At 35.3% G+C, this 57717-nt stretch overlaps 1 protein-coding gene across 6 annotated transcripts; it reads left to right on the top strand.

Annotated features, from left to right (window-relative positions):
• The first annotated feature begins 3228 nt into the window (after nt 1-3228).
• Nucleotides 3229-50682, top strand: HLTF (helicase like transcription factor). 6 transcript variants are annotated; one of them, XM_033132879.1, is made up of 25 exons: nt 3229-3441; nt 4605-4812; nt 13082-13248; nt 14413-14546; nt 15139-15236; nt 16530-16604; nt 16783-16974; nt 19305-19400; nt 21887-21962; nt 23268-23364; nt 24971-25050; nt 25137-25181; nt 26047-26133; nt 28149-28243; nt 32491-32634; nt 33507-33645; nt 34294-34429; nt 35431-35610; nt 38686-38810; nt 39287-39477; nt 42205-42330; nt 42665-42777; nt 43117-43297; nt 45901-45981; nt 48446-50682. In XM_033132879.1, exons 1-25 carry the CDS (start codon nt 3422-3424, stop codon nt 48596-48598), a joined length of 3039 nt encoding a protein of 1012 aa, XP_032988770.1. In that variant the 5' UTR covers nt 3229-3421; the 3' UTR covers nt 48599-50682. The 6 variants fall into 6 exon arrangements, with proteins under 6 accessions (XP_032988770.1, XP_032988761.1, XP_032988750.1 ...); XM_033132870.1 differs by having other exon boundaries at nt 26044-26133; XM_033132859.1 differs by having other exon boundaries at nt 26032-26133.
• Nucleotides 50683-57717: the final 7035 nt, after the last annotated feature.

The following is a 57717-nucleotide window of genomic DNA, read 5'->3' as shown; positions in this document are numbered from 1 at the left end:
GTTGTCTGTGTCTATATGAGTTTTTATTTCTGTTTGTTTGTTATGTTCCTTTGTTGATTTTGGTTCTATATCCCACCATTTTAAGATTTAAAGTCAATTAAATTCGGGTTTCAAATTCAGTCCCTTTTTTCTTACCCTTTAGGGGGCTTATATTTGGACTCTGTTCATCTCAGGGTACCAACCTCCCTTCTAGAACCTCCCTTCACTAGAACTATGAATTATGAAAGCCTCCAGCTTTCACAGAGCTGGAGACTCTCTGGGGACTTTTGTAGGATTTTGAAAGGCTACCCTTGGATCCCTTAATACAGTCACCACACTGTCCTTTATTCCTTTACTGCCCTAGCACGTTTCTGGACTCTGAGGGTCTCTCTAAGATCTGCAGAATTTTGAGGATACTCCCTGAAAAACGAGGCACAGTTCTCTTTTCTTAAGAGATCTCCAGAAACTTTGCTAGGCTGTCTGTTTATCATCCCTCCTTTGGGGCACTCAGCCCAAGGTGTTGGCATTCCAGTCTCTTTTCCTAAGATCCACGTAGAGATTTACTTTGTGAAAATTCTCCTCCATTGAACTTTGTCTCTGTCTCCTTTTGGGTGAAGGAAGCAACCAAACAAACGACCTTATAGCATCATATATTCTTCTAGAATCTATGATTTAGGACATAAACTTGGAAGTTTTTGTATTGAAGTCACACTTTCAGAAATTCAGGTTCTTAGGTGGTTTTTTTTTTTTTTATTTGCCAAGGACTTCAACATTCTATTTTGTTAACAAACTATAAAAGAATATTTTTTGAGACAACTGTGAAAATTTAATTATGAACTAGCTATTAGAAGACACCAAAGATTAATTTATTATTAATTTTGTTAGGTGTGAAAATGGCCTTATGGTTATATATGAAAATATTCATAATTTTTAGAGACATTAGTGGAGGCCATTATAGGCAGGGTGGATTGTGAAGTGATAGGAGTGGGAGGTAGGGGACAGATTATAAAGAGTCACATATACCATTTTAAAATTTCATGTTCACAGCATAAAATAGGGGAGTAACATGATTAATTTGTATAAAATAGGGGAGGATGAGAAAGAGTATTTGGAACTGGGAGGTGGGTAGCTAGAGGAATTTTTTTATACCTTCCCCATAGTCAGCACCCATATACAATTCCATCAGTAGATCCTATTGGCTCTCTTAGTTTTATCACCTCTCCATTCCAAGCCACCATCATCTCTTACCTGGACACAATCATTTCCTAATTATCAACTAAGCGGTCTTTCTGTTTCTGTTTTTGTTCCCTATAATCCATTCTCCACAGAGCTACCAGAGTGAGTTTTCAAAAGTCTAATTCAGATTGTCATTCTCCTGCTTAAAATAGTCAATGGCTTTCTGCTGCATTTAAAATAAAATACAAACTCTACCATAGACCATACATTTCGATGTAATCTGGCGATTATCTTCCTCACCATTCTCTTGGTGCCGTTCTCCAAGTCCTTAAACATCAGCCAATGCACAAGCCACACACAGTTCCCATTCTTTTTTTGTTACAAATGTTATCTAGTGTGATAGTTTGGAATTTGTAACTGTTATAACATTTTAATCAAACTATTACAAATTGTACTTCAATCTAAAAAAATAAATGATTATGTGAAAAGGAGTGTTCAACAGCTATGTTTGAGATGTAAAATAGTGACAAGATGGACAAAAATGTTGACTTTAAATAGCAAATTTTTATGTCATTCAACCTTTATTCTTTAATAATGGGACATTTTTAATTGTTTAATAGTGGGACATAGGTCTGAAGTCTTGAAAGAGGTTTGCATGTATTTTCACATTTGGAATTTTATCTTTCAGTCTAATTAGCCTGGCTTTATTAATTTTACACACAAAACATTTTCAATCTGGGTATTTTCTGGCATATTTTCCAAGAACTTATTTGGAATCTGGCACACAAAACATTGAACTATATTGTCCTTTGCCTCATTAATACTTCCAGAGGAAAGTAAAATAATTAAAATAATTTGAAATATCACTGTCTTCATCTTCCTTCTGTTTAACGAAATGAATAAATTGCTGCAAATGTGATTTCTCATTCCACTGCTGGTTCATGTTTACAGATCATGCCAGTTTAAGATAATGAACAAATGCCTCTTGAAAACCTGTTTTATAGACCACCGCTCATACTCTGACAGAAGTGTAAATTGGACCCCTCTATGAAAGGCAAGTGACAAAATGATCACTTTCACAAATACATTTCCTCTCTGATTCTGCAATTCTCTTTTGCCAGTGACCCCAAGCCCTAAGTGCAGTTCCACGCCACCGCCACCACCAGCTTCCAAGGCTGGTGCTGCTGCTGCACCAGTGTAAGGCCTGGTGAGTCAGCAGCAGCCTCTGCTTGGCTACGAAGGCTCAGAGACAGGCCCTGCCAACCCACCCAAAGCCCAGTTCTCCTGAGTCACCTCAGACTCTCAAAAGGCGGACCCCAAGCGCCTCAGGGCGCCCCTACAGTTCCCCAGGAAAACAAGCTTCTGCCCACCTCGGTGGGGCAGCCACATGCCTCAGGGGAAGCTGGTCCCGCCCCGTCACCAACAAAGTCAGTCGCGCTGTCATCGCATTTTGTGGCTTTTCTCTACTAGAAACGAATATTTTCCTTAAAAAAAAAAGAGATGGAGGGGGTACTCCGTAAGTCTAAATTCTAATTAAGCGCTTATGAACTCGGTGTGTCTCATAGATTCATCAGCGGGGTTTAAAATGAATATTTTGAAGGCAAACTACACGGGGTTAAGCACAGGAAGTGAAAGTATGTGGCTGGTACCTCCAAGGTTCGTGAATGGCAGAGTTTATTCAGTGGAAGACCCTATTACATGTAATATCAGATAAGAAGAAAATTAGAGGTAGGACGAGATAGGGCCTGAAGAATGGGTCTGAGGCTTAGGGCTTGAGGGAAACAGCGGAAAGGAGAGTCATCTTCCTCTTTTGAGACAGAGAATCAATCCGATACCACCGGCACCGCAGTGAGGTTGCTAGGGCCGCGTGGCTTTCCCGCGCGCCCGCCTTGGGGGCGGGGAAGAACCCGGATGGACCCGCCCCAGCAGCCGGGACCCAGCCCATAGTCTTTGAATCGCTGCGCGGGGCGGAGTTGCCCTCCCTTCCGTGCCCTGATTGGTTCGTGTTCACAGGCCCCTCCTCGTGATTGAACGTTCCCAGTGCCAGTCAGAAAGCGTCAGTGAGCTCTCAGATTGTTGCTAGAAGGAGACGGCGTCGACGTCTGACTAGACTCGCGGTGTCTTACCTTCCAGCAGCGCTCTCTTCCACCCGCGCTCCCAAGGTGTCTCTGGCTTCTCCGCTGCAGGCCCTGGAAGGAGACGTATCAAGGCGGCTCGAGAACGATCCCGGACGCCCAAGCGTTCTCCTTGTCACCCACGCAGCGCCATGTCCTGGATGTTCAAGAGGTGATGTGGGTGGAGGGGGTGGGGCGCAACGGGTAATGGCCTGGAGGCGTCCCCAGATGAACCTGACCTTCCCTGCGTACCTTTCTCGTTCCCCGTGCGATTTGTGCAGCTTGTATTCGTTTTGGTGGTGGCTCATATGTCCGCGGGAGAAATAAAGGCATAATCTTGGTTGGCATGGGGAGAATCCTCAGGCGAGTCGGGTGCTAGGGCCTTAGAGAAATCTCTGTCAAGGGCTGGGGGTGGGGAGAAGGGCTTGGGGCGCAAAGCTCCACTCCTTAGGCATCTTGACTTGTGCTTATTCCACGAGACACCTAGTAGATACCCACTGTGCACTAGGCATTGTGCTCCGAATAAAGGGCCGAGTAAGACATCCCTTGTCCCCAAGTAGTGCTGTTTATGTGCATGCACAGACGTGCAAATATATATTTGCAGAGGAGCCAGAAGAGGTATGTATGCTCGACATACAAGGAAGACGCAAGGGAAATACCTTCTATCTGTTCTTAGGAGAAACTTCCTAGACACCCCCCCGCAGTGGGACTACCCCTTACTTTTCAGTATCCAAATTGTTTCACATGCCCGTTCCTGAAACAATTATCCATAAAGGGATTGTGATTACCCTTAAACCTACCGGAGTGGGAAGGTTGGAGTCAACCTTCCATGATGGCATGGTTTGAATACCTGAATAAAATAAGGGTTGTCTTCGGAAGGAATTAAAGTAATGGATGTTGGATGTATTATCTGTAAGGATGGAAATGGCTTCACATATGATAATAGTTCTGTATGTGTAAGTCTCTTCTAGCTCAGTTATTGACATTTTGGCATATAATTAATGTTACGAACATCATATTCATTTCCATTTAAATAGATGATCACTAGGAAAGAGATTGTGAACACTTATTGGGGTTTTCATTTTGAATACCCGTGGGTAGAAGAGGCATTGCTGAACAGGTAGGATTCCCGGAAAACTCCCTTCTTCCCTCCTCCTCTCCCTCCCTCCAATCCCTGCTTTAACCAGAGTAACTCTCTATTAATCTTATACAGCAGTTCCCACATAAGATTTAATTTGTTGAAATAAAGTGTGAGAAAACAATTAGCCTATAAATATGGTACGGTCTTTGAGAAATACTTGGTTACATTTTTTTATTGTTTGTTTGTTTTGATAGAGATCCTGTTTGGAAGTACTTGCAGACTGTCCAGTACGGAGTCCAGGGAAATTTTCCACGCCTCTCATATCCAACTTTCTTTCCCCGTTTTGAATTCCAAGATATTATCCCTCCAGACGACTTCCTAACTAGTGATGAAGAGCTAGACTCAATTTTATTTGGAACTTTGAGAGGTCATGTAGTTGGACTACGCTATTACACAGGAGTAGTGAGTATAACATTAGATAGTTAAAATGTGGTGTATTTATGGTATTAACCTAGAAAATAAGAATTAGGTGATATATGTGCAGTTAATTTTTTTACTCGAAGTAATTGAAATATATCTGGGCAGAGATAACAAATATCTAATGACTAATATTCTTTTACATTTATACACACTTACAATATACAAAGCAGTTTTTTCCATGTGGTCTCATTTGATCACTACATTGACTCTGAGGTAGATAGGACATTATCCCATTCCTATAACTGAAGAACTGAAGCTCAGGAAGGATAAATAACTTTCCCAAAAAGCACAGATACTGTGTTGTACATTAGCAAAATGACTGCCAAGTCAGTCCATTGCTTTCTCCTGTTCTGCCCCTCAGCACATTTCTACACTTTAATATTTTTAAGTTAGGAATGTCAACTCCTATTAGATAAGGGAATTGTCTAATTTTAGGTCTTTTTTCTTTGAAGTAAGACTGTTTGTATCCCAGTTTTTCTTACTGTGTCTATCCTTATCTCTAGTCTCTGCATTGTGTCTACATGAGAGAGATGGACAGACAGAGCTAGAGAATATATGATTTTTTCTGCTAGTAGTTGTCTTTATTATGGTTGTCTAGTCTACCTCTGTTATCTAGATGATATACCCTTAGTTTTACTTTTTAAATTGATTATGAAGAATATCAAACATGCATAAAAGTAGAATAATACAATGAACTAAATATACCCATGATTCAGATTCAGCAGTTAACAAATCTTGTGCACATTTGTTTCATCACTTTTTTACTTTTGTACTAAAAATCCCAACTGTGTCACTTTATACTCATAATTCAGTATGCATCTCAAAAAATTCATTTTCTTACATGTCATTTTCATACTTAACAAAATTAATAGTAATTTCTTATTACATCTAATAACTAACCCATAATCAATTTTCTTGATTATTTAAAAATGTATTTTTATAGTTCCTTTTTTCAAATCTGAATCAAAATAAAGTTCATATATTATCTTTGATTGTTATGGCTCGTAAGTCAATCCCACCCTCCCTTTGTTTCATGTCGATTTGTGGAAGAAACTACATCTGTTCTGTGGAAGGTTCTAGATATGCCACTTCTTTTATTCCCTCATATTTACTTATGTTGAAGTTACTCAAATCATTTTTTGGTTGTCCGAAGCATGTTCTGCAGGAGATTCTTTGGGAAAGAATTCCATGATCTGGATTTGTCTATACTTTCATTCTTCTATGTATATATATTTTTTATTTCGGAGCTTCTATGATCATTTTGTGATTGGAAAGGTGTTGAAATGTGTTGTTTAGGAGATTCTTTAGGAAGGAACAATATTTCCTGACATTTTGTATATTCGTAGTTGTGATGTTTATACTTGAGTATAAACTTGGGGTGTTTATACTTGTGATGTTTGGCTGAATATAAGATCCTTGACCCATATTTTCTGTCATGATATCTTGATGTTGCATAAAGTGTTGCTGGTGGAATTCTGATGGCAATATGATTTATTTTCTATATAAATGAATTGCAGTTTTTTTACCTGGATAACTAAAAGATATTTTTCCTTATATTGGAAGTCCAATAGTTTCACTAAGGTATGTCTTAGTGTTGACTGTAATACAAGTTTTTCTTCTATTTCAGAAAATTTTCTTTAATTATAAATGTTTGCCTTGTTCCAAAGCTTGTTTTTTTTCAGGGACTCCATTCTATTCTCTCTATATTAGATATCCTCTGCATATCCACATGCCATATATGCCTATTAATTCCTCTGAAATCCTTTTAATCCTATTTTTTTCACTTTTCTGTTTTTCATTATTTATTTCCCTTACCATTTTTACAAGGTCTGTTTACTTTTGTGTTCTTTGTGCTATAGTCTTTAATTCTGAAGTAGTTTTTTTCTCATTTTTTTCCCCTGAAATCTATCAGATTCGTATTTCGTATTTACCTGTTCTCTAGCTCTCATGTTCTGGTTTGTGCTATTTTTTTCAAAATGTACATTGTTTTCTAAATTAAACCACTGAAATATTAGATTATGATTGTTATTGTTATAGAACAATCACTATTTGTTGATCTTAGAATAATTTCTCATGAATCCTGTTGTAGTTATTTCTCCCTGCCTCTGCCTTAACAACTCTAACCTGATTGCTATCTCTGTAGATTCGTTTAGCCTGTTCTAGAGTTTCATATACATTGAATCATACAGTATATACTTTTAAAGTCTGGCTTCATTCAAACTCAGCATAATTCTGATTCTTTTTGAGTCAATTTTGGCAATTTATATTTTTAAAGACAAACATCCATTTCATTTAGGTTTTCAGATTTATTGCCATAAAGTTGTACATTGTAATCATTTATACTTAAAAATATTTTAACTGTTTGTGGTTATATTCCTGTTTCCATTCTTTGTGTTAATACATTTGTGTCTGTTGTTTTATATTGATTAGCCTTGATGGAGATTTGTCTGTTTCACCTTTTGAAGCAACCTCTCTTGGACTTTATTATGATTATTATTATTCTTTGTTCATTGATTTCTATTTTATATTCTGTTACTCTGTTTTCTTTAGATTCATTTTATTTTGTATTTGGATTCTTGATTTTAACATTTTATTTTAGTGTTACTTAGTAATAAAAGCATTTTATTTAATCTTTTAAACGTTCTTCAAAGTACTGTATTGGCTGTATTTACTAAGTTTTGTTATATAATATATTGGCATTGCTCATTTTTAATTCTTTTTAAATGTGTTTTCCATAAATTTACAATTAAATATTTTAATTCTTGACTCATCAAAGTCTTTATTTCATAATAAACTAGATTATTTCTTTTTTAAAAACACTTTTATAATTAGTTCTAATTCTGTCTTTTTGTTGTCTTAATTTTTCTTGTTATACGATGTGTGATCAAACAATACAGTGAAGGCTTAAATAAAAAAATTTATTACAGTAAAAGACATATAGTCACTAATCCCCCTCAAAATACTTCCTCTCACTTCGAGCATACTTATCCCATTATTCTTGTCACTTTCTGAAGCAGTTCTGGAAGTCCTCTTTTATGAGTATCTTTAGTTGCACTGTCATGGCTGCCTCGATGTCCTGAACATTTTGACTTTGGAGAAGAGCCAGAAGTCACACAGTGCCAGATCCAGTGAATAAGGTGGATGAGGACACAATAATGTTTTTGTTTGACAAATTGCTGTACCAGAAGTGATGTGTGACACGGAGCATTGTCATGATGGAGGATGATTTGCGGCATACTATTGATTTTTTAAAAACTTTTATTTATTTAAATGTGTTTTTCCAGGACTCATCAGCTCCAAATCAAGTAGTTGTTTCAATCTAGTTGTGGAGGGTGCATCTCACAGTGGCCCATGTGGGGATCGGCAACCTTGTTATTAAGAGCACCGAGCTCTAACCAGCTGAGCAACCGGCTGCCCTAATTTACGGCACATTTTAAAACACACGTTCTCCCAACTGTAGCTCACACCTGACTGATTGCACCCAACAAGTTGAAACTTGTCACACACTGTTACTAAGGAGCGACATACCGCTTCCTTAATTCATCCCTGCCTTTCCATTGGATGACACTTGGCAGCAGCATTCACTGTATTTTTGTGATCACAACGGAAAGGCTCCATCTCACATATCACTTCTGGAATGGCAATTTCTGTCAGATAAAAACATTATGGTGTGTCCTCATCCATCTTGTTCACCGGATCTAGCACCGTGTGACTTCTGGCTCTTCCCCAAAGTCAAAATGACCATGAAAGGAAAATGGTTTGAATCAGTTCAGGACATTGAGGTAGCCACGACAGCACAACTAAAGACACAAAAGAGGACTTCCAGAACTGCTTAAGAAAGTGGCAAGAATGATGGGACAAATGAGTTTGAAGCAAGGGAGAGTATTTTGAGGGGGATTAATGGCAACGTGTCTTTTACTATAATATAATTTTTAAAAGTTTCAACATTCACTGTATTTATTTTTTTGTCTCACCTCGTATGTCCTTTTTTGTCTTCATGCTTGGACCATATCTTCTTTGTTTTTATAGTCTCCAACATTTCGGCCTGTATGTGTTCTATTTTAAATTCTACTCATAGTTAGCAATCATCTATAGTAAATGACAGTTATCTAATTTTAATAAATGATCAGTATAATAATGACTATTATCTAATTATCTTGTTTGAAATGAAATGCTCAAAAATTTTGTTTACCCTACTTTTTGGGATTTGCATAATCTGGTTTAAGGAAGGTTATGCAAAAGGCAGTGGCAAAAGGGAGGTGGGCTGAGAGAGAGCAGAACTATGCCTCACGGAATATTTCTGAAGGGCTAGAAAGGAGTATGTGGTAACCTGGTTGGTCAGGCTGTAATCTCTTGAGTCAGTAGATAGATGCTGCGAGAGGTTTAAAGCAGCTTTCCTGTGTCTTTTTCAGGCAATTAAATAAATTGAGAAAATTCACATACCGTAAAATTCACCATTTTGAAGTGTATAATGGAATAGTTTTTAAATATTTACAAAGTTGTGCATCTATCCCCACTGTCCGAAAAGAACCCTGTACCTGTTAGTAATGACTCCTCATTACTCCCTTTCCTTAGCTCCTGGTACCCACTAATTTATTTTCTGTTTCTATGGATTTACCTACTCTTAGACGTTTCATATAAATGGAATCATATAATATATGGTCCTTGGGTCTGGCCTTCATTATTGTCTTTTTTTTTGTGTTAAATAGATACTTTCTAGTGTACCATTTTAATTACCTGTTTTTTTTTTTGTTTTTTTACTATGTGTTTTGCATTGGTTTTTTGGTAGTTGCCCTAGGGAGTTACAATTAACCTCTTAATTCATAAGAATCTAGTTTCTATCAGTGCCACTTAATTTCAGTAGTGTGTAAAAGCTTTGCTTGTAGATAGCTCCATTCCCTTCCTCCCCACTCCTTTGTGTTGTTATACAAATTACATCTTTATATACATTATATGTTTACCAACACAGATTTATAATGATTGTTTTTTGTCCTAAATCAGATAAGAGAAAAAAGTTACAAACATGAAAAATTTATAGTCTTTTATATTTGCCTATGTAATTACCTTTCTGTATACACTATTTCTTCTTTTAGATTCAAGTTATTGTTTAGTGTCCTTTGATTTCAGCTTGAAGATCTCCTTTTAATATTTCTTACAGGGCAGGTCTGCTAATGATGGATTCTCTCAGTTTTTGTTTATTGGAAATGTCTTAATTTCTCCTTCATTTTTGAAGGATGGTTTTGCCAGCTATAGAATTCTTCTTTGAGTTTTTTCTTTTAGTGCTTTGAAAAGTTACCCCACTGTCTTCTAGCCTCCGTGGTTTCTGATCAGAAATCAGATGTTAATCTTATTGAAGATCCCCTGTATGTAATGAGTTGCTTCTCTCTTGTTTTCAAGATTCTTTCCACAGCTTGGTTATGATGTGTCTGGGTTTAAATCTTTTTGAGTTTATTTTACTTGCAGTTTGTTGTGCTTCTTAGATATGTTAACTAATGTTTTTCATCAAATTGGAAGTTTTCAGCTATTATTTTTTCAAATATTCTTTATCCTTTTTGTCCCTTTTTCTCCTCCCCTTCTGAAACTCTCATTATGTGTATGTTTGTATGCTTGCTGTTGTCCCACAAGTCTTGGAGGCCTATTCATATTTTTGCATTCTTTTTCTTTCTGTCCTCAGACTCTATAACTGTTTCTCAGGTTCTACAGGTTTCCTCTATAAGCATTCCTATGAAACCTTTGGTAAACTGAAATGGTGTAAAGCAGAGAAACAATACACATTAACTAAAAGGCTTAAAAGGAAAAGCTGGGGAAGAAGATGTCCATAGGGGCTTTGAAAAGCTCAAACATACTCTCTGGAGTCTAGAGCTATACGCAGGTATAGGCCTGTGCCCTGGACTGTGCATATGTTCAGGAAAGACCTGAGAAGACCCTAAGCTCTCACCTCTGACTGAACTTGAGGATCTGAAGAGTAGGAAGTGAAGGGTAAGGCAGAGTTGTCAACTGCCTGGCTGTGTATTGAAGGAGTGCCCCAAATGCACGTAGATCCTCTTGGTAAAGACTGGGAGATTTACTGTTTCTAATACAATCATTAGCAGACTACCATGCTAACCAAGTACAGACATCAGTGGCCACACACAACAAAGAGTAGGTTTTACAAAAAATAGGTAATTCAGAAAAGTCACTAAGCAAACAACAATTACCAAAATCAGCAGCAACAAGCAGCCCTGGGGAAGGAGAAGAACCCGATTTCTAGGGTTGCCACATTATTTCAAATGTCCACTTCTCAACAACAGAAAAATGAGGCATGTAAAGCAGTCTGTATGTATGTTCTATTCCAGTTCCATTCCTACTTATAATTAATGCTTTTTCCTTCTTTTAGAGTCTGGAGAATTCAGGCTTAGGAACCAACCTGCCTGGATTCAAATTCTAGTTCTGCTACTTATTAGCTTTATTACCTTGGGCAAGTTACTTAACTTTTCTGTGCTTTAGTGTCTTCATCTGTAAAGTGGGGAAAATGATAGTACTTACCAGTAGGGTTGTGAGGATAAAAAGTCAGTCTATGTGCTACATACTTAGAACAAACATTGTTGGCACTCAACAAAGAATGCATGTTTTCGAAGTTATGATGAAAATGTTAAATAGTGTAAATCTGTTATTTAGTTTTGATAGTATATTTTAGATATCAAGGATTTGTTTACTTACCAATATATGTAAATTAGAAAAATACTATGAGTATCGTTAAATATGTTCTTTAATATTTCTGTAGAAATACGAGTTTAAGAAAATATATGCAGTGTTATTCAGTAAGCCTTAAAAAATGAATTGATGCCTTTTATTTCTTTTTCTTGTCTGATTGCTATGGTTAGAACTTCCAGCACTATGTTGAATAAAAGTGGAGAAAGTGGGCAACCTTGTCTTGTTCCTGATCTTAAGGGGAATGGTTCTAACATTTTGCCATGGAGTCTGATGGTAGCTGTGGGTTTATTATGTATGGCCTTTATTATGTTGAGATATGATCCCTCTATTCCCACTTTGCAAAGAGTTTTTATCATAAATGGCTGCTGGATTTTGTCAAATGTTTTTTCTGCATTTATTGCTATGACCATATGATTTTTAGTTTTCATTTTGTTAATGTGATGTATCACGTTAATTGATTTGTGGATATTGAACCAACCTTGCATACCAGGAATGAATCCCATTTGATCATGGTGTGTGATATTTTTAATGTTTTACTGAATTTTGTTTGCTATTGTTTTGTTGAGGATTTTTGCTGTCTTCCCTAGGGATATTGACCTGCAGTTTTCTTTTTTTGTAATGTCTTTATCTGGTTTTGGGATCAGGGTGATAGTGGCCACATAAAAAGAGTTTGGGAGCCTTCCCTCCTTCTGGATTTTTTGGAATACTTTGAGGAGAAATTTGCAACTATATGAATGGACCTAGAGAACATTATGCTAAATGAAATGTCAGAGAAAGACAAATACCATATGATCTCACTTATATGTGGAATCTAAGGAACAGAATAGAACCTAAAGAACAGAGCAAACTAAACAAATAGTCTCAGAAATGTAGAGAAAAATACTGATGGTTGCTAGATGGGAGGGAGGTGAGGATGAGGGAGAAGGTAAGGGGATTAGAAAGCACAAATTAGTAGCCATAGTATTGCCATGGGAATATGAAAGGCAGTTTGGAAAATATAATCAATAATGTTGTAAAGATTTTATAGGGTGTCAGATGGGCACTTGTCTTATTAGGGAGAACACTTCATGGACAGTGTAGATGCCTGACCACCGTGCTGTATGCCTGAAGCCTAAGGTGAATAATATTGAATGTCAGCTATAATTTAGCATATATATATGTATATATATATATATGTATATATATACATATATATATATACACACACACACATATATATATATATATGGTCATAGGATGTGGAGTACAGCATAGGGAATAGAGTCAATGGAACTGTAACAGCTATATACGATGTCAGATGGGTAGTAGATTGGGGGAGGGGGTTATCACTTTGTGAGGGGTGTAAATGTCTATTACATTGTTTTGTACATCTGAAACTAGTAAAATAAAAAGTACAACGAAAAAAGAAAAAAAGAATCTGTGAAGCGCAGTAAGTGCACAATAAAACAAGGTACGACTGTGAAAAAAAAAAATGAATGGATATCCCAGATAAAGTATTATGAAGAAAGCTATTATTGTTTGTTTATTATTTATAATATCTGTTCATTATTTTTATTAGGTTAATAACAATGAAATGGTTGCATTACAACGAGAACCCAATAACCCCTATGATAAGAATGCAATTAAAGTAAACAATGTGAATGGAAATCAGGTTGGACATTTAAAGAAAGATCTTGCAGCTGCTTTGGCCTATATCATGGACAACAAATTGGCACAAGTTGAAGGGTAATGTACTTCAGAGTTTAGTTTTAGTCATTTTCAGTTGTAGTGGTCTTTGAATTTGTTAAGAGTCTCTATAGTTTCCCTGACAACTTTTATCAGTACCTTCAGTACGTGTTCAATGAATGTTTTAATTCTCCTCTCATCTGCCTCCACTACCTTAGCCATCAAAGCTATTGCCTCACTTTCCTATTGAATGATTACTATGGAGAAAAATAGACTTTGTTTTAGATATTAGGAAGTCCACACCATGTCTCCAAACCTTTGAGTCCATGGATTTGGGAGTTCGGAAGTGTTTGTTTAAATCAGAGGTTGTAAACCGGTAGCCTGTGATCAGATGTAGGCGAGTTTCATTTTGATTACACAGTGTTGTAAAATTAAAAAAATTTTTCCCCATATTAGAATATCTGGATAGTCTAGATTTTATACATGTTAATTTTCCCCCTAAATATAAAAATTATTTTTGAAGATTTTAAATGGAAGACCTTGTAATGCTGGACCCTTCTTTCTGCATGACATCAGTTGACTGCTGCTGAGAGGCAACTGTTACTTTGTCCAGGGCTGCACTCTTCCAGTTCTACCACCTCTTCCTTTTTTTAAAACCCCTGATCTACTTTGTTACCTTTTCTCTTTTAGGCATTTGTGTTTGTGATCTCAATTTAAGTGTGGAATGTTTGGGATATGAAAAGATGAGTTTGGAAGATAAATGTTCAGCAGCGTCTTCCCACCTATGTACTTGTTTCTCAGTTCATCAAGTTTTTCAAATACTGAGAATAAATTTATAGTGAATCCTGGATTAGAAATAGTTTTGCAGATCATTCCCCATACTCAGAATAGATTGCTACCCTCAGTTGTTCTGTTAATAAAAGCTTTACCCTCTCAATTAAACTTACTATTTATAGTCTATTCTTGTATTTAAACTACTTTATCCCATCTTCTCAGTTTTTTTCTGGCATTCTGTTCCTAAAAAACACCATTTTCTTCTGATTGTTGTTGATCCTTATTCCCTGTCCTGTTCCTGTCTTTCTAGTCTGCCCAACTTGTTCCTCCCTATTATGTCCATGCAAAATTGGAATACAACACTTAGAATATTTAATAGTCAGATTCTTAATAGGAGGAAAAAAATGACACTTCTAATTTCCCACTTTTTTTCCTTCTTAAATGCAATAGGGTAGTTCCTTTTGGTGCAAACAATGCCTTTACCATGCCTCTGCTTATGAGTCTTTGGGGAAAAGAAGAAAATAGAAAAGCAGTTTTAGATCAGTTGAAGAAACATGGATTTAAATTGGGTCCTGCACAAAAAAGTAAGTTTAGAGTTTAACCTACTATTATTTTGATATTGTAAGAATGCAGGGATTGTGAATATTTATCTCTTAAGTAATACTTTGAGTTTGGTTGGCTAAACTTAATTTATGCTGAAGGCTTCAAGTTATAACTTTGTTTGGAGTCTTTTTAAGAAAATCATTGAGTTTTTTCTCTATTTTTAAACAACTATAGATTCATACACACATACACACATAACACACACACACACACACACGCACAAATACACAAATGTACAAGGAGGTCCTGTTGTCAGTCCCTCCCCGAATTTCTCCTAATGAGAATATCTGAAAGTCCCTGATTGTAAACATTCTCTTTGATAAATTATAGACAATAAGAATCGCAATAAGGAACGAAAAAGTATTGTTTGTTTATTTGGCAAGAGTTTGTTCAAATGATGTGGAATTATTTAAATAATGTGTTTTTGAAATGACTTAGGATTTAGCTTAAAAAAGCTTTTAATACATTAAGAGAATTTTTAATGTAGCTTATACTACAAGTTTTAAAATTTAGTTACTAAAAGATAGTTTAATTCATTTGGTGATTTTATTCTTTTCATTTTGTAAATTACAGCTTTAGGATTCAGTTTGGAAAGTGGTTGGAGCTCTGGAAGAGCTGGGCCAAGCTATAGTATGCCAGTTCATGCTGCAGTACAGATGACAACTGAACAGGTACACTCTTTTTTTTTTTTTGTAATCTAAAAGAGAATTTTAAGTGTTGAAGATTGATGTTTAAAAGAATAAGAGAAATATGTATGTGCTAGCATTAGTTAGGTTCAGATATGTTGTTAAGTTATGAAACACGTAAATAGAATATATAGTGTAATAATTTATGTGAAAAGTAGTGATAAAGAATATATCCATGGATACACATTCATGCATACATTAAAACACATACATTACTGTATATGCATGGGCTGTTTTAGAATGTTTTGATGTTTCTGTATTTGAAATTTTTAGAATGTCCAAATAATTTTTAAAAATTGAAGCTTGAAACTTAATCCTGCTTACAGTAAGTTTGCAAATGCAGTGCTAAAAAATTAATTCCAAACTTTGGCATTAGTTTAATTCTTACTTTGTCTAATTTGTAATCCAGGATACTGTTATGCTGAGTTAGTTTGGGAAAAAAAGGATATAAAATAAAGTAATACAGATCAATCTACAAAGTACATCAAAAATTTTTTGTCTTTACCCATCAGTAGACTTTTTATATTGTAATTGTAGTTACTGTATTTTGCTTGCTTATTGTTAGAGGCGTTTGAACTTGTGTCTGGTGGGTAAACTCCAGGTTATCTCTCCTAACTTTGGCCTGATTTCTTTTGTGCTACTGCTATGCATTCATGTGCTAATTTACAAAAGTAATTATAACACATATATATTGCTATAAAATTTGACTGGGTCAATTTAAAGAACCATAATTAAAGTAGCATAAGATTGAAATCATCCTAACATTTTATAACACACAGCAAGTTCTTTATTGCAGTAATAATAAATAAAATGTCATTGACTGAAAAAAAGTCATATGTACCTGGTAGGATCTGCCAAAATGCTTTGACTACAACTACATAATAGAATCACAGAATTTCAGTGGCAGAAGGAACCTTACAGACACTCTAAATCTGGTTCATTCCTGTGATCTTACAGGAATAAGATACAGGGTGATAAAGGTTAAGTATATTGCCCAAAGTTATATATCAGCTTCTTTATAACAGAGCTGTGACTGAAACCCAGGATTTACAACTCTCCATTCTATATTCTTTTGATTGTAACACAGTTACCTTTTACACCTAAAGCATTTACTCATTCTGCCTTCCATGAGCGTGTACTATCTCAAAGAATTCATTTATGTATCTTTTGGTATTCAATTCTTTTTAGTTAATTAAATGATTTGAACTTCCTGAATTAAGTTTAATTATTATTTTAATTGGTTTGTTTCATAATGTTTCTTGTTACTGTTTGTTGTAGCTTAAAACAGAATTTGACAAATTGTTTGAAGATTTAAAAGAAGATGATAAAACCCATGAAATGGAACCAGCTGAGGTACTGAGCCAATATTTTCTATTTAAAACGATTTGGAATTTAAAAATATGCTGTTAATTGATACTTTTCTTTTTTTTTTTTTTTTTTTAAATCACAAGATCAACTGTTTTCCAGATTCTGTGTGGGGGAAAGAAAGAGCTTACTGTGTTTCTATTTATGATGTTCCTTTTATTTATAGGCTATTGAAACACCATTGCTTCCACATCAAAAACAAGCTTTAGCTTGGATGGTTTCACGGGAAAACAGTAAAGAACTTCCACCATTCTGGGAACAGCGAAGTGACTTATACTATAACACAATAACCAATTTTTCTGAGAAGGATCGACCAGAAAATGTCCATGGAGGAATTTTAGCTGATGATATGGGTTTGGTAATTATTTTCTTTTCTTCAGTTAATAAAATTTTATTTTGTCATGATTTTATGGAAAGTAATTTTGAAGTAGATAGAGATAGGAATATGTTAGTGCTAGTTTGGGACTAGATTTCGCTTCCAATGTGGAACACAGTTTTTCCTATGGTTTTTCAACTTAAAATAATGGTTAAGTTTTTTTTGTTTTTCGGTTAAGGTACAATTAAAATAATTAATGGTAATAATTAATAAACGTGTTTCATAAATTTTTTGTAGTCTTTCACGAATGTTGTGATATGCATAGTATTGAATATACATTTATGATTTCTTACACCAGCAGTTTTTATACTTTTTGGTCTTAGTAACCTTCTATAATTTTAAAAATTATTGAGGATCACAAAGAGCTTTTGCTTTTGTGGGCTATATCTGGTAACATACCTACAAATATTTATAGTATTAGACATTAAACAAAAATTTAAAATATTAATTTTAGAACAACAGTTAACGTATTACTTGTTAACAGAAATATAATATTTTTAAATGAAAAGTACTCCAAAACAAAAGCAATTTTGATGAAAAGACTGACATTGTTTTATTTTTGCAAATCTCATTAGTGTCTGGCCTAATAGATGACCTCTGAATTCTCATATCTGCATTTTCATTCAATCTTTTGTGATGGTGTTTTGTTTGAAGTATATAAGGAAAATTAATCCTTATATACATGGGTAGTTGGAAAAGGGAGGAGTATTTTAATAGCCTTTTTAGATAACCATAGATATTCGTCTTTGATATAATAACGAAATTCGACAAGTATTAGTTTATTAAAGTTTAATAGTTAAAATGTGGAACTTAAAAATCATATCTGAATTTTATATACTCTGTTCCATTAAAATCCATTGGTGTAATTTGCACATTGAATGGTACTTTACCTATGCATGATTTTATAACATCAGGCATTGTCCTTTTGGAAAATATTGATTCACCTCGTTACACTGATCTGTCAAATGTTGAATACCAAATTTACATTCCAAATACCAAAAAATTACATTCCAGAATTTACAATACCAAAAATTTACATTAATTGATAATACTGCTGATCTTATTAAGCAGTTACATTTTGGGAAGCTGCTATGCTCATAGTATTGGATATAAGTTTCTCAACATTCTGATTTTTGCCTGAAAGCTCAAATTTTATCATTAACAACAAATACTGTCAGTTGCTTCCCTTGAAAACGATAGCCTCACTTTGCTTTCTGCCACTCAGTCATGAATAACTACATAGTTGTTGGTCATTCTTTCAAGTAAACATCGTGATGCATGAAAAAGTGATGACGCATGGTTATGCGTGGTGGCTAGTTGGGCTTGCAACTCAGTCTCACAAGTGGTACTTCTCTACATAACCCTATATTTTGGTATGTAACAGAACTATTTTATGTGTACTTCCCATCTTGTTATACAGAATATATAAAAGGTGTGTACTTAAGAGGCAAGATTTAATAAAATGAATGTGTACTGCTTCATCAAGAACATTTTTAACATTTTTGAAGTGAAATAGGCATTTAAAAATATTTTTCACTGTATGTGGCAGTTAAGAATAATACAATGACCACTATTATAATGTAATGCTAGCTGCTTTATTTCATGCTAACACACTAGCAATTTTGCACACCCTGGCTTTTGTGGTATAACTACAGTTGTTAACACAAATAAGGTCTTAGTAGTACTACGAAAATAGTTTTGACTGCACATACCCTTGAAAACATCCTGGGGACCCCTGGGGCCTGTGGACTGCACTATGAAAACTGCTGCTTTACACTGCTTTAAAATTGCCAGAGATTTATTTCTGTTACTAATTACAAATTTAGCTATGGAAATTAATGAAAAATTGCATGTTTTCATTTAAGAAACATTCACATGATGTATTGTGTTCTTTATGCTTTATTGGTAAGTTATAACTTAAGTGTTGGAGTTAACTTTAAATGAAATTGAATAAAAGGATTTTGTCATGTGCATACTGGATTCCTAATCATTTTTAAATAGCTCTAAATTACATGGCAAGCAAAAGTTACAGTTTCATGAAAAAATTATTAGTTCAGGGTTAAATATAAAATTTTAGAACAACAGTCATTCAATAAAATGACATTTCTCAGAAGTGCTTATATTATTTTATTAGAGTAAATAAAGCCTAGTAATACAGTGTGGGAAACTATTTCCTAACTTAAATCAATGAAATACTTCTCATTAATATGTAATCAGTACACTCCTGTGGCTTTGAATGCTATTTGATATGTGCTTACTTGATTTTAAAATTGTTTTCTTTAACCAGTTTGTTTTTTTAAAACATTTTAAAGGGCAAAACTCTGACAGCCATTGCAGTAATTCTTACCAATTTCCGTGATGGCAAACCTCTTCCCGTTGAAAGAATTAAAAAAAATCAACTGAAGAAGGTAAAGTGTTAGTGTTTACTCTGAAGTCTCTGGCTTAGTGTTAAACTTATTAATTTTGTCGTTAAAAAGTAATTGAAAAAAATTGATAATATCCAGTGTTTTCAGAGATATAATGAGTGGCCTTTCTCATGTGTTGCTGATAAGAATGAAAGTTGGTACCACATTCTTGAGGGCAATTTGGTAATATGTATCAAGAGCCTTGAAATTGTTTATAATCTTTGACTCAGTAATGCCATTTCAAAAAAACTTCCTAAAGAAGTTATCAGAAATGCATTTTTTTCAAAGATAAAATTACAAGTTTTTCCCCCAGCATTATTTTAAATACAGAAAAGTAACATCTCTCAGTAAGGTAACAGTTAAATTTAAATATAGCTATAAAATTTAATACTATTATGCAAAACTACAAAATCCTATTTTTGAAGAATACTTTTATGATATTTTTTGTTAAAAGCGGGACAGGTACACGTCTATATATAGCATTTGAGTCCTTATTGTATAAATACGTATTTATGTACGTCTAAGTGTAGTTATACACACTACATGTGCCAGGATGATAACAGTGATAATTATGTCCTCGTAATGAGATTATAGGTGACTTTTGTTGATAATTTATATATGTTTATATATAGCATATATACACCTAATATTTGCATACAGTTTCTAAGAATTAAAAATGAAGTAGTTTTAATGGGAAAATGATGTTATTAGAATGAAACAGTATTCTTCGTTCTCAGCTGAAAATCCAAAGAACTTAAAGTAGGAAATAATTAAGCAGAAGATCTGTGCAAAAAGCTTTTTATTTGGACTTTTTTGTTTTGCTATACTTCTGATTTTTCAGATTTCAAAGAGGCTGCACTTTCCTACCACTGCTAATTGAGATTCTTTTTTTTATTAATTTCTATACTTAGTTGCATTTGCTTCTTTCTACTTTTTTGGGAGTTTAATTGTTATTAACATCTGAGTTTCAGTTCCCTACCTTGAATAGTCCAATGCTTTACATCCTGTTTTTTTCAACATTTGGTTATTAAAACTGAAGAATAGCACCTAAGACTACTTACAGTTTCAGAGTCAATTATCAATTTAATACTTATCTATTATTAGTAAGGCTTTCCCTTCCCCCCCCAAGCTTACTAGCCATGCATTTAACGTGTTGTGCAGTTGGAATATTTTAGGATTCTTAGTTTGCTACATTAGGTGAAATTGAGGCTGGAAATGTGATTTCCAGCTTAGAATTTGTTGCAACAAAAATTCTACTATTTCAAATAGATTTAGATGTTCGAAGCTTTCAAAGTAAAATATTGATTTAAATTCCGTTAGATTGGAGTGTGGTATGATTTGATAGGTTTAACGTTGATAGAAAGTTTATTTTTGAATTCTAAAGAGCTTGCTGAACAAAATTATTTAATATAAAAAGAATAATGTAGAGGACATACTTTATTGGATAAAATGTTAGATTATTTTTTGCATACTGTTTAATATAAATGGTTGTGCTAATTACTGAAGAAGATTGAACAGCATTTTTTGCATTACTTTCTTGGAGCTAATGCTTTAAAAAATTATCTAAAATAACTCTTCTAGATTCAATACATATCTAAAAAAAATACTACATTTTGGATTTTTAAAATTTGTTTTTTCTTATACCTTTAGAAGGGGATGGGTCTTCTTTCAATCACATTTTTAGTAAAACTTTAATGAGATTTTTATAAGTGTTTTAAAATTATACTTTTTAAAACTGAAATCAGATATCCTTTATTAGCCCGAATTCTCAGCAAAAATTACACTTCTGACCATCAATCCTGACCTCCACACTGAATGAGTTTTTGATTTACGATATGTAATCATTACTACCTTTCTTTTTAAACTGCAAGAATTAATTTAAACCCAGTTTTGTCACTCTTACCTACAGATTTAAGTCAAGAGTGAGAAATAAGATTGGAGGAGCCCTTCCCTACCAGTCTAAGTTAAAAATATTTTCATAAAGAAGTATAAAGTTTTACTTCTATAGAACTTCCTGTACTCTTCTATGCATTGATGCATTTTGAAACAAAAGGGTACACATGAAGGGAAAAAGAAAAAGTCATGTAGATCGGAAAATCTCTGATAGAGTAAGAAAGGAGAGAAAAAGGATGGAAATGCCAGCCTCGTTAAAAGTTTATTAGTCTGAGAATTCCTTTTCATGCTAGGGTATATCCCATTTCATGAGTGTTTCTCACAGTAACTAATATGCCATTTGTAACAGGTTTGCTTTTTGTATTCCTTTTGAAGGGTAAAGACCAACTAGTTTTCTTTTGTGAGATATGTATAGGATAAAAATCTTAATTTGTATATTTTTCTTTTTCACTTAATGCATTTCCCTCCTTTGCTCCAGAATGGAGTAGCAATTTAAAGTCTTTATTATGTAAAATAAGCAATATAAAATAGGATGCATTTTCAGTTTATTTAAAACTGATGACAGTACTATGTAAGATATATGTCTTTTCCTCTAGGAATGTAATGTTAACAATGAATCTTTGAAACTTGGAGGAAACAGTACCAGTGCAAAGACAGGTGGACTAATCAAAGGTAAACTTTAATTTTGAACATGACCTCATATTTTATTTAGATTTTACAATTTAATTATGTAATTCCAGCTCTGGCTTTGTACTATACAAAGCTATAGGTCTCTTTTTCTAAAGAATTTCGTGAGGACTGATAGGAAAAATTTCATTATGGAGGTGATGATGAAATTGAATGGTAGAGAAGCTGAGAAGAGCATTTTTGGTTGAAAAAAATATCCCATGAAAGGGTAGTGAAAAAACAAAACATATTTTGTTCTGGGAACTCAGTACTTTATGGTATTTATAATGTGATGTGCATGGATAAGAGCAGATAGTAAAGATAGAAGATAGGTTAGAACCAAATTCTGAAGTCAGGAGAAATAAAGAGATCTCTGAATTTAGGAGTTATAGGGCTAGATTCATTTGTGAAGATTGGTTACAGCAGAACAAAACTGAAAATATTTTAAGGTAATAGTAGGTAAAGAATTGGGAATAACAACTGTGCTATTATGTATTTTGGTATATTTGAGATAGGAGAGAAATAGAAAAATAGTTGAAGAGGGATACAAAATTGAGGTTGAAAGCTTTTATTTTTCTTTTTGACTGTGATTTGTGTGGGGTTGTTTTTCTTTCTTTTCTTTCTTTCCTTTTTTTTTTTTTTTTTTTTGGTTTAAGAAAGAAATCCATAGATGGGACGAGATTTTGGATACAATGAAGAGAATAATTTGTAGGCCTGTGGAAGGAAATGAGATCAAGAGAATAGACAGATGAGTTAGCATTAGAAGGAAACAAAGTATGGTTGAAGGAAAATATAGATAATTGAGGGAATAAAAAGGTAGAGAAATTGGGAGTTTATATATGACACATGATTTTCTTTGTAAAGTGAAGCAGGTCTGCTGGGAGTAAAAGGAGTTAAGAATGTATGCAAAGGATCCAGTGTAGTATAGATCATTCTAGTGAGTGGGTAGGGAGGCTGTATGATACATAAAAGAGTTGCTAAGTGACACAAGGTGACAGCTGAGATTGGAAAATGTAAATTTATAATATCACCTATTTATTGTTCAGTTTTTCTCAGCTGCCTTGGTACAGTGTGGGGATTGGCTGGATCACTACAGGAGAAAGACTGGGTACAAAAAAATTGAAGGTACTTTTTAATGAGGAAATGCTAGATTAGGAAATAGAGTAGCTAGCTGACTGATGGACTGAAAGAACAGGAGTGAAGATAATAAGAGAGTTGAAGTATTGAGTTGGAAAACTAAGGTTTTAAGAAGGATATTGCTAATCTAAGACAATTTACTAATATTTTGTATATTTGTCCTTTTCCTTGAAGTGGAAGGATCTAAACATAGTGGAGAACCCAGTATTTCAGATATCAAGGGAAAGAATAAATATCCCAAGTTGGAATTGTCTAGCTCCCGCTCCAAAAGGTAAGCTCTATTAAATATTGCTTGATTATATGTGATATGTTCATTTAAAATTTCTCCGTTTTTTTTTTTAAATATGTAGGAGAGAGAGATGACCATTATATCTTAGTTAATAGTACATAGTTCTTTCAAATATATTCTTTTATTTGAAACTCACAAAATCATCTTGACTTAGGCAGATAGGCTGTTCTTTTGTAGGTGAAGAAAAGTAGTGTTAATCTATAAAAGAAGTGAATCAGTATTTTTTAATGATCACTTGTCTTTCTATCATTTTTTCCTATTTCTTTAACACAGAAACTAAGATTTAGCTTCTGGGTTTTTTGTTTTTGTTGAGATTTTAGAAGAGTTTTCTTTATGCATTTGAGGAGATGAAAATTGACATTTATTGCATGGCTTGACAAAAGCAGTCTTTGCTCATCTCAGTTCTTTCTCACTTTACCTTTAGTGGAAATAAGATACAATAAAGTTATTTATGGAGAGTATTATGTTAATGTAGACTAGAAGGAATATTGAATAAAACATAATGACCCTCTGATCTCAACATGAATCTGTTAACTTTATAAATTTCATTTACCCTCTGAAGTAGATCTAAATACTTGGCTTTTGTTGTGTTGTCCACCATCAGTATCTGCTTGCATAACTCAAATCTGAGTTTCTGTTAGCTCTTCCACCAACAGATCTCAAAACTGGGGCTCTATTAATTGTTCTCTATCATTAAAACTCATTTGAACTGAGCTCAAAACCAGGACGCATCGGTCTCCTTCTATCTAAATCTCAAATCTTACAACTTTGAGTTGACCGTGAGACTGGTTAACAGAGCACGATTAGGTGGACCAGATCAAATTCAAGGGCATGGAAATAATAATGAGGGCATGGGAAAAACTACAAACCACAACCAATACATATTACATCTAATACATATACGCTTACTGTGCAACAGGCACTATTTTGGGGGGTTTGTGTGTACTAACATTATATCCTATGAGGTGGATTGTATCTTTGTTCCTATTTTCTAAATGAGGAAACCAGTGCATAGGAGAATATTAGTTATCTTGCCTAAAGCCACATAGCAAATAAGTGGCAGAATGGACATTTATTTGAATCTGTGCAGTCTGACGCCTGAGGCCGTTGCTCTTAGGCACTTAATCACTGCACTGTACTGTTTCCACACAAAAGTTTACATCAAAAAAAAAAAGTTTTAATTGTGAAAGCATTATATTTTTGCTTGTTAGCTGCTTATTTCATTAGATTGATAGTGTTTTCTTTGATAAGAGTCATTTTATTTGTCCTAGTTTTTTGTAAAGTATATGAATTGAATTGAACTCAGTACTGAAATGGTGACTGTTTTAGAATGGTTTACTTTTCCGGATTTATTTTAATAATAGTGGTAGTGGTACTTTATTTTGTATAGTAAATGCATTTGGTTGTGAAAGCAAAATGCTTTTTGCAAATTTGACTTTCATTTGTCAAATAATAAGTTTCCCTTGAGTTTTTTTTGTTTTAATAGCAGGGACAAGACAAAAGCATTTGTGTTGCATTTATTAGACATATGTTTTTATATCCCGTTTTGTTCTGTGTTGATAAAAGATTTGCATGTACTTAATTTTAGAAGAAAAACTGCTGTCCAGTACACTGAAAGCAGCGATTCAGAAGAAATTGAAACAAGTGAATTGCCACAGAAAATGAAAGGTAACATGAAATGGATTTGATTTGATACTGTGCCCTATATTCTAATTTCCTTGTGTGACCATTTTTATATTTGGTGTTGTTTGTAGGCAAACTGAAAAATGCACAATCGGAGACTAAAAGCAGAGAAAAAGGTATGTATACACATCTCAATATCTGTAATTTACACTTAATTACTAAAATAAAACCCCGCTGATTTGTGTCTCTCCAGCTGGAATTCTTTAGTAATAGGTCTTAAACTTGACTGCTGTTTATATTTGAACTATTCATGGAGCTTACCAAGGATGTTAAACCAGTGAAGCAAATTGAAATAATAGTTTCAAATTAAAATCTTAAGAGAAAATATTTAAATCAACTTTAAACAAAACAAGGTGATTTTCTACTTAAAAAATGATTTCAACAGAACCTTATTTATATATATAAATTGTAATTTCAAAAGTAGAGTGGGAATGTGTTCTTCGAAATATTGTTAGTTCATCATATTATCATACAAATGTAAAAATAATCAGTATCTTTCTTTTTCCTTTCTCTTTAAAACATACTTTATTTTCTTCTAAGTCAGATCATATTGTATTCCTAATTAGTTGAGAAATTGTATTGCATTTGGAAAAATAACTGATCACCACTGACTGATCTGAAAATTTGGCATCCTAATAATCAGAAGTCAAACTCCTGTTTCCTTGAAAAAATTCTCCCTCCACCTGAGAGCCAAATCACTTTGCATATGGCTGCTTCTACTTTCACATCTCTTCCTCAGGACAAGCAAAAGTTTATCACAAATGGCTACATTCCTTCTCTGAACTAAAAAGATGCTTAGCGACAGAGAGGCAAGTTTGGGTACCAGATATTATTTTATTCTTTTTTAATAATATAAGCTCTTAAGATAGAGAGTGTGGAAGTGGTATTCTATTTCCTATCCTCAGAAAGTACCTGTACCTAAACACAGGAGAGAATTGGTTTTCAAATAGCTTAATGATTCTGTAGTTTTTACTTCAGCAGGATCTTCTAAGATTAAAGAAGATGCAGAATTTGCATGTGCACTTACTTCATCTACTCCTGTAACAAAAAAGAAAATGTTGAAAAAAGGTCAGTAAATCTGCTGGTTTTTTAGTTTTTGTTTTTTCTGTTTTTCAGTGAAAAAGTTGTTAATGACAAAAATTATAAAACCATATAATAAGTTTAGAAAGTAGAGAAAAGAAAAAATACATAATCCTATTAAAAAATTGTTTGGTGTGTTTTCCTTTCAGTACCTTTTCCTATTTTATTACTTTATTTAGGTCAAAAATCAGTTGGAGGAGGAGGTCGTCCCTTATTCATCTGAGCAGCAGGGATATTTCTAGTGAATGTATTATGCCTGCTTCAAAACTTAATTTGAGTTAATTTAAATTATAATAAAGATTTACTTCTTGGTATGAGTAGAATTTGCTTTTCACTTAAGACTGTTAGTGATCTTTATTATTTTTATAATTTTATAATTTTATATTTTGTAATTGATAGGAAAACTATACTGCCTAGGAGTCTAAATATTTGAAATGGAAAGAGATTGAACTAGAGTTGAAATTTGAGACAAGTTATATCTCTGTACCTGAGTCTCCTGTATTTTACGTGTTGGGGATACAGCAGATAAAAGTGTACTTTCATGGAGCTTATACCTAATGATGGGGAAACATCAAATAAGTAAATGATTATAGACAAGTTCTGTGAAGAAAATAAGGATAGTGAAATAAAGATTGACTGAAGGAGCATGTTTAAGAAGGTGATATTTGAGCTAACACAATGATGAAAACGAGCTACCTTTTGTTGGCCTAAAAATCAAACAATTAAGAATGGAAAATATGACATTTCAGGTAGATTACTCTTCATCCTAATTTAAGAAATTTCAAGAAATGTTGAACTTTCAGTTGAGATAGAATTAAGATAGAATTTGAATTGAGATAGAATTAAGTTCACACAAAACGTCTCTGTTGTAGACACATGACTATAATACAAGAGAGAAAGTTAAAAAAATCATAGCTGTGATAAAACCAAAATAAAACCAAAATAAACAAGTTTCTGGGAGAGCAAAACAATAGAAACAAAAGTCAGAGAGGGGAGACAGAAGCCATATCTTGTGGTAAATAGTGATTTCTTAAATAAGATACACAAAATCGTAAGAAAAAGATTAATTACAGTTTACTGCATTTAACATTTCCATGCACCAGAAGGCATTATAAGCAGTGAAAAATGATAAGGCTAAGAAGATATTTGTGATAAGTATAACTTACAAAGGATTAATATCTAGAATATGTAAAGAATACTCTACAAATCAATTAGAAAAGGATAATCCAATACAATAACTGCTAAGAATATAAATGTACAATCTATGGAAAGGAAACCCAACTAACCAATAAACATAGGAAAATATATGCAGATTCAATCACTGGAGAAATGTAAAACAAAGGAACAGTGAGCTACTCTCTTACCTTTCATATAAAAGGAGGAGGGTGTCCTTCCATAGCCTGCCTGAGTGCCCTCACAACACTGGCTGCCCCCAGAGAGAGTGATGGGGTGGGGGGGAGAGAGAGAGAGAGAGAGAGAAACACCAAAGTGCGAAAAGCAGCGTCTTTTATAAGTTAATCTCAGAAGTGCCATGGCATCACTTCTGACATAGCCTGTTAGTCACACAGACTAACCCAAGTAGAGTGCGGGATGGGACTGCACAGGAAGTGCAGTCAGGAAGTGGGTTATTACCACAGGAGCCATCTCAGCTGGCTTGTCTGGCTACCGCGTCAACTCTAAGACAGATTCAGAAAACTGCATACAATTAGTGTTCACCTTAATGAGTAACTATGAGTAACTTAATATCGGAGGTATTCTAAACTTCCCCCTCAATCACAGTCCTCTACCTCTCGCATAAATAGTCACTGTCTTGATATTTAGCTGTTCAAAGTGGCAAGGTAAGTCTTGTTCCTCGTACTCATCATAGCTGGAAACAAGTCCATGTGCTTCATTTTAATTCTGATTGCCCTGTTCGTAGAGGCACGTTATTGTCATCTCTTTATTCACTTCATACATATTTGAGAAAAACCACCTAAAGTCTGTGTTACCGGTCCATCTTTCAGCATCTGCAGTGGAGAGTTCAAAGAAAACTGCTGTGGAAGAGAGATCTAGAACAACACTGATCATCTGTCCACTTTCCGTGTTAAGCAACTGGATTGTAAGTCTTCACAGTCTTTTTAAAATGTCAAATAATTTATGTTGGTCTTACACGATAAAAAATATTCTGTTAAAATGTCATTCATTGGGAGAAATATGCTTGGTCAGCACTTTATGTCTAAGTTCAAATAATTGTTAGGTGAATTGGGGTTATATTTGCTCAAGTAATTTTTTTTGAAGATTTATAGTAGAGAAAGAAACATAATCAGTTGCTATAAGATCTGCTTCTACAATTTCTGTCCACCAAAGTAGGAAATGTGTGTAATGTGAGACCGCCATATTTATGAGCCGTAGGAACCTCTTCTGAGAACACCATTAACAATAATTTGTTTTTATAACAGCTTGTAACATTTACTGAGCTCCTATGTGCTCAGTTTCCCCCTAAGCTCTTTTCATGCATTTTCTCGTTTCATCTTGACAACTATTATTCTCACTTTCCAGGTGACCAAATAGAAAGACAGAGAAATTAAGTAATTTACTTAAGGTCGTTGGCTAATAAATGATGGAGCTAAGTCACTACCATTCTGACTCTAGAGCATACCCACACACAAAAAAATGTGTTTTTATTTCTCCTTCTAGATTGCTTTTCTGTTCTAAAAACATTACATTGGAATGGAACCTTTTTATGTGTTGTGTGTAAGAAGCAGCTTGGTGCTGTTTCCTTTCCAATGTGAGCTTCAAGCTGCATTATATAAAGAAATAATGACTCTATCAGAAGCGCTGTGAACATAAAGACCACTGGATGTGAATTTCCATTCTTGTCACCTTCAAGGTTATCTGCCTCTCTCCTGGCCTTTCCTCCTTTAATCTCAGAGGTGGAAGAGGTCCCACTCTTTGTGAGACCATTACCTTAGTCTACACATTGCTTGCCACCTCTTCCAGCCTTTGCATTTTTTTTTCCCAAAGATTTTTATTGGGGAAGGGAAACAGAACTTTATTGGGGGAACAATGTGTACTTCCAGGACTTATTTCCAAATCAAGTTGGCCTTTTAGTCTTAGTTGTGGAGGGCACAGCCCAGCTCCAGGTCCAGTTGCCGTTGCCATTGCTAGTTGCAGGGGGTGGAGCTCACCATCCCTTGTGGGACTCCAGGAGTGGAACCGGCAACCTTGTGGTTGAGAGCCCACTGGCCCATGTGGGAATCGAACTGGCAGTCCTCGGAGCTAGGAGCACAGCTCCAACCGCCTGAGCCACCAGGCTGTCCCCAGCTTTTGCATTTTATCTGTTACTTTTCCCCTTGCCTTGTTATTGTCTTGCCCCACTGGCTCTTTCATGAAACATACTCGGATCTTTCTCATTCTTAAATACTTTCTCTTGATTGGCTCACCTTCAAGTTGCTACTCAGCTGCTTTTGTTCAGTGTCCTACCTCTTGGGGTTTAATTTTCACATTGTGCTTTTACTTACTAGCTACTTAACTCATTGTAATCTGGTTTCTGCCACTAGTTTTCTAAAGTGCATGGGAAAAGATACAAATAACTATAAAAAGTAGTTAACTGTCTAATTGTCAAATTCTGTGGCCTCTGTGATTTCTTTTTGACTTTTATGTAGTCTTCCCTTTGACTTTTTATCTTTTTTTATTATAAGTTTTTGGTGTATTTATTTTTTAAAATATACCTTCTCTTGATTAGTGTGTTATTTTTCCTCTTAGGACCAGAATGAGTTTTTGTTGTCTCTAGCTCTTTTTTAAATTCCAACAAAACTATGCTTTTTCTTTTGATATGTGGTCCATCATGGGAAGGGCAGTACATGGGTACTTGAATGGCAATTTCAGGGTGAGGTTTACAAGTGTTAATGGAGGAATAAACAATAGAACTGATTTTTTAAGAACATGGGGTGTGGAGATGTATTTTTAAAATGGGAACTCAGTATTTTATTATAATTTTATATTTGGAAAACTACAGAAGTTTTGCTAATCCAAACTTCAAAAAGCAAACATTGGCAAAATCTTACTTAATTGAGGTTGTGGGAAAACTGGTTTTTAAAGGGCTGAGGGATGGTTGGGTATGTAGGGATCCCTGGTCAAGAATGAGAATTCTGCAATCTCTCAACAAGCTACTCGCTTCCTACCCCCTGAGTAAATGACCTAGCACCCTAATGAGCAGGCCAGCTCTACCTTATTGTCACTTTCTTGTCTTCAGACATGGGTAAGAATACAGTGAAAGGAGTCAGCTACTAATTCCACTTCCACTATTTTCTTTTTCTGGTTATTTAGATAAGTTATTTATCTTCCCCATGGAAAATGAAATAGCATCTGTTTCATTCACACACACATGCACATAGACACGTAACCTAGCAAAGTGACTAGAAACTCAGTAGTTTCTTTTTAGAACTCAATAGAAACTCTTTCTCCAGAACAGTTAATTTTCCTCTATTTAAAATCTAAACCTTCCACAAATATGGTTCATTCTATTTCAAGGCGATCCCCATTGATTCAGTTTTCTCATACTGGATTCATTCTTCTTTTCCTTTCCACCAGATTTCTTGATAAAATTTTCTACATTTTCACCTTTACTTTTCCATGTTTTATCCTCTCTTCTCTTTCCTTTTGCCTTCACTATTTCAGGTGTCGTTTTCTTGTCAAGCCCACTGTAGCCCGGTGTTTGCTCCCACCCTCCACAGAAACTCTTGGGAAGGCCTTCCGTGACCTCACTGTTGCCGTGTCGATGAGTTCTCGTTTTCTTTTCCTCTGCCCTGACTTTGTTTCCTATTTATTACTTTTTTGTTATATCTTATTTTGTAAACCATCTTTAAACCTTCTTGTAAGGAGAGGAAATGGACATAAATTAAAAATTTAAATTTCGATCTTGTATTTTTTCTTGAAACTCTGCTATTCCTTGGCCTCTCCCAAAATTTTGTTTGCTGTCTCAATTTTTTATCACTGTTTCTCTCCATACCTATTTTTCTCCCATGGTTCCTATTTAGTAAGTCTCTTTGTCCCCCTAAAGTGTGGTATTTTTTTTAAGTAATATGCAAAATTTAAATGAGATTTTCATTTACTCATCAAGATTTAAGAATTTCAAAATTTGCTTCTTTAAATTTTTTTTTTGCTGGAATATTTTAAATCATATCCCAAGCATTATGTCATATCTTCCAATAGGAGCATAGGCCTGCTCTTTAAATATCAGTATTCTGTAGGCTCTGTTTCTCATTATACATGTTCTTCTTAGAAAATCATACTTCTATAGCTTCATGTACTGTCTGCTGATAACTTTAGAATTCATATCTACATTTGCATTATAGGCCAATATTTAAATTTTCCTAGTATACTTCTCTAGTCAGATATTCTGTAGTGACCAAAAACTTTAAATCTCTAACATAATAATACTCATTATCTCTTTCTCATCTTGATATCTGCTTTCCCCTTCTTTTTTATAAACTTTCCTCTATCTTTATCACACAGTTCTTTGAGGCGGTCATTTTAAGTGGCTTCTTTGTCTTCTCCTTTATGAAGACATCCCATATTAGTCCTCAAGTCCCACCTTAGTGTCTTCCTGTCACACCTGTTCTTTCCATTTTGTTCTTATGCCATTTTGGTGTAGGGCTTTATCGTCTCTCACCTAATGGTTTCTGAGCTATCTCTCCTTGATGTCTTCTTCTGTCTTTAATCTACTTATTTTATTTTATTTTTGCTCAGAATCTCCCACATAATATTGTTTTCATGATTTAAAACAACAACCAAAACTCAAGTTTTAAAAACTGATCATGTCCTCAGGGAGGGCAGGCACCAGCTTTTATTTTTCTTTTTTAGCTACACCACCCTTCTGGTTAGTACCTGGCACACAGTAGGCCTGTAATGAATGAAAGTGGATACTGTGCTTGAATCTTTGCCTACATACTTGGGAATATTGGTTGCTCGTTTTACTGTTTAATTTTGATATTATTAAGTCTACTAATGGGAAACATTAAAGATTCTTTGTGTTAAAATACTAAATTTGAAAAACTAATTATAGTTTTAAAGAAGCTTGGTTTTTTTCTTTCCTCCTAAAAATGAAGTGGCTGCTCATTTGTAGGGCCAGGCAAAGTCTATATAATATATTATTATTGCATATATGACAGCTTTCCTGACAATAAAATAATAATTAGTATTATTATCATTGTTGCTATTTTAGTAAATTGTAGGAAACTTGAGTTTATGTAATTTTGGTAGAGTGATTTGTGACACCACTACAAGGATGGTACTTTTTTTATACACATAGGAAACCTGACACTAATCTGCTTATTATTCAAAATACATCTAATTTTCTTTTAGGACCAGTTTGGACAACATATAAAATCAGACGTGCACTTGAATTTTTATGTTTATTATGGTCCCGATCGTATTAGAGACCCGGCCTTGCTTTCCAAACAGGATATTGTTTTGACCACATACAATATTTTAACTCATGACTATGGAGTAAGTATGTTAATACTTAGAGATGTTCAGAAATTGAATTTAAGAAATATACTTCAGGTTTCCTAACTTTTCTAACATTCAGGCTTTATACTTTTTCTTTTTTCTTTCTAAATTTTTATAATTGTTTTAATATTTTGCAAAAAAAAGTTTGACTTTCTAGATAATAATGTAAGAATACTTTTCATTTAGAACACTTGGAGTTAAAATTTTAAATTTGAGTTTTAACTAAGTATGTAACAATTTGTAAATGAATTTTGCTGTTTCAATATTCTACAGTATTGTATTTTGTCACAATGATTTGATTGTCTCAGTTTAAAAGTAAGCTTTTTTGTAGCTGAAATTCATGAGTTTCCCAAGTCATTTAGAAGTCTGACTGTTGTTTGCCTGTAATTCCAGTTAAGTTAAAATGTTTTTCAAAATACCTTATTGTCAAAATTCCAGTCTTCTGATAAGAATGTTAACTTTTACATAAAAGAAAGTATTTATGTTATATTCAAATAATTCTTATAATTGACAATTTTTATATTATCACTATGTTTCAGTCTGAGGCAGAGTAGCTCAGTGTATTGAACCAAGGTCACAGCAGAGAACTAACTACCCGGGTTTAAATGCTCACTCTGCCGCTTCCTAGCTGTGGTACTTTGAGCAACGTATTTCACACGTTGGTACTTCAGCTTTCTTATCTGTAAAATAAGAGTAAGAATGCTTGATACGCTTGTGAACATTCAATAATTTAATGTATGTAGTGCTTAAAGCAGTGCCTTCCACGTAGTAAGTTGATATTGAGAGTAACAACTCATATTATTTGTCAAATTACATAAAGTACTATTTTACTTGCCTATGTTTTTAATTCCTATGAAACGTTTATTCAGACAAAAGGTGATAGTCCATTACATAGCCTAAGGTGGCTAAGAGTGATCCTGGATGAAGGACATGCCATCCGAAATCCAAATGCTCAGCAAACGAAAGCTGTACTTGATTTAGAAGCAGAAAGAAGATGGGTATTGACAGGTAATGATAGCATCATACTTTAAAAAAAATAATTCTGAGATATGTATCATTAAGTAAGTTAGTGAGGTAACTTTGTAAACTTCAAGTGTCTATAAAGTCTGTTCCAAAATTAGTCATAGAAGTCATTTAAAAATATTTTGACTTGTTCTTCATTATTGCCCACGATATGGCAACATTTGAATTACAGGTAATTTATGGGACAACCACTAGAATTCTTCTTGAACCTTGGAGATTCATTAGACACTTTAATCCTCCAATCAGAATCTTTATTTACTTCCTATCTTGGAACCTGTTTTCTTTTTACTTAGAGGATGGGGAAGAGAATATAAACTCAAATCAATTTTTTTCCTTCTTGGTAGTGCTGCTGATTTAAAAATCAAATGTTCTTGATAAGGAGAAAGTTGAATTTGCTGGGTCTGTGGTCTTTTTCTTTGTCAGTATGACAAATGAGAGTTAAAAATTAGCACACGAGTATGTTTTGAGGTTATGTATATGTTTAACAAGGGATTATAGTCACAGCTGGATAGTGAGTGTGTGGGTCTGGTACTGAGTGCCCATTTTCAACTGTTGTTTCCTCTCCTTGGACCAGATGGCCACCTGGGTGGATATTCTGGTTATAGACTTGTAACAATTTCCTGTTACTTTTAGGTACTCCAATTCAGAATTCTTTAAAGGACTTGTGGTCTCTTCTTTCCTTTTTAAAACTTAAACCATTTATTGATCGAGAGTGGTGGCATAGAACAATACAGCGTCCTGTCACAATGGGAGATGAAGGAGGACTTAGGTAAGCAATTTCATGATGACTGATTAATGGTAGCTACAGGTAACTGTTAGCAGCTGAACCAGTTGCCGCTTTCATTACTACCGTGTTTCCCCAAAAATAAGACCAGGTCTTATATTAAGGTTTGCTTCAAAAGATGCATTAGGGCTTATGTTCAGGGGACGTTATCCTGAAAAATCATGCTAGGGCTTATTTTCCGGTTAGGTCTTATTTTCGGGGAAACATGGTTGTTTAACTAGACTGTTGGCTTTCCTCTACAGAAAGTGTGTACAGCTTCATGCCTTTGACTCTCAGAACCTAGTTTGGGGAGACAAAAATTTCTAACTATCCCTAAAACACAAACCCTCCTTTCCCATGATTTTGGTCAAACTGAAAAGAAAGGCAGAACTTTATGGTCTTCCTGTGTAGCTCTTACCCCCGAAACCACCATTAATAACTTAGGCAGTGACAGGAAAACGTTGTATGTTCTGAGGGTCCATTATGCACTGAATTTTCATAACTTACCTTGTATAGCTTATATAGTGGTAATTGAATGACGGAATGATGTACAGTGTGGCATCAATAAGAGCTTTATAAGAGAAAGTTGTTTCTGATGGAGACAGAAGTTGAGAACGTAAATAAAATTCAGCTTGGTGATTGCTGTTTTGCAAGGTATTAGTCTAATGTGGTTTAATTTTTGTCTAGAGTATTGGTTTTCAGACAGAGGGCTTGGGATTCATTAGCCGGTTAGTGATTAGAACAAAAATGGGGAGAAGACCATAAAGATTTAACTGTCTGACAGATGTTGAATTGAGGGTCTGATTTCAATGCGTTTGTTGCTATAATTTTCTATTTGTAGAATATGTATGTCATTATCAGATTGGATAAAACCTCAACTAAGAGATTTTTAAATAATCCTTTACTAAGGTTATAAAACTTTAATAACTTAAAATAATCTTTTTTCTTGTGAATCAGCTTACACAGAAATATAAAGTTAATGTAATTATTTGTTTTATTTTGACTAGGCGTTTACAGTCGCTAATTAAAAATATTACACTCAGAAGAACAAAGACAAGCAAAATTAAAGGAAAACCTGTTTTGGAGTTACCAGAACGTAAAGTATTTATTCAGCACATTACACTTTCAGAAGAAGAGAGAAAGATTTATCAGTCTGTGAAAAATGAAGGCAGAGATACTATTGGAAGGTATGGAGAAAGAAAACCATTTTAGAAAATAATTTTTATTTTGTTTGTTTCCCAGTTAACTGAATAGTCTTTTTAAGATACGTTAGCATTAAAGTCTGAAGTATACTGAAAGATAATTTGCTTCTTTAACTATATTTAAACTACTTTTTACAAATTAATAGTTAAGTGGATGAATTCATATCATAACTTACCAGGTAAGTAATTTCTTAAGTTAGGGAAAAAATTTAAAGTTTACATGAAATGGCAAGTTCTAAATTTCTAGTCAGAACACCATGCTTGCTTCTCCATTCCTGGCTCTGTGTCGTGTGAGTAGATGAAAACATTGAGAGAAGTATATGTATAGAAAGTAGACCTAGTAAGGCCCAAGACTTTGGGGACTGTCCCCACATTCAAGAAGTCAGAAAATAAAAGCCACTTGCAGAAGGTTCTATCTAGTTGAGAAGTATGAAGAAAGAGAAGCCTGTCACAGAATCCAGGCAAGACAACATCATCAAGTTAGAGGCAATGGCCAGTAGTGTCACGTGGCGCAGACAGTTAGAAAAGGCCGTTAAATTTGGTGATTTCAGAAGTTACCCATGTAACTCTCAGAATAGTTTCACCAGAATAATGAGGTGGGTAGCCAAATTGTAGGACTAAGGGAATTTGCAAAGAAGTAGCAGCTCTAGGGGTAGACCATTTTTCACAAACTTTGTGAAAGGAAGAAGAGTGAGACTGGTAGACAGGATCTATAGTTGGTTGCTGGAGCAGTTATTTGATAGTTTTATTTGAGTAACTGCCTTAAAAGGAAGAGAACATGGAAGAGATTACAGATGCAAAAGAGAATAAAGCAAATTGGAGAAAAATGAAGCCTGGGTGGTGGTAAATAATATCGAGTACCATCAATGAAATATGAGACGGATATGTATGAGACAGAGGGGGAAGCTGAGGAAGGAATTACAGCAATCATAAAAAGGTGTGGTTTTTAGAGGGGAAGAGAGACTTCCTGGACACATGTAGAAGTTAAGTCAGGATGACTTTCCACCAACACTTGGAAATCTGGGAATAGACGTTGAGGGAGTAGATGAAAGGGATTGGGGATCGGTAGGAGGTGCGAAAGTGTAATCCAAGCCAGAGCATGTTTGAGGCAAATGCCCGTAGGAACCAGAATGAGTCGGAGACCAGTGAAGGCAGAACAGGGCTGAGAAAACAGGGGAATCTTAAAAACATAAGAACTTTAGTGAGTTACAAAGTAGCGTTAATAGGAATTAGAGCTATTGAGAAGGATTGTCCTGAGCAAGAGTTTTCAAAGCAGAGATTTCAAAGCAAAGAGGCACAGAGCAGTTGGTAATTTGTATTGTGTCACACAGCTAGTGAATGCAGAGCTGGGATTTATATTATATTGCCTATTCTTACATGCTTGAATATTTAGAAGTATTTGTTCCCATAATACTACTATTACTTAAAACAGCAGATACATAATTATATCATTTATGATAGGCTAGGCAGTATTCTGTATGCTGTGCATCTGTTAACTTTTGTAATACAACAGTCCTATGAGGTGTGTATTCTTATTATGCTACTGTTTTTACGGCTTAGGAAGCTCAAGACAGAGTTGAAGAAACCTGCCCAAGGTTTCATAGTTGAGTTGGCAGAATCAGGTTTGAACTTAGTCTAGTTCTAGAATCTGCTCTAACCCTTAGGCTAAATTTCCTCTATTGCCTTAATACTTAAATATCAGATTAACTTGGTGTGTAATTTTGGATCACCCATTCTTCTTCAGAACCTGTATCGTCATAGTTCTGCTGTATTCTATATTGAATGTTTCTGTGGAAAACCCTGATTTTATTTTATATTTTTCTTTAAAGTCCAGCAATTTGACCAGGACCTCTCTCTATTGATTTTTTTTCTGGAATATGTACCATTTAAATCTTTGGCTTCCAGGCCTTCCCTCCGTCCCCCACTTGCCAGGAAAGTTTTCTTTAAATATTGTTTTCTGTTCCTTTATTTTATTTCTCTCTGCGTATGTTAGATGTTCTTTGTCCATAGGTGGTATTTTATTGTGATCCTTTACATTTTTCTGTTTAATTTTGCTTTTCTCAATCCTGTATCCCACATTCTTGCCATTTTTTATCAGTGGCAAGTCTCTTTTATACTGGTTTTAGGGTGGCTTTCATTTCTCTGATGGTTTACTTTCCTCTTTCACACTTTTGAGCCGTGCTAGCTCAGCTTTCATTTCTGTTGTTTTGCCATACCTTTTCAAAGCTCTGTGTCTCTGCTTTAAGCTGCTGAATTTTTTTTAGGAGGAATTGTTTTACTGAGTGGTATTAAATCATGGCAGTATCCTTGGTCATAATTTTTATCTGCTTTGTGGCTACATTTTGCTCATGAGTTTTCTTTTACTGCCATTTGTTCCCTCTTGCTCTTTGCTGATGATGACTTCTGTTTGAATGTCTTGAGTTCTTTCTGGACTAACCGTTATCAAGAGATTCTTATGTAGGGGTTGGGGTCCTAGCTGTGCCCCAGACTAGCAGGAAACATGACTATTTAGTTCGGACTCAGGGTTACATGTGAGTTCTTTCAGGTTTTGCTTCTGCTGCTATAACAGAGACCAGAAACTTTAAGAGTCCGTACAATGTGGAATGCTGTGCCCATAGTTTTCTGAAAACAGGTCTGTGTGTGTTTTACTTATTCAGCTTGCCTGCCTGCCTTCTTGGTGTAGAACTTGTCCAGGGAAGTTCAAACCACCAGTCATGTACCCTGGTTTTGTTTCTGCACCTGAGACGTTTTCCCCTCAGAGCATGCCATCTGTTTCGAAGAACTGTACACTAGAAGGTGTTCTGAGATCTGCAGTCATATCTTTTGGCGTCTTCCTATCTGAGTTTAACTGTAATTGACGGCCATTTCTGATACATTTTGTTTTATCGTTACAAATCTTTCCTGGTTTCATTAAAGATAGAGTTTGCTTTTCTGTTTTTCATTCTTGTTTTGAGGTGATTTCCAGAGAAGAGAACAATGTCATTTTTATTTCACTGTTTTAGAATAGGAAATATTATTACAATATGTAACATTTTGTAATACTAACATTTTTACCCTTAGGTATTTTAATGAAGGGACTGTCCTTGCACACTATGCAGATGTCCTGGGTCTTTTGCTTAGATTGCGGCAGATTTGTTGTCATACTCACCTCCTTACAAATGCAGTGTCTTCCAGCGGTCCCTCAGGTAGGTAAATGTGATTGGTTTACACCATTATGTTTGTTAGAGATATTTAAATCAGAATGAGAAATTTTTCATATGGTTTAAATTTAGTTTGCTATTTGTCAAATAGACATTGCTTTTAGTGTAAGACACAACTGGGAATATACCCCACAATCTCTTACCAATAAAAATGGGATATTAATGAGGTCTTCTAGAATTTCCACTAATAGATACACTTAGACGAACGGTCAAGTTGGACCTACCTTTCATTCTGTGGTAGTGCATGCGGATCGTGTTATGATGATGCTTCTGTGTAAAGTATATCATGTGGCTGGCTGCTATTTTAGCTTTAGAGTTTTTCTTAAAATTTCAAATTTAAACCATGCTTTGTGCCTATGGCAGAAAAAGACTAAAGATTACCCAACCAAACTTTTTCCTGTGTAAGGAAGATTAACTTGTCTAGTCACACTACAAATTTTGCTCTGAAATTAATTTTTCAGCTTTTTCTCTAGGAAATGATACACCTGAAGAACTGCGAGAGAAGTTAATAAGGAAGATGAAGTTAATTCTGAGCTCAGGGTCTGATGAAGAGTGTGCAATTTGCTTGGATTCTCTAACGGTTCCTGTTATAACACACTGTGCACATGTCTTCTGTAAACCCTGTATTTGCCAAGTCATTCAGAATGAGCAGGTTGGTTTTACGCTTAGTGCAGATTCAGTGTTTGGCAGAGTGATGCACCACTCCAGTCCTGACTGGAGGGAAAACTCAAGGCCAGCGGACTAGAAAGAGTTTTGCACTTGGATTTGCTAATGTACCTTTCATGGTCAGTTATATCAGTGTTTTAATAGGGGATATATTTCTTACAATTAAGCACTTTTAACCTAAAAGGATACTATATTTTTGGATGTTTCACTGTCAATATGCTCGTTCTAATGTTGACATCATCGCTGTCCAATAAATAGATCTATAATGCGGGACACAAAGGTACTTTTAAATTTTCTAGTAGAAACAAAGGTTAACTCTTATATTTTTATTTCTCCAGTATAGCTAAAATATAAATTTTTTTTTTTTTTTCCTGTGGAAATGAGCTTTTATTACACCAGTAGGCATAGTGATTGAAGATCCCCTCAGTCAGTGAACCCCTCCTAGACTGGCAGGGGTCAGAGGTCAGGGGCACAGGAAACGGTCCATGCTGTATGGCAGGGACCTCATGAGTTGGGGCCACCTCTTCACTCATGCCCTGGCGGAGTCTCTGCTGCCCGCGGTGGGCAGGCACCTGAAATACCATGAGGGAGGCGAGGGGGAAAGACAGGCTGGTTGCCTGAGGTATACAAAAGGAGTCAGACCACAGCTGGAGGGTCCTGGCAGGAAGGCACGTCTGAGTGTGCAGCTTCAGTGCATTGTGGAGCTGGGGCAAACCCCCTTTCCCCACACCCTATCCCCCACCTTTCCACTCCTCACTGTGGAGCAGGCGGTCCTCCACATGGGGTGTGGGGGGACCAGGGGTGTGTGGGCTGAGTCCCGGAGGGCAGGAAGACCCAGGAGCTTCTGCCAGAGACCAAACATTTAGGCCTTCCTAGGGCAAGACTGGGGGAGCGGGTTACAGGGACTGCGACAATTTGGGGCCTGGCCTGGGAGCCCCAAAGATAGGTTGGGCTTTGCATTTTAGAAAACGGCGGCCTGTTTCATTTGGAAGTTGCTGACAATGCGATGGATGCTATGTCCTTGCTTTGGCCAGTCCTGTCTGTCCCCTCAGAAACAGCCCTTTGGCCATGAGTTCTTCCCAGAAACGTCCCTTTTCCTAGGAGCAGAATGTCTGGCTGAGGGAGCTGCTCTGGAAGGCAGAGCCGGAAGCCCCGCCCTGGGATGGAGGGTGGAGCGCCTGGAGCTCCAGCTGCAGCTGCAAGTTGTGGAGTTGTGTGTGTGTGTGGGGGCGGGGGGGCCTGAAGCGCCTCCAGCCACCCCACAAAGGCCTTCCCTCCTGTGGAGGTGGAGGCTGGGCCCCCAGGAGGCCCATCTTCCATTGGGGCAGGTCACCTCTCTGGGGTTCTGTTTATAGGATTTATCTGATGGTGGGGGTCACCTGGGGTGGGGTCCATGAGCCCACCAGGCAGTCAAGGGAGCTCACATAAGTGGCCCCTTTCCCGTGGAGAGGACAGGGAGGGACAGGACGCAGCCAAGTCATGCCCTGCTTTGAGCATTTAAACGGAAGAGAAGCGGCTCTGATGTTCCTCCACCGCCCCGTCCCCAAAGTCCATGGCCTCATGGCCCGCTGCCAGGTGCCCAGGGTCTGGGGCGCCGGGTCACAGTTGTAGTAAGCAGAGGCCGGCATTAGCTGCTTGATGGCGCTGCGGCCAGGGGGCTCGGGCTCCAAACTTCCATGCCCACGGCGGCAGGCAGGATCCTGCAGGCAGTAGGTGCGGGTGGAGAAGACGCCGAATTGGAACCACACCGGGCCCGGCCCGCGGGGGCCAGTCACGGGCGCACTGCACCTCCTCCGGGGTGGTACGCAAATTATTAATGAGATACTTCCTGTGATCCCTTTCAACTTGAATGTCCAAAATCCAGTGGTGTTATACACTTAAAGGACATCTAATTTGGCTTTGCCACGTTTCAAGGGCTTAATTGCTGCATGTGGCTGTTGGCTATCGTGTTGATTAAGGTAGGTCTAGAAGCTTATGTAGGGTAGAAGTTTTTGAAATGGAATCATCCTTTAAGCAGTCCTTCAACTGAGGTAGAATTTTTTAAACCATTTTTGATATGTAATATACCTATGGAAAAAAGCGCACAAGTAATTGTGCAGCTCAGTGAATTATGAAGCAAACACGTCCACGTAACTACTGCCTGCGGCTCCTTGTGACCCTCCGGTCATCCCCTTCGCCCTCTTTAAAGGTAACCTCACCGCACTGACTTCTCACATTGTTTCAGTCTCAGAGTCCTTTTTATTATAATAGTATTTGGTCTGTAGTTATTTAAGAGAGAATCTTATTTTATTATCATGAAACCTGATAGGATATAAGGATCTAGACTGGCTTTACAAGCCATTAAGGAGGAAATTTTTTTTGCTTCTAAATAGTTCCAACTAGTATGCTATATTGTAGTTAGGTTCAAGAAACTGTTACTCATGGTTTCTTTACTTGTCTGCAAATAGTACAATATTCATTGTTTCAAGCTCCTGCTACAAGTTAAGATCACATACTTTTGCTCTTTTTTACCCAATCCCACTTTACCATGTTAGAACATTATATCTGCCTGAAGTTCAGTATGTACAGATTTATCTCAAATGGATGAATCTAATTAAAGGTTTAATAAATTGTTAGCTATTAGAGAATTTACATTGCTTTTTAAAAATTTTAGGCAAATTTGTGTTTCCGGTCCTTGATAAGTGTCAGTCATACTTTGTTCTTTCTTACATAGCCACATGCTAAATGCCCTTTATGCAGAAATGATATACATGGAGATAATTTATTAGAATGTCCTCCAGAAGACTTGGCATGTGACACTGAGAAAAAGTCTAACACAGAATGGACATCCAGTTCAAAGGTAAATACAGATACACAAATATTTGAGTATTTGTTTTATGCTTATATAAAGAAACACCATGTGTAAAAATAATTATGCTTTTAATTCTGTCATTTGAGTATTATACTCTGTTGGTACTTATTGGCTTTTTATCTAGTGAATTTCAGAGGTAAGAGAAAGTTTTCAGATGATGATAGTATTCTTTCAGTCTTAATTTAAAAAAAATAGTGGTCTTACTTTTTCCCATTTTAGGGAAATAACAAGGTGGCAGCAGCTTTCTCTTCATACTAAAAAAAAATTGGATGTAGTTTGCCAATTCAAAATGGCATCTAATGGCTGTCCTAATTTTTTTCAGATTAATGCCTTAATGCATGCATTGATTGACTTAAGAAAGAAGAACCCCAGCATAAAAAGTTTAGTTGTTTCTCAGTTTACGACGTTTCTGTCTTTAATAGAAACACCACTCAGGTAAGTTCAGCAGTGTTTCTCACTTTGAAAGGATTTTTATATAAATGTTATTTGATTTGGATAGCAAGAAATATTTATGCTTTACCAGTTTTATTCATTCACTATCTAAAATAACAGTCGAGTCACAATGAAGAATATTTTCTGGGAGTATGGGATTTTAAAGATCAAGTTATGAAAATATCTGAAAAGAATTGACTGTGGTCTGACATATTAGTAGACAGTTTGTAAATGTTTGTCAAAATAAATGAGTGAAAGAATTGGTTAGAGGAAGACACGGTAATTACTTCACAAGTTTTTGTAGTATAGGAAATATTACTTGTCTTTTGTCTCATCCATTAGAGCGTCTGGATTTGTGTTTACTCGTTTGGATGGTTCGATGGCCCAAAAGAAAAGAGTTGAATCGATTCAGTGTTTTCAAAACACTGAAGCAGGATCTCCAACTATAATGCTTCTGTCCTTAAAAGCAGGAGGTGTTGGTTTGAATCTTTCTGCAGCTTCTCGAGTGTTTTTAATGGATCCAGTAAGTAGTTTTATAGACTTTGTGGTATGTTATTACTTCTTTTAAAAAAAAAGAAAGGACAAACTATTTGGTTAATACCTTCATAGTTATAATTGATTGTGAAAATTCCTTAGGCAAGCTTTAGAAATAGATAACTTGTTAAATGTGTATCAAGGGCTGTCTCTTAAGTGCTTTCCATATATGAAATGAAATTCTCATAAATCCCTCGGAGGTAGATTTTATGATCCCTATTTTGCAGGTGAGGAAACAAGCACAGAGAAGTAAATAACTTGCCCAACATCACACAGCTAGTAGCAACATGCAAACCAGGATCAGAGTCCTTACGTACTGCGCTTTTCTGCTTCTCTTCTAAATACAGAATAAGCTTCTATTAACTGTAATGTTTTAAGAGTAGTTGTTTCATTCATTTCCGACATATGTATAATGAGATCTGCTTTGTGTCAGGGACTCTTACACGTCTTGGGAATCTGGTCTAAACAAGATACGAAAGTAGTACCTCAGGGTGCTGATGGTTTCAAGCTTTAATATGCAAAAGAATTAGGTAAATGTAATTTCTGGCCTCTTGTCCCAGAGCTTGAGGCATCTGGAATGAAACACAGGAGGATCCATTTTTATATACACCATAGGTGATTCAGGTACAAGTGGTCAGCATCACAGTTTTAGAAGCAAGACCATTAATGGAATGTTCGGGGTGGGTTTTTGTGTCTGCTACGTGCTATCACTTGTGGTTGTGTAATACGGGCCTGGGGTACGGTGGGAGCTAAACTTTAACTGTGCTCACCAAAGTCTGTGACCTGGAGCTGTACCCACGTAGCAGCCCTTTTGTGTGATTGCACAAGGGAGCTGCTTTGGGCAGGAGGCACTCTCGACTAACTCAGTCTGGAACTTGCTTTGGGTCCTGCTTTACTAGAGACTACCCTGAGCTGTTCTGTGCATTCACAGGTTTAAGACTTGTTGTTTTAGTTTATTGTCTAACAGTTAGAAAATTCATAACAAAGACATTTTACTGAGACACAAATTTGAGTAATTCTGGTTAGGCTATCCTTGAGGCATGTACCTGTTTCGTGGCTTTTTCCCTCCCCTGAGGGTAACTTTCCGAGTAAGATTACAGCCAGAGCCACGTGTCAGTATTCAGGGGTTTCACGTTAATGTCACGGATGGCTGTGGGCTGTTGTGTTCTCTTGCCTTGCTTGGTTCTGTGGATGTAATAGTTTTAAATCTTTGCTGGAGTTTTAGTATTTTATGGTTATTATAAAAAATATTCATTGTCACTACAGATAGTTACATACTCACTAACCTGATGAAAATCCTAGAAGCTGATTTTTGGAACAGATTCCCAAATGATTTTCTTCTTTGGTTATAATCTTAGTACTTGATAAGAGTGTGTTAATACCAGATAAAGTAATTTAGTTAGTATTATAAAGTTGAGCAGAGACTAAAACTCTTTAGCATAGTTTAAAAAAACATATAGGATGTTTTAGCAATTTTGTAGTAAGTTGTTTGAATATTTCAAGCTTTCACGTATTGTTTCTAACTTTAAAACAAAAGCCAGGTCCCAGAATAATAAGATTCAATAAGAAAACTTTGCTCTTGAAAATCTTTTACCGTGTTGTATAAGAGTTAAGATTTATTTTGATGTTCTATTGTGAGTTTTGCTTCTTTTATCACTTGTGTGAGAATGGGAGCTATCAGTTTCATACTATCATGAGAGAGGTTTGACTCCTGTCATCATGCTAGATGTATTATTGCCAGCTCACCATAAGGTTCCCAGAAAAATACAGACAACAGAAAGGAACATTTTACCTGGATTCTTGGTGTAATGGTTTCAAAATGTGTCCAATTGTGAAATACAAAATAGTCACAAAATAATGATTATCTGTCAGTATTAGAAAATCATAAGCTGAGTATGTCCTTAAATCTAACATATATCAAAAATAACCCAAAACTCAAATTATAGCAAGTTAATGTTAATAGTAAAATCTATTTTTCCCTTGGTCTCAAGGGGACTTGAAAAAGAAAGAATAACAGCCTAAATATAAATTATACTATAAACTTACCTACATATGAGTTTATAATTTTGTTTCTATTTCCAGGTGGTACTTTGCTGTATAAATGTTCCTTTTCTACAAAACACCCTGTTTTCAGCTTCAAGAAGCACCCCATAGTTTAAATTTAAAATTTAACAATCCTACCCTGACAATTCATATTATTTCAAAATCACTTGACTCTTCTTTCTAAAGTGAAGAACTCTGTATCTTTTTGCTTATTCTTCCCTTTTCATTGCTTCATTGTTTTATTCTTTACTTTAAGACTATTCCTGTGATTAATGCCTATGTTAGTTAGCTAATGTTACTTTTTTTTATTATTAAACTTTATTGGGGTGACAATTGTTAGTAAAGTTACATAGGTTTCAGGTGTACAATTCTGTAATACATCATCTATATATCACATTGTGTGTTCACCACCCAGAGTCAGTTCTCCTTCCATCACCATATGTTTGCTCCCCTTTACCCTCCTCTACTACCCTCCACCCCACATCGTCTGGTAAAAACTAAACTATTGTCTGTGTCTATGAGTTTTTGTTTCTTTATTTGTCTTGTTAGGCCTGGAATCCAGCTGCTGAAGATCAGTGCTTTGACAGATGCCATAGACTTGGCCAGAAGCAAGAGGTTATCATCACAAAAGTGAGTTTTTTAAGCCATCTCATTTAAAAATAAGTTGATGAGGATTTTTAAGTTATATAAATAATGCATGAATATATTATTGTAAAAGACTGAAATAAAATTATTTAGAGCAAAATATGATCACCTTTATTCTCATTTTCAGAGGAGACCATCAGTAGTTTTAACATACGATATTCAGAGTCCCTCTATGTTTACATACATTCATGCTTATGTGTACATCTCTCTTTTTAAAAATTTCATTTAAGGTAAATGGGATCATACTTTACTATTCTGCAACATGTTGTTTCCCCCTTAACAGTATATATTGGACTCTACCATAGAAATATATTTAGATCAAACCTTTTTTTTCCTATTGTGGTAAAATGGACATACCATAATAATTAAAATGTTTAAAAAGTATTTTTAAGTGTACAGTGCAGTGGTAGGAAGTCCATTCACACTGTTGTGTAGTCACGACCCCCATCCATCTTTGGAACTTTTTCATCTCACACTGAAACTCTGTGCCCATTGAACAATAACTCACCATTCCTGCCTTTCTCTAGTCCCGGCAACCACCCGGCTTCTACTTCCTGTCTCTGTGGATTTGACTACTCTGCAAGCCCATTCTTTTTAACACCTGCACATAGATACATCATAATTTATTTAACATGCACAATTTATTTGCTAATAAAAACAGTGCCATAGTGAGCATTATATTGCATGCATCTTTGTGTTTATACACAAGTATTTCTTCAGGGTAGCTTATGAAAACTAGAATTCTGAATTTAGAATTGTTATTAGATAACTGCCAAGTTTTCGAAATAGGCTTAATGATGTATGAGAAGGATCTAACTTGATGCTTATTTGATGGTCAGAAAAGTGCCCCCTATAGTAACTGGCATTTACCTAAGACCTTGAGCATATTTCACATATGTGTTGTCTGTGAATTGCTTATTTAAACCTTTTGCCTACTTTGCAAAAAGTAGAGTTTCAAAAAGTACTCCTTTTACATATTCTGACTTTAACTGTTTTATTATGTATATTGGAAATGGTTTACCCCAGGCTCTTGCTTATCTTTGAACTTTATGTACTTTTTGTCATGAGGTGGTTTTAAAATTTTTATGATTTGAAACGTGTCAGCCTTTTTCTTTTTATCTGGATTTTAAGGTCTTACTTAGAACAGAAAGCTTTATCTTCATGTTTTAAAAACAAATACCCTGTATTTATTTCTGATTCTTTTGAAATATTTTGTCTTTTATGATTCATGATATGGTTCTAATTTTTTTTTCAAATGAAGAACCATTTGTATCATCACCATTTTTTTTGAAAAGTCCATCCTTTTTTTCTTCTTTAAAATGTCACTTTTATCATAAACCATTATATGGGGCGCTTATGGGCTCTGTTCCATTGATCTCTTTTCCTATTCCCAGGAGGTTACTGTTGTAATTACTATGGTTTTATAAAGTATGCTTTGATATCTAGTAGAGCAAAATGCTCTCATTTCCCTTATTTTTGAAAAGTGTATTGGTCTCATTATTATTATTTACTCTTCAATTGAAATTTGGATTTAGGTTACCAAGCTTTATTTAAGAAATCTTATTTGGGATTTATTGAATTTATAATTGAGAACTGTCTTCTTCATAAATAAGTAGTGTTTCTATATAGGAACTTAGTCTCTCTCCATTTATTTACGTCTTTTATGTATTTCAGTAATGTTTTATAACACAACTTTCCATTTTACAGTAACTGGAGCCTCCTATACAGTGTTGAGTAGCACTGTGGTGGTAATCATTCTTGACTTGTTACTATTTTTGTTGGGAATGCTTTGTTTTACATTAAGTACGTTGTTCTTGTAAGTTTCTAGTAGATGCCCTTTATAAGGTTGAGGACATATATTTTTGGTTAATGACGATTTTCTTTTATCAGGAATAAATGTTAAATTTTATCAAATGCTTCTTAAGCATCTGTTGAGATGATCACTTTTCTTCTCTTTAGTTTTTTAATGTTATGAATAATACCAGATAAAGGCTCATTCTTACATTTCTGGGAAAATCTCATTTCACTTTTTAAATGATAAATTTATTTTGCTTGTATTCCAATTGCAGAGTAGCCTATAAAGTTTGCTTTTTTGTGTGTTGTTCTTACCTGATAATGGGGTTTTAGAGATGTAACTTATGTCCTAATGGCTATATTTTTAATAGAAGAAAACCATATTGATGAGGGAAGTCACTCTTCATCTCTAGTTATTATATCAAGTTCTAAATATTCTCACTCTATGTTCAGGAAGGAAGGGGAGCTAAACGGTTTCTAGCAGATTATGGACCATTTTTGAAAGCTACATAAAACTATAATAGAAAGCAGATTCCTTTATAGTAGATCAACATTTTCATTGTCTCAAATTTTCATTTTTTTACAGTAAAGATTTTTAAAGATTATGATCTAAAAAGTACTTAACCAATTTAACCTTTTTTTTTTCTTTTTAAAGTTTATTGTGAAGGACTCTGTTGAAGAAAATATGCTGAAAATACAAAACACAAAGAGAGAACTTGCAGCTGGAGCCTTTGGAACTAAAAAAACAAATGCTAACGAAATGAAACAAGCTAAAATTAATGAAATCAAAACTTTAATTGATTTATAATTTGTGGGATTTTGGTAAGGTTAGTTTGATCAGATATATACAGAAGTCTTGGAAATGAGAAAAGTACAGTTTTAGAAATGAGATCTAGTGAGTATGTCTTCTAAATGGGGCATATTGTTTTATATCAGTGAAGATGTATTACTGATACGTAATCTCTTCTATATATGAACCTATTTTTAATGATACTTCAAATAGCAATAAGTTCCGTTTATACTGTGGCCTAAAATAATTTTTTGAGAAAAAAAGTTACTTTGTTATTCAACTTTTCATAGTATCTCTGCTGAGTATTTTCATATATCTTCCAAGTACTCAGCTTTTTCATATTTCAAATACGGTCAAACCTTTTATACTTTTGACCAAGTAAAGAGTTGTTTTCTACGTTGGACACATTTGGTTTTTCACCAAAGCCTCCCATTTGTGATGCAGTGGATTTAATAGTCCTTATAAATGATTAATATATACACAGACTATACAAGAGATTGATTTTATTGGACTTCCAAAACCATATTTGCATTCCAGAACCAAACCTTAACACGAAAGACCAAAGTCCAGGTTAGTAAGTTGTGTTTTTCCCCCCGGTTTCATTGAGATACAATTTACGTAAGTGATTTGCAATTTTATGTTCATGAAAAAAATGAGGGACTATGTTAGAGCACTGTTTTCTCCATTTTAGTCTGGTGGTACTATTATTCATTTTTAAATGTCACTCAATGTGTTAGTGTGTAAATACAGTCTGTGGGGCTGAGAGAGAACCAATTCTACCCAATTTGATTTGAATATTTAAATTATGGAATTGCTGAATAGATATTTCTATATAGAGATAATTTTTATTTATGTAGGGTTTTTTTTAAATAACTTTATAAATTTTTATAATTCAGAAGACTACTATATGTGAGAGGTATGATATCTGGATGGAAGTTGGACTGGATAATCTCCAAAATCATTTTAACTCTCAAAGACATGTTAATCCTGAATGGAAACATTTCTTTGTTATTATGTTTAGAATCAGAATTCGATTTTGGACCTTCAGTAATTCATCCTTGCATCTGTCTATAGAATTAATCATCTTTTTGTTACTTTTTTAATAATCAAACAGTAGTTGCCGCAGAATTCTAGATGATTCTTTCAGTCACATTTAAAACAAATAAGCTGTAATTTAGCAATCAGATTAGGTAGTCAGTGGCGTTTTTTCCTTAAGGGAATTTTTTTTAAGAAGAGATTAGTTACTGTAACAGGAGAAGCTTTATGTTTGATGATACAGACTTAAGAGCATCTTATATTTTACTTACAAGTGTTAGAAATGACTTGACTGAAAGCTGGGAGATTGGAAGGAATGTGTGCTGGGGCACACGTCTAAGGTATGGGCTAAGGCTGTCAACAGCTAAGCCCTCCGCTCCCTGTGCCCTGTCCCTTGCTCCAAGGAAACTGGGTTAGGTAGCAAGAATCTCTTCGGCAGCAGGTGAGGCAGAGAGGGCTGATGAAAAGGACCAGCAGAGCTTTCTGCAGGGGTGAGTGTAGAATAATAATGGGGGGTCGGTCCACTAGCATTAGGAGCAACGGGGAAGTTCTTTACCTTGTAGGACTAGCGTTACGCGAAAAACCAGGTTGATCAGCGTCTCATGAAATACAGTATGAAGGTTCTCTGTATACCAGTACTCCAGAGAGATTGAGTATAAAGTTTTCAGCAGAAAAACAACGCAACCTACTCTTCTTGCTTACAAAGGTAAAGCTTTGCAAACTCCCTGGAAAGGTGAAGACTTTGCTTGCTTCTTTACTGAAACATTTACAGACTTGTGTTTTTAAATACATTTATAATGATAAATTCGGCAAGTCAATTTAAAAAAAAACCTTTGTTTTTGTACAGTTATATTAAGTGGCATTAAATAAAAAACAACAAATTTAATTCATCCTAAGAAAATGTATAAACCACTAGAATGAAAAGTTCACATTATGCTATGCTGTTAATTCTGTTTCATTATTATGTAGAATAATAGCATTAGAAATATCTTGAAGACATTGTATTCCCACTTGTTCAAACTGAATTTTGTGGTTCAAACTGGATTTTGTTTTAAATTTAAAATCAATAAAGGTTTCAAAAATGTAGTAGCTTCCTCAGCGCCATAATTTTAATGACTACTTTAAAGAAAATCTAATCTTTCATAAATGTCACACTTCTGTGAAGGTATCTATATTACATGTGTATATTACATGTCTGCATTATATAATTACTTGATTTTTACTGACAGTACATAAAAACTACTATGAGTAATAGAATAATAATAGAATAATAGAATAATTTAATAATTTAATAGAATATTCCTACCACCTTTCTTATTTTGCTCAATTTAACTAGTTGAATTTCTTCTTTAAAGATTAGAGTGTATATAGTTTTAAATTTTATGTTAAATGTCTTGATCTTTTAAAACATTGGTTCCAATTATTTTATGTCTCATCTGCCAGAAAAAAAGTTGTGATAATACCTATGTGTAGTGGTATTACTAGATAACACACACACTGCGCTGTAGATTTTGCCCTAATTACAGCTCTAGGATTGGAAATAGTTAATCAAGAAAATAACCTTCTGTTTATTATCAGTGAGTACCAATGAAATTATCCTTAGACAGTGTTATGTTGTTTTGTTTTTTTGTTTTGTTAGGGAATGTCAAAGGCACTGGTGTATTTTTTCTTAATTTTATTTAAAGTACTTGCCAAAGTTTCATAAGAATCTGGAAGATTCATTAAAAGCATGATGACAATTTTTATGTTTCGCTTATTAACAAGAACTTAAATAGTTAAGTATATTAACTTTAAAATATGTGAAAAATATATAATGGACAGCTTTCCCTCATTTAATTCATCAGCAAGTATATAGTAACCTTCCTTACAAGTTGTGCATTCTGGAATTTGGTATTTCTTTGTGTGGTACTTCTGAATAAAAAGAGCCAAAATACTAGTAGCTGGGAATAATGACTAGTATGCTTCCCTGCAGTGATGTCTACTTCAAAGGGAAAACTCCTTGATTAGAAACCCACTGTGAGCAGATACAATGTTTTCTTTCAGGTTAACCTGTTACTGTGTGGTAATAAGGGAGAGCAGTCTTCTACACAAACCCATGACACTTTACTCTTTTAAAAGGGTAAATGATTTCTTACTCCCAATCAGATCTTTTGATAGTTAAAATGGGGTATTTTTTTCTCCCTGTTCCAGCTCGCTGCCCAACATTCCTTTAAGAAATGTTCTGACAAAACTCATTTCTACTTTTAAATATGTAAATTGATTTCTACGTGACAGTACAATTTTAATAATGTATGTAATTTAATGTATGTGCACAGGTCATCTCCATTAACCTGGACTAAGTATTCAAAAGTGTATGTAATAACTAGGCTACATTGGGACTCTACATTTAGAAGGAGGGCAGATGTCAAAATGATTTTTTAGACTGGTGGATAAAACAAATTCTAGGATATGTCTGCATATTTGAATAGACTAGACTATTCCAACAGGGTATGTGATCAGAAGTGATACTAAGAGTCATCAAACACAGTATATATATTGTTAAATGTGTTCTATTTAATAAAGCAGAGATATGGACTAATGTTTTAGGAAGGTTTTCATTAAGTGTGTTGTCTTCAGCATTCTGGTTTATTAAAAATAAAGGCAGATAAAATTAATCAGGACACAGCTTCCTGAAGGCTTTAACTAATTTTCTCTCTTTGTTAGGGGAAGGGAGGGCTATTCCTTAATTGTACATGTATGTTTTTTAAAAAATTTGCACTGGTATCAATGTGTTGATAAAGAAAAGATAAATAGTTCGTTAAGAAATGGTCTTAGTGAAGGAGACTTAACATGCTTCTGGAAAATACAGGTATAAGTAAGAAGAATTAAGATAAACATTCACCTTATGTATGAATCATGGGTCTTGATCCAGCAAGGAGCTTATCTCCAAAAGCATGGATGTGACCTTTGTGTAGGCAAATTTGTCGTATAGCAAAAGGATAGTGATATACTGTTCACAGGGGATAAAAAATAAGGATATATTGATCACCTCCACAAATGTATGTTATCAGCTGAATTACTGTTGCCTTTTTATACATCTTACTAGGTAACCCTTGGTAAAAATTTTGCAGTGTAATTGTACAGCTCCTCATGGAAAAGTTAATACTTCTGCTTAATTAAAGCGTATCCTTAGACGAGGGAAGGAAAAGAAATGTTAGCCTAGTTCAGTGACTTTCCAGCCTCATAACCCGATACTTTCATGCACATTACGCTATTTTCTATGGTGAACCTGTCACTCTTTCAGATTCTAACAGTTAATAGCTTTCACTGACTAATTTAAAATAAATTATGTCAGCTTTTTCACTTTAGAATCTTCTCTCTTATGCCTTGTAAAAAATAAGGAACAAAAGGTAGTAAAACAAAACATTAGTACTGAGTGATCTTTTATTCCTTCCCCCAGTTTGATGCTTTGATATCTTTTCTCAGTCATTAAAAAAAAAAAGGGCTTTGAATCTTGTGATCCCTTCTGATACAGGTGGAGAGTTTCAAAATACACTTAATTATCTGAATTGTATATTGCATGGCCATAACAAGGCAGTATTAGTTATCTGAAAACTAGGTTTCTGTTCATCTCAACCAGAAGTCAAAAAGGGTTCTCTGACCAGCTAAAATAATAGCCTTCAGTAAATCTAGAGAGGGTGCCAAAAAAATGTATACATATTTTAAGAAAGAAAAAAAACTGTATTACAATTGCAGTAATATATACTGATAACAAACGAACACAAGTTGTGTATACATTTTTTGGCACCCCCAGAATATACTTGACTCAGTGGAAAAGGACTAGCACCCGAAGGCCCTATTATTGAACATTGGACTTTTTTCCTATTTTTTTTCTAGGCAAACAGTGGTGAGAAGTGGTAACTGATAGACGGGCATCAGAAAAGAAACCTCCAAACCTTCAACGTGAGCATAGACTAAATACAACAGAAGAGCTGGGCTTAGTATAGGTGTGAGCGCTCCTAGCTCTAGGGATGTGGTGACCTGAGCACATCACAGTATCCCAGCATGGTCATGGAAGTTTTGCCTCTTCTGGGACAATAACACGACTGAAAACAGGTTAATTCTACATAGGCTCGTAAGATACAGTCTATACCGTAAGTCCTCACTTGACGTTGTTGATAGGTTCTGCGGTTTAAACAAATGATGTATAACGAAACCAGTTTTACCACGGGCTGACAGAAACAAGTTAGGTTCCTACGGCTTCTCATCAACATGATACTGAAACTACCTGCTGTATGTTGTGAAGCTGAATCTCATCCCAGCCAAAACTCACAATTTAATTTCTACCCATGGATTTTCTTACCCATTTGTTTTCATGCTACAGTTTCAGGCAGCCTATTTAGGAAAGCTTGTAAAGGCTTAGTATGAGGTGCTTCTCTAGTCCTATTTCAAGGCCACTGTCCTTCCCTACATGGCAAGCAGCATGAAAGCCTTTCTGTTACCGTGTTACTCCCCAGGTTTCTGGCATTTGTATTTCTGGTTATATACAGAGGTTTCTCTGATGTTACTGTCTCTTTTGACCATACATTTTTTTTAACGCAGAGCTTTAATCGCTTTGGAATTAGAGAATACAAAAATTGAATCAAAGTCTTTGCAAATTTTCTACCTTATTCTCTGGTTATCTGCAAAGTGAGCGTACTATATGTACATCATAGGATTCATAGAACTGAGATGTAAATACTTAATAAATACCAGGGTGGGGGGCAAAAAAATGTAGACAAGTGGACACTTGGGTCAATGTTGCCCAAGCAGTAGTTCACCATAATCAGAAGTGTCTGGACTCTGATGGTAACCACTTTGAGCACCTCTTGTAATTGCAGAAGTCAAACGTGACTTGTATTCATCTTTTGTTATTGGTATATATTGAACATTACAATTTTAATACAGCTTTCCTTTCTTAATATGTGTATACATTTTTTTGGCACCCTATGTATTTCCTTTTTTTGCTTTTTTACGGATTGGTTTTACTTAAAGGAGACTGAATTTTTGCATCTGAAACTCAGAGAAATCAGTTATCAGATAACGTACCTAAGGGTAAAAGTAGATTGTAACCCATTTTTGTATTTGTAATGATAAGCAGAGAAAAAAAGCAAACTATGGCAGACTATTTAAGGACCAGGCAGGTCTTACTTAGCTTAATGCCCCAAGTCTCAGTGATATTAAAAAAGTAAGCACTACACAATTGTATTTACAGATGTTATTTGTAGTAATGTTTCCTATGTCACTGGAGGAGCTGAGACTGTGGTAAACCCTTCACTAATTAGAGGTTGGGTCCCCTGCTATGTAATGACCACCTTGGCTCTTCTATACATCTTTTGCTAAAACCTGACTCCCTGTTGTATTTAGTTTAAACTTTTCCTTAATGTATCGCGTGGTTCTCACTGTCACTTGGGTCAGAGTCCCTTGGAGTGTGGATACTTACTTGGAGTGGAGATACTGTGGCCTCAGCAAAGACATACTGAATCAGAATCTAGTGATGAGGCCCAAGAAACTACTTATAATCAAGTCTGGAGTTTTCAGGAGCTGCCAGGTGGGGACTCAGTTGTTCAAGCCCCTAATCTTCAATTACTCCTTTTCCCTCACTCTTCACATCCAATCCATCAGCAACTTCACTGCCTTCCCTGGTGAAAGGTAAGCTGTATTACCGTCGTCCCTTCCAGGGCCACTACAATACACTGGCCCTTCCATCAGCTCTTGTCTTCAAGCTGTTTTCCACCAGTGGCAAAAGTAGTGTTCTTAAAATGTAAATCGTAAAGGTAAGACAATTAGACCACCTTTAAGAATAACTGCAATGGACTGAAACAAAAACTACCCTGTTTCCTCAAAAATAAGACCTAGCCGGACAATCAGCTCCAGTGCATCTTTTGGAGCAAAAATTAATATAAGACCCAGTCTTATAGTAATATAAAGGTCTTATATTAATTTTTGCTCCAAAAGATGCATTAGAGCTGATTGTCCGGCTAGGTCTTATTTTCAGAGAAACACGGTATATTAAAATGTATTAATACACAATGAGACTATAACAAAAGCCCCTTAAAACCACCTTGGCCATCTTTGGAGGATGGTAGGAAACCAATTCTTTGTTATCCTTCCTTTTTTATAGAAATGTAACCTTGGGGTTACCAAATTATTGATGAATGGAAGTATATAGAAATAGTTCAGCTAATGAATGAGAGTATCACCATTTTGAAATCCCTAATGAGATAATGATCTCATCTAGGTAATGATTATCAGTAGCAGTTAAAATACAAGAAGGTAACCACAGATTTGGAAGTAGCTAACACCACTATAAAGTATTGTCCCCAAAATCTGCCTCAGTAGAATACAGGAAAACATGTCAAATTGCAATCAGCAAAATGCAGAATGTGGGAGACTACAGGACAAATAACCTGGTTTCTTCAATACATAAATTGCAAGGAAACAACGACGAACATAAAGGGAGGGTAGGAAACAGATGATTCTACCAGAGATGTATCAAATTGTACTTACAGACCTTACTTGGATCCTGATAAGAACAAAAGGGAAATGAAACACAAAATAATGGAGGACATTTGGAATTAATAGATTTTTGGTGAGATAATTTTCTGAAGTCCTTATGTTTTAAAGATATATATGGAGATATTTCACATGAAAGTTTTTATATGGGATTTGCTTCCAAATAGTCTACTGGGGGAAGAGTTGGTGGGGATATAGATGAGAAACAATTGTTGAAGCTTGCTTTTGTGTGCATCTGTACATTCTCATTAATAAAGTTAGGTACAAATGACATGACTGAAACCTCAGCTGCTATTGATTAGAATCCGAAGCCTGTACCTGGGCCTGTGAAGCCACTGTCTGCATCTCCATTCTGTCTGGGGGTCCTTTCCTTCCACCAAGTTCTTGCTGCCCCAGGCCTCTGCGCACATAGTTCCCTTTGAAGGGAAGTTGTTCTTCCTTCCCCTCTGGCTGCCTTGGAGCCTCTCTTTCTGGCGTAACCAGCATCTTGTAGGAGGTCTTTCCTGACCACCCTAGACTTAGATCTTGCCTGTTAATGTTGTCAGTGTACTTTCGCATAAGTTGTAATTATATCTGTTAGTTTCTTTTTTTGGTCTGTGTTTCCTACTAGAATATAAGGAGCTATGTCTGTCTTGTATAGTCCTGTATTTCTAATGCCTGGTCCATGTGTGATAACTTAATAAGTGCTTGTTGAATGAATTGTGTTGTCTGTCTTAAATGTGATTGTCAGTTCAAACTGTTTGATGTGAAACTAAGTTGACTGAATACTTGGGTAGATGTTATTTCTGGAATAAGCTCAAGTAGTTCCTTGAAACCAGACATATATCTTTATGACCACTGGGATTGTGAAAGCAACATAGGGCTGAAATGAACTCTGAAGTTATACATAGATTGTCCAGAAATAGTACATAGATTGTCCACTTGTGTGACCTGTATATTTCACTAATGACACTAACTTCTGTTTAGCCATATGTCGCTATGCATTGAATTCTCCCTGGAAGAGTTTAGCTCATACCCCAGCACTGAGATCCCTGGACTAGGAGTATCTCTCTGAAGAGGTCTTTGTACCACAGCACCTGACACACGGAGGCACTTAAGTCTTTGTTTGGTAGTGCTGCATGTACTTGAAGATCACAGCAACTCATTCTCCACTAGTCCAAATAATTGTAGCTCATTTTATCTTCAGAAATCATTTAATATTTCAGTTTTAGGTAATCTTCAGATTCTTCTTGAGCTCTTGTGTTAGCCAGCCTCCGGGGGGCGGGGGCAGGATTGCACAGCCCCGCGTACTCATGCACTCCCACACTGAATAGGGCTGACCTATGTAACCAACAGGATATTGTGGGGATAAAAGAAGGGGACCTTGAAGGTTAGGTCATAAAAGCCATTGCAGCTTCTGCCCAATTAAACCTCTCAAGTGTCTTCCCGTGTGGGTCTTCTCTCCTGTCTTCTTCAATAGAATGACTTCTCATTCCTGACTGTAGCTTTAAAAGGTCATTTTGGATCCTGCCTTTCTCTAGCTTGCCATCCTTGCAACCTAGAATCATCTGTACACTAATAAATATGCT

The sequence above is a fragment of the Rhinolophus ferrumequinum genome, chromosome 2 (assembly GCF_004115265.2).
Source record: "Rhinolophus ferrumequinum isolate MPI-CBG mRhiFer1 chromosome 2, mRhiFer1_v1.p, whole genome shotgun sequence".
NCBI classification, from domain to species: domain Eukaryota; kingdom Metazoa; phylum Chordata; class Mammalia; order Chiroptera; family Rhinolophidae; genus Rhinolophus; species Rhinolophus ferrumequinum.
The sequence above is the reverse complement of the archived record's forward strand: the minus strand, read 5'-3'. Positions and strand labels throughout refer to the sequence as shown.

Coding starts and splice junctions, on each gene's coding strand:
- HLTF (XM_033132859.1), top strand. CDS start 3,422: ATGTCCTGGATGTTCAAGAG. Junction 13,249..14,412: donor AAATTGGCACAAGTTGAAGG/GTAATGTACTTC, acceptor TAAATGCAATAG/GGTAGTTCCTTTTGGTGCAA. Junction 19,401..21,886: donor AAAAAAATCAACTGAAGAAG/GTAAAGTGTTAG, acceptor CTTTTCCTCTAG/GAATGTAATGTTAACAATGA.